The sequence below is a fragment of the Chamaea fasciata genome, unplaced genomic scaffold, assembly GCF_029207755.1.
Source record: "Chamaea fasciata isolate MVZ Bird 193981 ecotype frontalis unplaced genomic scaffold, bChaFas1.0.hap1 SCAF_13, whole genome shotgun sequence".
Classification (NCBI taxonomy): Eukaryota; Metazoa; Chordata; class Aves; order Passeriformes; family Sylviidae; genus Chamaea; species Chamaea fasciata.
The window spans coordinates 10,467,484-10,539,572 of record NW_027094098.1 but is presented as its reverse complement, the minus strand read 5'-3'; the positions used below and the strand labels follow the sequence as shown (position 1 = coordinate 10,539,572).

At 41.3% G+C, this 72,089-nt stretch overlaps 1 protein-coding gene across 1 annotated transcript; it reads right to left on the bottom strand.

Moving 5' to 3' along the window:
- Positions 1-41,237: 41,237 nt before the first annotated feature.
- TXNRD3 (thioredoxin reductase 3) lies at positions 41,238-58,592 on the bottom strand. The gene is made up of 16 exons (XM_066195321.1): positions 58,398-58,592; positions 52,887-52,947; positions 51,214-51,323; positions 50,920-51,033; positions 49,100-49,172; positions 48,120-48,239; positions 47,574-47,716; positions 46,093-46,208; positions 45,765-45,990; positions 45,444-45,536; positions 44,922-44,998; positions 44,222-44,378; positions 43,913-44,020; positions 42,936-43,031; positions 42,589-42,723; positions 41,238-42,456 (listed from the first exon to the last, which is right to left on the bottom strand). Exons 1-16 carry the CDS (start codon positions 58,521-58,523, stop codon positions 42,394-42,396), a joined length of 1,818 nt encoding a protein of 605 aa, XP_066051418.1. The 5' UTR covers positions 58,524-58,592; the 3' UTR covers positions 41,238-42,393.
- Positions 58,593-72,089: the final 13,497 nt, after the last annotated feature.

Sequence of the window (72,089 nt, the reverse complement as noted above, 5' to 3'; positions counted from 1 at the left end):
GTTGAATATGGACACTGTTGACATTAGTTCATAGTTGGGAAAAGCTTTAAGCTGCATGTGAAGGCCTGTGAATATCTGCCAGACTCATCTGTCCAGGTGAGTTTCTCCATGGCAGGATCATGTCCTGTCCCAGAGAGCGCAGGCAGAGCAAAAGAGAATAGCATCAGGCTCTGCTCTGCAGTAGCATTTTAAAGCTGTAGGCAACCAGCACAATCATCCAGCTTTGTTCTTTCAGAGGTAGGAAATTGCTCTTTTCAGATTCTGAGTTTGTTCTGCACTGATGGTAAGCTGGGAGTTCTGCCTGTTTTTAAAGTTTTGTCATCTGAGGAAATCTATATCTAGGGGAAAATAGCAAATTCATATCACAAGGTGAGTGCAAACGTAAACAGATATCTAAGCAAGCTCTGTCTTAATGCACAATTTGATTATTTCCTTTTCTTCCATCTCCATCTGCTGTCTGCATATAGCCACTCTGGCATTTCCCTTGTCCCCGATTAACACCTTCTGCTGGAGTAAAGCCATCTGTCTTATCACCATGTTGTCCCCATCATCTGAGCTGCAGAGCAAGGGTGGCATCCCAGTAGTGCAGGCAGATAATCACTGACTCTTTCATTGGAGCTCCCTGAAACTGCAGGTTTAATTTGATCTGTGATGTTTCGATATTCAGGTGGAGAATTGCACGTGTGGATCTGGAGTCTTTTGGAACAACACTTCTGTAATAAAAATGAGACTGGTGGTGGCAGTTTTCATTATGGTAAAGCAGATGAGTTCTTACAAATTCTTTTGTCAAAATTAAACTCTTCCCCTTGGCCCAAAAAATACCATTTCTCTGTTTGAAGTGTACATCTGATAATTTGCTTTTTGATTAAATATCTCTGCCTTCTTAGAGAGACTGCTGTTGTTACTCAATTTCATAAATGTGGCACACTGAGGTAGGGAGGGACTTGTTCACTGCTCTTTTCCCTGAGGCTCTATTTAGGACCTGCAAAAATTAACCTATAAATGAGTCTTATAGTGCAGTTGCTTTCTATGTGCTGTGCCACCTCCTCTGTAAATAAATCTTTTTCATTAAAAGAAGTCTATTAATGTCCATCAGTTCAGTCATTTCCATGGCCTTGGCAAGTCAATGTCCTCTTTGATAACAATTTTCCTGTTTGTTTTCAGCAGCCTTCTCACACGCCCGCCGAAGTGACCCCAAACAATATAACATGGGAACACATATGATCATCACTCAAAAAAGTACACGAAATTTCATTTTAGGTAAAAAAAGCCTGAATAGCATCCTTTCTAAAAGAAACCTTACCTTGGTGGATGGGTAGGACACACTGTACTTGCACCATAAGTGTCTTTCTGATTCACTTCTTTCACCACCCACTCCAGGGCACATTTCCCTGGGGAGATTCCCCGCAGCCAGGAGGTGATTCCATATGCAGCTGCCCACATAGCACCATCTGACCTTACCCTGCACAATATTCAAGCGGTGTTGAGCAACCAACTGTGTCAGGGATGCCAAAGTTGGGAGCTGTGCAGAGTTACAGGGGAGACATCTCAAACTGGAGATACAGCAGGGATGAGGGATTAGTTACAAAATTAAGATGGAAAGGAGTGATTTGGAAACTTTACCCCTTCCCATAAGTACTGATTCAGTGAAGCGTTTTTTATTCTGCACTGCAGTCATAGCCAGCAGCATATACAGAATAAGGATTGAAATATTTTGAAGTGCTGTCACAGTGTGAATGATTTTCTTTAGAGCATAAAATCAGACTGCAAAGTTATTTTCTCTCTGCAGCGACACAAGAAGAATATGAATGTCATCATCCCTGGCCCTGGGCATACAGGAATGCAGAACTGGCCTTAAACAGATTCTCTTTTTCATTCTGAGTCCTTCTAAGAAATGTATAATCCAAAACAAATTCTGAATCTGGCTAGAAGTCTCATAAGAGGAACAGGATTTCTGCATAGCTGAAACAGCATGACTTTGATTATTTGAAAACGCATGATTTAATCATTTCATTATGCATACCTTTTCTCAGCAGGCACCACAGCCTAAAACAGACAGGGACAAGCATTAGATAAAACAACATGCTTTGTAACTGAAGAGAGTGGAATCAAAGAGCTTAATCTTGCGACGCACTGGTATCCTCAATGCCTTTGGACTTGGCTGCAGACAGCAGGAGTGCTCCACACAGCTGAACTGAGCCCTGGCAGAGTCCCCTGCTCAGAAGAAACAGCCTGCAGGATGACTTTGATGTCTCCTTTCCCCAGTGCACTTCTGCCCATGTCCCACACTCCTCCCCCTCACCTGCTCACCAGTGGAGTGAGGAAGTGCTGTCAGCATCCCGACACCCTCCACCAGTTCAGGCTGCTCTGACCCCCCACCTCACTGCCATGCATCCATCCAGCATCTGTCCTGGCTGGGAAATCATCAGGGAGGAGACCTGGATCCCAGATCTGGCTATGAAGGACCCTTTCTACACCATATAGTCAACAGATACCCTCAGCACAGTGTCCTTATCACAAGAGAGCTGCTCACTCAGAGTGCACACACCATACTCCAGGTAGCTGATAAGTCCATCATGTGGGGGTATAGTGCAGACACCCTATTTTTCCCACTCAGAACACCTGGTGTGTGTCCCTCTCTACAGTGCCAGATCCTTTTTCTCTTGGAAAGAGTGGAAACAACAGGGCAAATGCTCTGTCTGATCCCAGGTGTAAGGCATTCCCACTGTCCTTCCCTGCCTCCCCAAACACCAAGAGGAAAGAAATGGATTGCACAAAATAAAGTTTCTGCACAAAAGCATGTTTTAACTCTTTAGAGCATCTCAGAGAGGGAGGCACGACTGCTGGCGCAGCCAAGCACAAGTCCCTGGGACCCCCTAAATGGCATGGGATGGGCCCAGAGGCCATGCCCCACAACTGGGGCCAGCTGAGGGTCCCTGAGGGGCAGAAAAAGTTGATTGTGACTGGGGAAACAGCGACACATCCATTACCATTGTCACCACATCACTGTCTGGGTCAGTGGAGGCTGCTGGCTTCAGCTGGGTCTGTGGGGCTGGGCCAAGGGGATATGGTGAGCAGAGGGGGCAGTGCTGGCCTCCCCGAGGCCCATGCCAGGGTCCTGGGGCTCTGATGACTGGGTTTGGTGGTCCCCATCAGGGGATGGGACCATGCATGAGCAAGGTGGGCCCGAGCAGAGTGAGCAGCAGGAGCCATCACCATGTGCTGCTTCCCTGCCACAGACTCATCGTTTGACCTTGGCCCTGCTGCATCTGTCCCTCGTAAGCTTCTCTCTGCTCCCCAGGGAATGGGGTTTGGATGGGTTTGGCACAAGCCTTGTAAGCTCGGGAAGGCCAGCCAAACCTGCCTGAAATCTCTGCAGAGGACACCAGGAGTATACCCACCCACCAGTCCATGCGGATGTGTTTCAGCCAAACTGCAGAAACCCCACAAGGGAGAGCAGGGACTGCAGACTCGGCAGGTGAGAGAACCAGAGCACACGGCCTGCTCTCCACTAGAAAGGAGGCTGAGAACACCGACCAGTTTCCTGCAGACCTAAACTGGATTCATCCAGTGACCCAAGGAGGCAAAGCTCAGTCCCAGGTCCTAAAATGTGGTCTCATGGCCAATTAAATGCTGTTCAAAGGGCAGCAGAGCATCAGGGAGTGCTTTGATCTCAGAGATGCCAGCCAGATGTGTAATATCTGCTCAGGTGTTTGCCAGGTATCAGTTTACAGTCCATGCACATCAGACAGACAGGTTTCTTCCTGGGTTTGCTAAGAGAAGCAGCAGTTCTCAGAAATCACAGAGAACAGAAATAATCCCTACCTTTTTAAACATCAAAAACTGTAAAGCTTCACAGCTTCACAGTTCTGAAATTGAATTGAATGACTTGACTTGCCAAAACCAGAGATCAGAGTTCTAGGTCTTTCATGCCCCAGCTGAAAGCATCAATAGCACTCAAAGGAGGGCACAGAGCTGCCTTTCAAATACCGATTGTGACTTTAGAAGTGTTATTTGGTCTCACCCTTCAAACACGGTAACCTCAGTTCAAAATGGATGTGGGAATAAAAATACTGATTTTCAACATGACCATTTTGTTATTTGAAGAACTGGTTTCCTTTTTTTCTGTAGTTGTATCTAAAATTAGCCAAGGAATCTAAATTTTGAATAGGTTTTGAATTTAAAGTAAAAACATTTGAATTCATCTTTAAGTAGGAGGGCAGCAACATGTTTTCTTTGCAAGCAGTGCGACGATTCAAAAGCAATACTGCTGCAAGCCGACTTGATCCCACAGGGATCCAGAGAAAAAGACTTTTGGGATGAAGAATCCAATTCCCAGAAATTACTTTTCCCACTGATCCATAAGAATTCTAGGTCTGTTGACTTCTCCTCATGCTATAGGACCTCAATGCTCAATCTGAATATCTTTCTGCTTAGCTATAAATCCCTTGTCTTCATATGTTGTCCCAGCACCTGAAATACCTGAACAGCTCAATGTAAATCATGTATTTATCCTCCTAATGCCCCTTTGAGTTCTGGCACTGCTGCTACCTACCTTTTACAGCAGGGAAAACCAAGGCAGAACAAATCTAAATACCTGGCCAACAGCAGTGGTTTTTCACTCATTGGTCACTGCATTATTCACTCAGGTTGTTACAGACAAACAAAATGTTAACAACTGGACAACTGATTCCAGCACTAAAACCAGAACGATTTCCCTTGCAAATACACAGAAGGGGATCAGCCAATGTTTTACTCACCACAGTATCTCTTTTGATACTCTAGGGGAGGCGTGAGAAGAAAACACCATCATCATCATCTGGGGAGAACACCTGTGGGGACTCTGACAGCAAACACTAGATTCATATGTATACATATGTGCATATATATAAATATAAACCATACCTGTATTTTTATAGTTTTATATTTACAAACCTTCTCTGCATATATAAACATATATTTAGGTATGTATTTGGCAGAAAGATGTAAAACTGTAACATCCATAACTGCTGTAAAATTAACTATCTACAAAGCAAAACATCCCAAAACCCCTGAAAACCTATTCTCTCTGACAAATGCTTTCTCTTTTTTTTCCCTGTTTAGCACATCCCTGAGCTGCAAAACCCAGAACCACTTTGTGCCATGGCAGAGAAAAGAAAATAAGTCAGTAAAAGATTTAAAGTCAAAGTCAATGAGAAGTTTTAAAGCTACCTTTGCTAATGATACCAGCACTTTCTTGGTGAACACTGGTGTGTGTATTCCACCTAAAGCTCACCTAAAAAGCAGTGCTGATGATGCAAAACTCAGTGCCTGCTTAAAATGCTGAGTGGGGCATCTACAGAAGGGCATGAGCTGGTTATGCTGACACTGAACAAGAAACATCCCAAACCCCTGAGCTATGAGCTTCTTGAACCAAAGCCTTGTATCAATTTTGCTGATGCCTGTTCCTTGTGTTCATAATGCTCCAGGTGTGAAGCTGCATCCGAGCTTCCCTGCACCTTTGCAGTGTTTGAAGAGCATGATCCAGATTTTGCATCTTGGGACCCCATAGAGAGTGAATGGTTTAAAAATAAATAAAAAGAAACTCCCTAAACCTACTGCATTTTTTACATTCTCAAGCTTCTTTGAATCCATAAAAAAGTTAGGAACCTGTCAGACAACAGATGCACCAGGAAATTAGCTCATCTCTTTCAAGAACACACATTAAAATGAAGAAAGAGATTAAGATCAGGGGACCTGATGCCCTTCAGGAGCTACTGCTGGAAGCTTTGCCTCTAGGTGATAAAGGGGCAGATGGTTAATCCAAGGCAGACCAAGGAAGATAACATTTCTGTACTTGTACAATTCTGTACAACATTAGTCCAGACAGGAGTCTATTAACGGTGTCTGATGGAAGCAATTGTATTATTTATTAAACTGACAAGATCAATTGGCTGCTTTGTACCCATATAAAGAGAACTATTGTACTTTCATGTCCTTTTAAACACTGAGAATAAAGCACTCCCCAGGGTGCTTTCATGGGCTGCCTTCGATTAAGAGTTCTGAGAACATCTGATATTGTCAGAGATGGCTCTCCAGATACCCAACTGGATTTGCAGTCCTCACAAAGAAGGAAGATGGTAGCAATTATAATTATCAGTGCACTGAGAAGGAAGGACCTTACCTGACCTAGAGGAGTGCTTTTACTCAGTCTTCCCAAAGATTAGGCTCTCGAAATTCAGGGAGACTGACCTGCTTTGATAGCACCAGCTGCAGTGTCAGGACTAGTGTCATGGCACAGGTGACTGCACATGGGATGTTCATTCTCTTCTTCACCAGAAAAATGGGAGGAGCGAAGGAAGATGACAGCTTCTAGTTATGTGAGTAATTTTTAATAGGACCTAATTATGGCGAGCAAAAGTGTTGTGTAAATTATCAGCAGGTTATGAGTTGTGCAATGTATTTATATATTAACCCCATGCAGCACTACAGGCTTGGGAAAGAGCAGCTGGAAAGCTGCCTGGTGGCAAAGGACCTGGGGGTGCTGGTTGACAGCGGCTGAACATGAGCCCAGGTGTGCCCGGGTGGCCAAGAAGGCCAGTGGCATGCTGGCTGTGTCAGCAATAGTGTGGCCAGCAGGACCAGGGCAAGGATTGTCCCCCTGTACTGGGCACTGTTGAGGCCGCAGCTCAAATCCTGGGTTCAGTGTTGGGCCCCTCACTACACAAAAGACATTGAGGTGCTGGAGTGTGTCCAGAGAAGGGCAACGGAGCTGGGGAAGGGACTGGAGCACGAGTCTCCTTGGGAGTAGCTGGGGGTGTTTAGCCTGGAGAAAAGGAGGTTCAAGGGGGATGTTATGGCTCCTAGAACCCCCTGAGAGAAAGTTGTAGCCAGGTGGGGGTCAAGTTCTTCCTCTGGGGAAGAGTCCAAGCCCATTGTTATTTAGAACATGATACTAACAACGTGTGTTAACACACGCCTTTACCTGCAGAGTATTTTGAGGAGTACATCCAGAGGATGCAACTCTATAAACTACAAAGTAAGCACTTTCAGTCTATTCGGAGTGGATAAATATGCTTCATAAATTAATAGTAATACTGTCTCAGAGCAGCTGTGTCTGGGCATTTATGTAATTTTCCAAACACCTGAGTGTACCTCTTACTATGTGCTCCTAAACAGGGGTGTGCGCTGACTGCACCAAAGTTGGAACCAGCTTAGGGGAGGAAAAAAACTCTTTGTGGGTATCAATGCAGTGTTGTCCTGAGTTTAATTGAATCACAATTATGTGCTTATCAACCTAGAACTAAAGGCTCTTGCAAGCTGCCAAGTACTGCTGCGACTCCTGTATGTGATGAAGCTCAGGCTGAGTTTCTCACAGCTTGTCCAGAGACTGGAGATGTCTCTGCTCACTATTACAGCAGAATAAACTCTTGACACCTCTGCTAGAGGACTTCTGCGGGTTTGATCTAAATTTACCTCAATTTCAATGAACAAGTTGTGCCTTATACTCAAACCCAGCTTTTATATTAGATTTTGCCTGGTCCTTGCTGTGAACTTAGAAAATGCATCTATTTTAAGCTGAAATCTGTACAGTCAGTGTTCTCAGTTAATTACTGCCCCAAACAGTTTCAGAAACAGTGGCAAATAGAGCTACATGATATTTCCCTTAGTTCAATTCCCTACTCTTCCATTTTTCCCGGTTCCCTACCTCTGCCACCTGGATTTGCCAACCTTATCAGCAGTGCCAAGAGACCTCATGGCCAACCAGCTTCAGTTTTGAGAGTGGTATTAAAAATTCTCACTTTCTACTATTTCACGTATGCAATTTTAATCAGCAATCTGTTGCTACTTTATCTCTTCTGAACCTTACAAACCTTCAGATTGGTGTTCAGCCTGGGTCCTGTCACTCACCAGCAGGAGCCAGCAAAGCCCGTGCCCCACCTCCCGGCTGCTGGACAGCACTGCGGGGATCCAGCTGCCAGAGCCCCTGGAAAAATCGGGACCTCAGCTACAGAGTCTCAGCTCCTATGACTTCACAAAGTGCTGACCTTTCAAAAGGTAAAAAGTGGCTAAAGAGAATATATAGTTATGCATATAAATAAAAAACACATAATATATTTATTTATATAAATTTTAACATAAAACTACAAATTAATATGTATTTAATACATATAAAATATATTAAGTATATATATACATACACAGATAAATATACACACACAGAGCAGCATCCTCTGCAAACATCAGTATTGCAGGAAATTGTTGTTCCAAAATTTAACACATCTGCAGTGCTATTTACTTCATTTTATGTATAAGCTGGGTTTCAAGGTGTCTCAGTGTGATGCTGTCATCAGAAAATGTCACAGGTGAAGGGGAAGCTCAAATTCTCCTGAGGTGGGGTAACTGATTCTCTCAGCATGAGGTGGCATTGGGAGAGAGTTCTGTAGAGAAACTGACAGACAGTGGAAGGAGGTGGTGAGGAATTACCCACAGAAATGAAAGGAAGGAAGAGTAAGGTAAATATTCGGGGCAGGGAAAGAGGACAAGGAACACAAGTGATGTAATACACAAGCAAATATTCCGATTTGCCCATCACACAACACCAGCCAGTTCCCATTTTCCCAGGTTTACAACTTTCCCAGATTTTAGGGCCGTCAGTGTAGACAGGCTACATGGTGAGTTACTTACAGAAGTTTTCTTGTTCACATTTAAAACACCTACCAAGAGACGAGTCATTAATTTTCTCACAAATTGCAATGAGAAAATGAATCCTTAACTCTCTTAATTTGTGTGTAAATTTGACAAAGGCAGCTGACCTTGCCTGCAGGAATAGCTAAATCAAGGCAGCCTTGATGCCTTCAGCCATCCTGAGATCCCAGCCGGCGCTCACAGAAAAATACACATATTTCAAGGAAACAATTGTGTGAGCACACAGCATTATTTATCCTGCTATGGGTCATTAGAGTCCCAGCACAGTGACTAATGTGTCATTCCTTGTAAGTTGTACTGAGTAAGTAACAATTGTGGAAAGTACCTACTCTAGGATAGAATAGTCCATCTGGATCACAGGAACCTTCTTCTTATCGCAAACATTTCTCAAGAGTTTCCCATTTTCTGTAATCTCTCAGTGGGAACAATTTCAGGAAATCTGTAGGACTAGCTTTTAACACTAAAAAACCCAAACCCACAACACACAACCCCCCCCCCCCCCCCCAAACATACACAAACACTATTTTTTTCAAGAGCTATAAAATCAAATCTTTCAAACTCCTTTCCAGGTGACTTCATTCCCAGAGGCAGATCCTAGGAAAGGAGCAGTTTAAGGTGAGTTTCTCTGTTTCATCACCATTCAGGAGTGTTCTTCAGCAATAACATTCTTTCATTGTCCAGCTGCAGTCTGAGGGCATTCGGGGCTTTTTCGCATCCTACACAAGAGCAAACAGAGACCATTGCAGAGAAAAACACCTACACTTACAGCAGTGAGTGTCTGGTGTCTGCCTCACCAGGAAAACTCTTACTTGTTTTGGCATTTGTGTCTTTCTGGGACCTGGTTTAGTAAACTTCCCTGAAATAGTCTTCTAAGCCATAATTAAAAGACAGGTTTAAGCATTTATTGTACAATGAAGTGACACTGTGAGCACAGCAACATCTGGCTTAACAGCCAGGAATATAGCTCTAGAATGCACATTTATAGAATCAGATCTAAGTTACTCACTGTTATAAAAAAGACCAAGCAGAATCCAAGGGGTCTTTACATCCCGTGGGTTCTCAAAAATCCTATCTGTGCTGATTTTTATGTCTGCTCATTGCAAAGTCTTCAATCAAGTACTTTGTTGTCAGCAGAAAAATGCATTCCCTTCCTGAAGGATCTCAAAAACACTGAATGAGCCATACAGTACCTTGAGGAAGTTTACATGGGAAAGATGAGAAATGGACAAGCAGAGCACTTAACCCTGGTAAAGCCAAATCAGTTGCAGGAAAGTGAAGAGAATCAACCCCCAAAGCTAAACCATTGCAGGTACAGTGCATTTTGCTTCTGAATTCATAGACCAAAGTAAACATATTTACACTAATAATGTGGACAGGGATAGCATATTTAAATCACAATTTCTATTTTTTAATGAACCCTTTGTCTTTTCCAAATAAAATTTTCTGTCTGCCAAAGGGGCTTTTAAAAAAAAAATCTGTTTTGGCTGTTTCTTCACTTCTAACTTCTTGTTCTTTGCTTGATGTGTGCTGAAGGTGTCTCTAACAGGGGATTAATTTTCAGTGTCAGTAACGTAAAAAAAAGCATATAAGACAAGCCACTAGCAGAAAGAAAACCTGCTTTACACTTGTTTCTGAAACCAACAGCCTGTGACATGCCAGGGCCAGAAAGCATTGATTATAAACAAAAAGGTGCCGTCTCAGATTCCCATAGAGAACCTGGCTTTCAGTATCCTCTGACAGGGTGACACTTCCTACCAACAGCTCCTTTGTGCAGGGAGAGCAGAACAAGCAAACTTAACAAAACCACAGAAAAGCCTTGCAGGCAGCGACAGCATAATCCCACTTATTCATAGCTCAGCTGAAGTGCTGCCTGTAAAACCCTCTGCAGTGATTTATTTTGCTCTCATTTCAGTATTGCCAAGAACCCTGCCTTCCTGCCACAAATCTGCCTCCCTTTGCCCACAGAACAACCCAAACAAACAGAGAAACGTTTACGCTAATAAATTCTGCGTTGGATTTAGGTGCATGTATTAAACTTCATGTATATTTTCAAGCTCCCTCCTGCGAACACAGAGATCGTTCCACCGGTAGATGTCACCCGGAGCAGGGAAATGTCTGACGGAGCCCTGGAGAATCCCAGTTATTCCCACCGGTGTGCCAAAAGGCGCCCAGCTCCCACCACAGGTCTGGAAAGGAACCCGAGGAGGAGGTTGCCAAAGCACACATGATTCATTCTGCCTTCTGCCCTAGCGGGCGCGGGGCTGGGGGACACAGGGTGACGCAGGGTGACACAGGGTGACACACGGTGCCCTCTGTACAGCCATCACAATGGTTTCGTGCAAACCTGTTCCTCAGGCTGCGGCTCCAAACAGACCTTGACGAAGGGAGAACGCAGGGAGATTCCAAACGTAGGAGTTTCCAGATCCCTGTCACCTGCAAACCTTGGCCCCGGTGCTTATTCAAATTGTCTGTCACAATCATTTCTTCTGATAAGGCAGAGGTAATCCCCGAGTTGATGTCACGCTTTGCTGTTGTGAGCAGGATCACGGTGGGGACGGTTTCTGACAAAGCGCTGCTCAGGCTGTGCAGTGGCAATATGGAATTTCAGGATGAATAATTATCAACATTCTCACAAGAATGGTGGTTGTAAAACAACTCTAAATATCCTTGAAACCCATCCCCACCTGTGCCCAGAAACATGAGAATTCAGCCCACACACCTTTGCCTCTATGGTGCACGTACCAAAAAACAGTTTATGGCAGCATAAATCTCACTGGAAAAAATATTTTCTCCAGCAGTGAGTAAAATTCAAGTAAGAATTTTAGATGAGACAAATGCTACACAAGAAAGACCATCAGCTGTACCAAACAGTCTAATGAATATGTTGTGTTATGCCTCTTTACATCCGAACAGGAAAAAAAGAAATCAGACAAAAAATGCAAAGGTAAATCTCCAGGCTTTCAAGCTCCCTACCTAGAAGGAGAGATTCATATTTCATCTTAAATACTGCTTTCACCCACAGCATCCTTCTGAAAAAGTACTCTGAATCTTTTATTCTGCTAGATCTTGCTTATTTGTATCTGGTACCTATGTAAGGTTTTCTTCCTGTAATTCTTGGGGAAAAAAAAAAAAAAAAAAAAAAAAAAAAAAAAAAAACCAAAACAAAACAAAAAAAAAAAAACAAAAAAAACAAACAAAAAAAAAAAAACACCAGAGGCTGTGACTTGTAAGTGAAACCTCAAAGATATAATTCATCAAAAGCTATTTGCTTCCACAAATATGTCTCTTTAATACTTTCATCAAAATTTAAGCTGCAATGAACACCTTCAAATATGGTTTCTTTTTCAAAACTGGAAGACCCACAACAAATACAGAAACAAGCAGAGAACTTTCACAGAAAACCCCACAAATTTAGTTTTGTGTGTTTAGTGAGTAGAATGTAGAAGGAGCAGAGTGCCAGGGTAATAGCTGGAAGGAGAATGGGGGAGAAATAAGTAAGTGCTCCTGTGTCTAGTCTTTGTAACAAAATTCTTTCCAGGAACCCAACCTGCATCACATAAAGAAACACCCTATTCAAAAGCCAGTTTGTTTGCACAGTCTAATTTGATAGAAGCATTTTGTGTGCATTTTTATTATGAAAGGTTTACTTTTTTCAATGGGCAGCAATCTGCTTTGGAAGCAACTCTTGACTAAAGCAGGATGGGAAATCTTCCAGGTTTTGGCCAGAATAATAGCAGTTCTTGCAGGACTTGTGCCCTGGCTCTGGATTTCACAAAAGGTTCCTTTCTTCCTTGCTTTCACTCCCAACAATGCACCTCCAGAGATCTGCCACAAAGGATTGTTCTGAAGTATATTTAGCACATGGTGGCAGGCTTAGCTGCTGGGATCAGTTCTTCTTCACTCTGAACTGATTCTTACATTTCTGAATGCAGCAGCTCATTCAGAATTCAATTCCTGGTTTTTCACAGCAGTGCAAGTTCAACTAAATTTTTTACAGGTTCAGAAATCAATCAGGCAAACCCAAGACAGAAAAATCCATGAGATGTCCCAGTTAAAGCTCAAGTAACAGCAATACTACAGTGCACTGGATGCTGTGAAGATGTACTGGAAGGCTGTCATGGGACGTTTTCCTGTCCTTTTAATTTCCTTTACACTGGACTCTGCAGATCTCTGGTCTGGCTCGTTATGGCTGCTCATATGTTACATTCTCATCAAGAAACCTTCCAGGTGGGAATCGATGACAGTGACCCCAGGAACAACAGCTTTTTCTCCCTTTTGGTGTTTAAAGATGGATTTTCAAAGATGGATGAATGTGGTAAGGATATAAAAAGAGTAATATTTTATGAATATAATAAAACTGGACATCATTAAATTTAAAACCTCATTTATCTACATATGAATATGCTTGCAGAGTTCCAAATCAAGGTTCCCCACTGGGAACCCTGCCCCATTCCGGCTTTATTTTTCCTCCAAATGATGCTGCTATTTTCTTTTTTCAGCAGCTCATTCAATGCAGAAGTCAAAGGAGTGTGATTTATTCTGGCTTCTCCACACTAAATAGCCCAGTGCTATTGTGCATGGACAGCAAGCACTTCAGAGAAGTAAAAACAATTTTTTTTTCTAAATAGAAGTAATCCAATAAAACATTTAAATATATATAAGAATTAGAAGGATTTTTTTTTTCCCAGCATAGGTTTGGATCTAAATTATGAGCCCTGCTTTTTTTCCCTTTCACACAGAATTAACCTCACGCTCTTTTTTTTGTTTGTTTTTTGGGTTTTTTTTTTGGGGGGGGGGTTTGTTTGGTTTTTTTGGTTTGGTTTGGTTTGGTTTTTTTTTTTTTCCTTTGGGCACTTATTCCAATTCAAAGGACACTGTGAAACAGCCAGAATTAAGAGATTCAAAAATCCAGGCTTGAATCTTGTTGAAATTCAGGTTATCCGAATTTCCTTCAAGCAATACATTTTGTTCCAGTCCTGCTTTCTGATGGAACAGTGCAGTTTATTTTGCAGGTGAAGGAAACAGACAAAAATTATAGCTGAAGAAAAGGGAAGATCCACGGGGTTAAGCATTTTTTTTACACATTCCCACTTTGTAGCAGTTACCAATATCCAAGAAACATCTGTACATACCAGTGAGAAACTTAGAGCATTAACTGCACAGCAAGATATAAAGATCATTTTTAAAAGCTTCTAAGATATCTTCAAAAGCAGTGAGGAAACAACACTGGAGTGTTATCAAGAAGGCTCTCAGACAGCAAATTCTGCTAAATATCCTAGAGCTTTATTGAACAGCTTGCACTGGAAGATAAAGGAATCAAGACCATCTATGAAACAATCTTAAAGCTGATTTAGTAATTGCCTGTGAATACAACTCAGCCCAGGCTGGATGAGGCTCAGGAGACCTGAGACCCATCAGCTCCCCAAAATAGGTCATGAACGGGGCTTTAAGTGATGCAGACTCTGCACGTGGATTCCTCTCTGGGGAATCATTTTTTGCCACATTGCCACAGGAAGAATCCATCACCCAGCAATTTTGTTCCATTTGCGAGGCACTGAGCAACTTCAGCAGGCAACAACCAAATTAGACTTAGAAAAGCAAAGCCCATGTCAGTTGAGATAAGGCAACATTTTACCATGGGGCCTGAACACATGCACAGCCAGCTGAGCCTACTGACAAACACCAGTGTGGGACATCCTGAGCCAGCACAAGCTTATCTAAAACATCACAAGCTGGGCTCTGACTCTCTGGAAATGCTAAACTTGAGCTGATCTCTTACCACTTGCAGCAGGAGGTGTGGATATTTTAATACTTAAAGTCCTGTGTATCAACACCTCCCAGGCTGCTGCATCCTGGTCCAAAGCCAGAAGTACTCAAATGGACTTTTTACCTCCTTACTCAGTGGCCTTGTCCCAGAAATGCTCCAGTCTCCCCATTTGCTACTGCGGATATTTCTGAGCTCTGCTGTTTCTTTTGATCTGCTCCTCTCTGGGTTTCTATTGCCAAGTATTTTCTCTTCATCTCTGTGTTCAAAGCACAGAGCTGAAAATGCAGAAATTAATCACTTTGAGGCTTCTCTGTGTGGATGAGCACAGTCTGTGAGGACCAGCAGTCTGTGGTTCATTTCAGCACCATGGGCAGACTAATCTGCTGAGCTGTGACCAGAGAAACTGGGAGGCTGCCCTCCACAAAGTGCCTGGAGCACCTGCCAGAGGCACAAATTGTTCCCTGGTGCCAGTGGTGCATCTCCAGCTGCAGCACAATCTCAAACATGTGACCAAGGGGCAGGAAGAAAGAATGCACTCTGCATAAATTTAGCCAGCATGTTCTCAGATCTCACTGCTTTGACTGCCTAGCAAAGCTGACAGAATCTAACTGATGTGGAGCCTTACTCCCAGCCTCCTGACAGACATTTTTAGAACTGTGCTTGCTGACTAGGGACAAAAAAATGTCATGAGTCCAAAATCGGCTTCCATTTGCATGGACTGAACACCTTCTGGTGACGTCATGAAGCAAGAGGCTTGAAGATCAGAGGACAAACTGACATCTACACAGCACATAACACAGTACCCCAAAGTACTAAATCTGAAGCAATGGAAAGCAGAAAACAAAACTTTTCTCAATTCTGTGAATGCCTTCTTATGCATTTTTATCATTTTTCTTAAAGTAGATTTTAACACCCTAGAAGTCAAGATCCACACTTTCTTATCCACCCAGCTGCACTGCTGTGAATCTGCCAACACAGCCAGGCCAGGGAGGCAAGGGACACACATCATCCATACACAACAGGCAGGACCTTGTTTTGGAGGTATTCTCTAATTCCCCCAAGTCTGTGATGTAGCATTACTTCCCTAAAAACCTGCAATATACTTGAGATTGGATCAAGATTGAATAAACCAACATGTTAGAACATATTTTGGAGGTAGGAGAGGAAGGGAAATGAGCATTGTTTAAGGGGTTGCCTTCCATCCCCTTTCCAGATAAAGCTGGAATGCTGACTGGCCCAGCCCATGTAATTGTGTCTAAACCATGACATGCACATTCCCTTCACACATTTCTCAGGAAAACAGAAAACAAACAGAAACCTCAACCTTCCAAAACAGGAAAGGAAGCTCAGGGTTTTACCAAATAGTAAGCACCAAATCATTACTATGATTTCAACTGAATTATTCATGAGAATATTCGTTCACTTTTCAATGCAAGAGAACCAACCAAGACCTCAGCAAAGGTCAAATATTTGCTGATACACCTTGTACGTAACACAGCTCTGACCATGGAAAATTGGATCTAATCAGTCATATTGGTTGGACTACATGTGGGTGGAATTTAGGTGGGATGTAAGCAACTACCGTGCAGAAATCAGATTAAGCCTGGGAGAAACTGAGGTGTGTGATTATCATGTAACAATTACTCAACGTTTTGACAGAGCTCAAGACTGGGCTCAGCCCAGCCCTTGACAATGAGAAGGCAACATAAATATCAGGGTATGAAACTCCATCACATTAACGTGCCAGCATTTCCGCTGCGGGAAGTCCATGAGCTTCTGATGAAAGCCCAGGGCTGCAAATTCAAGAGAATCCCTTGATTTCAGAGAAAAGGTCCAGACCCCTGGAGAAGACAACACCGAGTCAGCTGCAGTACAAATCTGTGTGGATAACCTTTTGGAATTGGGTCACCACCAACTGTCCATGTATGTGGAGTTCTTAGAGAAACCCATCTGGTCCTGGCATCCATCTGATCTGCTCTTCATGCTGTTACCACAGCAACTGACACTTAAATGAAAAATCTTCGAGCAAGCTGGATCTATAGACAGCCCTACCTAATCACAAGGCAGCAAAAGAGGATGCTTGAGGCGGGTCTGGGAGGCATTTAGCTGTGTATTTACCAAAAGGGATTTCAGCCTTGTTTTCTGTTTGTGCTTTATCATTTGACAGAATAAGCATCAGAACACCAAATTTTCTTTATCAACAAGTCCTCTGTAGGTCAGTCACAGCAATGATATCTTTCCATTTGGCCTGCTTTTCAGTCTAAATAGATCTTAAATATTTTGATTTCTTCATTGTTTCCATATCACACACAAATTGAACATTTTCTTGCTGTAAACACAACTGCTGAGATATGTAATAGCAGCCATGTGCTCTTTCAGAACCAAAAGATGCTTTACCAAAGTATAAAATCTAACTAGATCTTCCCAATGGCATTTAGATTTTTCATGTTGGATTTGACCCAAATTTCTTTAATACTTTAGGGATACAGGCCTAACATTCAAGTTCTTTGCAGGATATTTTAATGTTTGGCAATACAGATGTTAAGACCCATTTTATTTTGAGGGAGAGAAAGTCTGTGTTTGTAGTAGAGGATATTACATGGGTTGAATGAACCAATCTTAATATTCTCCCAGCTAACTCTGAAATATGCTTTATTTCTGTTTCTGGCATAACAGAAATACGAGAACTAAGCTTAAGCTCTCAGCCTTCATGGCAGGACAAACGAGGAAGCCTTTTGCCCCAGTCCATGAGCCAGATTTAGGCTCCAAAAGCAACGCCCACACAGGTGAGATATGACACAGAACATGAAGGGAAGTGGGAGCTGGTGACTGAGGACAGGGGAGGTGACACTGAGGCTGGCACTGGCTTACACAACTCACACCTTGAGCCTTTCAAATCAATGCTGAACATTGCCTGTGGAAGATGAACAGAGGAAAGTAACACAATTCAAGTTCTTTTTCTCATTCCTTGAATACATCTTTGAAATTTCTTTTCTTATTACTCAAAGTCTACAAGTGAGTGGGACTATTTTACATGTAAAACATTCTGGCTTAGAGGTGTTATGTCTTTCAGAGACCAAGAGGGAAGAGAGGAAGAGGCAACAAAAAAACCTGAAGGACACCTTTGAGAGAAGTGAGAAGTATCTAAGATCCCTGAGCCTGAAATGGAGAAGCACATTTCCACGAAGCTTCACAATTACACATCTTGCTCCCTATTTTTTTTCAATTAAAAGAACTGAAAAAAAACTTCCTTGCACAAAACCCCTCCTAAATAATGTTCTGCCACTGCAATGATTTTCTAAAAAAATCCCAAATTACTTGCATACTAATAACTCATGAGTCAAATTTCTTTCAACTGGCTATTTAAAATTGTCAACAAAACTCATGTTACATAGAGTTCTGGTTGGGGAAGAGTCAGAGGGGCTTTTTTCTTAAAGTTTCCAGCTGTGGATGTTGGACTGACAACCTTTCTCTCACCCAGCCCTTTCCTGCTATCACTGGTTACCAAATTTGAAAAGAGGAAGAAAGTTAGAGCAGCCACCATGATTTACTCAATCAGGAGCAGAACAGCGACCCATAAAAATTTCTGGCACAAACCTTCCTGTGAACACATTTGCATGTTTATTAGTTAAACTTTGCCGTCTGTGAGCACTCTTGTGAAAAACAACAAACCATTAGTACAAGAAATGGTAGAAAACACATTTTTAAAGGCCAAAAAAATCAAAAGCAAACTGAAAATCTTTATTGCTGGAAATGTTTGAGAATTAGCCTGCCCTTCAGAAAGTCCAAAGAGTCCCAAGGTACAAACTCTGTCAAAAGACAAGTCTGAGCCTTGTCTTCTGAATTTGGACAAAATTTAGAAAATCCCAATTTGTAAATACAGTATACTCTGTCAAATGGAAATTCCAAGTAGGAGAAACAACTCAGCAGGAAGATATGATGTACAGACTATTGAAATAAGCCCAAATTCTTAGATAAAGTTGAGACATTTCATGATTTTGGATGAAACAACCCTACAAATTACAACCAAACTTTTTACTGTCCTAAGTAAGGTAAAAGCTATTGACATAAATAGGAAGGAAACTAGTAAGGAAGAAAGTAATTAAGGAAGAAAATTCCAAACCTTAATTTGACCCTTTACTTTCAGTGATTAATTTAATAATACTTATACAATAATATTGAAAATCTGATTTGGAAAAGCAATATTCCGTGTCATGCCATGACTCCTCTCTTCTTCAGCAGTAAATCACTACCCACCATTTTCAGTTTGTGAGGGCAGAGGACAATTATTCATATTCAATACCCTGTTAACAAGTGTTTGTTCTCGTCCTTCTCCAGTGACTTCACGGAGCTTTAATTGACAGCACAGATGTCACAGCTCCTGTCTCCAGCCCAAGCAATTGTTTGAAAAGCCTCTGAGTTATTTAGCTGCTGGTGTTGACAGGAAGCTGGACATTTCTGCTCTGAGGAGGGCTTTGTTTTAAGGTCTCTCAGTCCATCTTACCTTCTGTCTCTTCCTATCTTACATGCCTAAAAATACTGCTAATGACTGTGCACAAAAGGCTTCCCATATCAACATCACATTTGCATTTTGCAGGAATACTCTCAGGAATTTTCGAGATTGTCCCAGATTAGAGAGAGACCAAATTCATCACATGACAATCAATTTTAATAGAGGCAAGATCACAGTCTCAACTTCTCCCTGTGTGTTCCCACTAAGATTATAGTGCCTTCTGTTCTCTCAAAGTCAGCTATTAATATAAATTATATTCAGAAAAAAAAAGGATCCCACCAGCAATGTGCAGGACATTTGTATTCTTGACAAGATCCTGTTAAAGATCCTGTTAACAAACTGGTGGATGCCTGTCTTACTTCACATATTGATCTGGTGGAGCAAGTACAAGGCACGTAGACTTCTGGTCCGTATTAATTTGTACTATAACTCTTGGCACAGGATCAGCTGGCCATGGTCTCCCTCATGTTTTAAATCAATTACCTGAAGTATTAATTGTTTGTTATCAGTAAGGGGGATTTAATGAACAAATATACTTGATAAATCAATGTGCAGACAAATCCAGACATCCACATATAATTTAGTTTACTTTAACTTACTAAAATGTGGCTGCTGGAATGATAATGTTTCAATACACCAAAATAACATTACCAGTTTGTATAAGTTGTCATGTTAAATTCATCTCTGTCCATTCTTTGACCTTTAAAGCTTTGCTTCTAGTGACACTGTTCAGGATCCTAAGGAGGGGCTAGGCTGGAAAACCCAGATTATTGTCTTTTTTTTTTTTTTTTTTTTTTTTTTTTTTTTTTTTTTTTGGTACTGTTTTGTTAGAATCAGCAAAATAAAATGATGAATTATATTGTTATGTCAAGTGAACAGCTTATATAATGTACCTCTGTTCCCACAAAATTGAAATGTAGTGTTTTAACAATGGACTTTACTCCTGCACTCACCTGTAAATGAGCACTACTGGAGCAGCACTGAGCCCAGTTCTGCCCTTTTCACCAGCCAAATCTGTTCCCTTTTCTGTGAAATCACTGCTGCTTTACATCATTATGAATTAGGTCAGAAACAAACCCAGTGACTGCTCATTCCAGCTAGTGAAACATATGAAGAGTGGCTGCAATGACAGATCTGTAATAATGCTTCTCATCTGCAGTCAATTAAATTTAAACCACGCAGAACTATAAGAAGTACACAGTGGAAAATTTTGGCAGGGTGACTGGCAAGCTGTAGCACATCTAAAAAACCTGAAGACTTTTAAATTCATCTTCTCTCTGAACTTTAATCAAAGGCTATAAAAAAAGAAATCCAGCTGAATACAATAAAAATTTAAACAGCGAAGATCATTAAAGCAGACACTTCTCGTTACCTCACGGTGACTTGCAGAAAAACCTTGTCAACGTCAGATGCTCATCCCCAGTGTTATAATCATAATTCACCTTGCTGGAACAAACAGCACGGGAATGTCTGCGTCTGCTAAGCTCATGTACCAAAGGCAGATATGAGAGGAGGCCAAACATGTTTTTATAAGTTACAAAAGAGAGCAATTACTTCTACTGAAGGGGTAAGAGCTTTCGGAATGTGCTTTTGGACATAGGAGTGTCGTTTGAGAACTACTGAATATATCTTCAAATGAAAACTATAAATTAAGTGTAATTATTTCTGACAGCTTGCATGAGAAAAATAAAGCATTTATCCTGTCATTGAGGTTCCCTGTCTCTGTGCACTCTCAGGACTTTGGAATCATCCTTGTGGCATATCCACGCTTCCCTTATCTTGGATTTCCTTTGGTTTTTTTCTCCACCACAATTGTGGGGTTTTAGGTTTTTTTAGGTACATGATCTTCCTTCAAAAATTTGTGGCTAAAATATTTGTCTGTCCTTTGGCTGTTTTGATTTTTGACAACTTCTCCAGCAAACCTTATCTCACAGCTGCAATTTTCCCCCTCAGTCTGTATCCAGTAGCAATCACACCCACAACATTGTCCCCTTCTCACAAACCCCAGCCTTTATGCCTCTGCCCTCCCTGTGTCAGTGTATGTTTTGTTTCATTTATCCTCAGGCTTTGCCCCAGAATTTTTCAGAATTCATCTGCTCCCATCTTTGCACTTGCCAGTCCAACCTTAGTTCTGATTTTGCCCTCATTTAGTGCATCCCCCATCCCCTTGCCTTTTATTTATTCAGCCCTACAAGACAGATCCTTTCTGTAAAGGCCACAAATGATTGCTCTGTAAGATCTGCCTCACTAATTATATACTTAACATACATTTATCTGTTCCTACAGCAGGTTCCAGAGAGCAGGGGCTTTTCTTCTGTGCCTTGTCATTTAGAACACTGCCACTATCAGTCACTTCTCAATGACACCGGCAGCACCACTTTGCTGTAATTAGGGGGGAAACTTGCCAGCAGAGGATGGGATTTAAACTCTTGTTGATAAGAAAACAACATTGAAACGATTATCTGACTCCCTGTTTACAGAACCCTAAGGAGTATCTGGGAACCCCAGGTCAAATGTGGATTGTCTGTAGACATGGAATGGATGGTTTAGTTTGGCAAACAACCAGTGACAAGGAAATGTGCTCGTGTAGGCTGCAAAATGTGCTCCATGTGAAATAAAATGCACAGCTTGAATTTAGAGGCAGGTTGTTCTTAGAGACATGCCGCTTCTTTTTTTTTAAAATTTTCTTGAAAATGCTCTTAAATATCACATTTGAAGCATAGTGACATATATCACCCTATTTTGCTCCAAAAATAAATAAAAAATCCTAAGGATGATATTAAAAGCTGACAACACAAAATCTTTATTAACCCACATTCCTGAAGTGTTGCCATGAGATCAGTCTGTCAGATTGCACAAAATCTAAGGTAATGTGTTTATAATCCAGTAAATACATTTTTCAGGAGCAGGTTTTCCCAAAACAGTCATTCTCCAAGACAGAGTGGACTCACTCTTACCCAGCTGTGGCCATGAACCAGCTCAGCCCAGCAGGAAAGAACCGAGGAGGAGAGAGTTATTCAAGGAGTTGTTGAAGTTGTTCAATATGAAGGAATTTCTGCGATGTCCCTGGTCAGTGGAATAACTCCGAAAGAAATAGAAAGTAGAGCCCAAAACCTGAGTCTAGAGGAGGCCAGAAACACTTTTTTTCCAGTGCAATATTTCTGTCTTGGTAGGGAGATTTGCTACCCTGCAGACCAAAACAAGGTAAGAATATTCTGATTAAAGAAAGCCAGATACATTTGAGATTTGTAGAATGGACTTGTAAGGTGACAGAAACAGCAAAAAATTTATGCTGATATAATTTATGCTGATATTTTCCATTGTTTCTGACAGAATTTCAAAGGTTTTGATCAGCATTTGCCCCTCAGGGTTTCTACAAACAGGTTCCATCCAGTATTTCTGGTGGAGTAGGATGCACAAGGGGCTCTGGAAATTTTCAGCAGGCATCAGCAAATGCATCTTAAGTTTGCATTTGAGAAACTAAATACAAAAATCCTGTTTTTCAGATCACCAGCAGATTTGGTTGATAAAAAGATAATTTACTCTGTGCGTGGCTTTAGATTTAGAAAATTCAATATAGCCCATTATGGAACTCTGGTTACCGTCTCTCCTTTGTGTAAGCCTCTTTACATTCATTGCACTGAGTTTCCGAGTATTTCCTGTGAGGAGGAGAAGAGGTGGATAAGAGACTCCAGTGGGGCTAATGACACAGAATAAAACTCAATACTATTATCTGAGCACTTTGTCAATGTTTTGAGAGGAGATAGGTTATTGAGATATCAAAACCTACATCTCTAGGATGGGATAATCTGACCTGAATAAAGACAGCCAAATTCAAACTTCTTAATCAAGAAGTTTTCCTGTATTAAATTTCAGAGTGGGTTCTGCATAGGGCTTGTATAAGTTTTTCTCCAGCAGAAAAGCTGATGAAATAGTTTATGCAATGCATGGAAATGAGAACTGTAATTGTTTCAGGAAAGTATCAAATCAATCAATTTTCATACAAGTATATTTCAGAGGAACAAACTTAGAATGTATTCTGTTTCACTTACCTTCAGGAACACCATTTGCAGAAGTCAACTTTCACCTGATGTGTTAATTACTTCCTCAGGACAAGCTGAAGCTATCTTGCTTTACAGAAATTGGTTATGTGCTTAATTAAAACAAAACAAAACCCTCTAATCTTTTAAAGTGTCATTGTGGTGTTTTAAAGAAAGTTTTACCATCTCATTGATCGCTTTCAGAGCAAGCACAGCTGCCATTATCTCCACATGGATTGAAACTCATCAACACCGCAGAACATTTTGTAAAATAAGTATCAGTGATAATACTGGGGATTGAAATCATAAATTGTCCAGCATTGGACCTAATTCAGCACAAAAGATGAAATACTTGAACAACCCTTAAAGCTGGAAGCCATGCTCCAAGGAGACCTTGGCAGTTTATTTCACATAAGTTGTATCTAGCTGGATGGAAAAGATGCATTAGTGTACAAGGAATTACCACTGCCAGTATTGGTGAGGAAATAATGAAAATGTGATTGGCATGAATCATTCAGAAATCTTATTACACAATCCTGATCCATATATTAGATTGCCTGGCATTCCAGAGCTCAGAATTACTAAGGTCAGACTTACTCTGGAGTACTGTATTTCTTTGCACATTTTATTGTAAATAGAAAGTGGAATTCTGATCCCATGGGAAATTCCAACATTTTGACATTTATTTTCGGTGCAAATAACAAACATACAGGGTTTGAATCACTGAAACTCTTATATGCAATAGTATAGGAATATCAAAATAATGTAAATATCACAGAAGTTGAAATTAAATGAATAAAATGCCAATATAAAACATTTCAACATTGCCAAAAAGAAATAAGGTAAAATTATTCATTTTGATATTTTCCCATCAAATTTAATCTAAATCAATGTATTCACTTAAGATGATTCATTTCTGATGAAATTGCATTGTCTGAGTAGAAAATTGTTATTTTTTTCAGCTCAGTCTCATTATTAAAGATTGATCTGATTGTAAAAGTGTTGGGAAAAAAACCATTAGGAATTCAGCTTTTGCAAACTCATTATACTGAGGTAATTTTGATTAAAATTTCACAATCCCCAAGAAGGAAAAGCAAATAGCCACCGTAATTGTCAATCATATTCAAAGGACTTACAGGCAGCTCTGAAGTGACTTCATAAGAGATAAGTAATTTAATTGCTAACATGAATATGACCATTTGAACACAAGTTCTGTCTTTTCCTATGCAGGTCTTGTGGTCTTCCACCCTCAACAGCAGCCCCTGCTTTGGTCCCTTCTCTACTATAATCCTGCCTGTGAGAATGTGGAGCTGCTCTGTTATACCAACATGGCAGTGTCCAATTTACTGTCCCGGCAAGGAGATAAACTTTTGTGTCTGGCTTCCTTTCTACCAGTTCAGATTTAACTCCTGCACCTTGTTTCTGTGGCTTCATGTATCACCCTGCTCCTCCTACTCTTCTAATTGTGATTCCTTCATTCACACCTCTCTTTAATCATCCCTCAGCTCCTACTTTAGCTTTTTCTGCTTTCTTACAAAATACTCTACAGAATTTGTGTTGTCACAGCCTAAAACGCTCTTCCCTCTCCCCAGGAATAGTCTCCTAACTCATTGACCTGTCTCTCATCCCACATTAAGCTTAAACACTTCAAGACTCTTTGGGGAAAGAAACTCCACATTTATATAAATGGTAAGATTTCAGCAGTATTCTGAAAACAAAGAATAAATGAGCAGAAACTTTCATTCTGCAGGGAAGGCAGTTTAACTCTATGCCAAGCTAATTAAGGGAACTCATGAAGATAAGGGATGCCTTCTGTTCAGATGTTGCTGTATTTTATCTACAGCCTGTGCAGTTTCTGTACAGACACGGTACATTCACTCCCCAGGTGCAAATGGAGATCAGAACTCAAGTGTTTCAGTGTCCTTAGCTGATTGTTACAGTGATTCTTTCACTAATCCTGCAAAATGAGAGTAAAATTAGTCTGAAACAACAGATTATCCTGGAATTGCTAATAAAACAATAAAGAGGACAAATAAAAGAACTTAATGTAACATTCTGGCTGTTGCCCAACTTTTGGTGCTGTTGCGCATGGAAAAGATCTGGCTCGGAAGCACGGTTGGACCTTTTCATACATATTGAACCTTTCCTCATCTCATGCACCACTAAACTTCTTGCAGATGCTTAAGTGACTTAAGCAAAGTACTGCAGAGAGCTAAAACATCAGTGAGAAGTGGCTTTTGTTTCCAGTCAGAAGCAGCACATTTGGCCCTCAGATGCAGGGGCTCTGTGAATGATCCAGCACACTCTCCAAGCTGGAATTGGTTAAGTTTACCCTCCTGCATACCTAAATGAAAGCATTTCTTACTATATAGTCAGCATTTCTCTCGACAACTGTGTCTGTTTCAAAACTTCTCTCTCAAGGAAGTTTCTCCTCTCCTTGAGTCCGTGTAATTAGTCCAGGGTGGCCCTGCCTTGTTCCACCCTAAATTCCTGATGGTATTTCTATACCATAATTGTGCACATTTATCACCAGCTGTTCTCTAGGCAGTCTTGTGACTTGGACAGCAGAATGTAACTGGTGTTTAGCATTTGCTTTGTATACTTCCCAAGTGCTAAACAACCTTTCATTACCTGCACTTGGCAGCTGCCCAGGAAACTTGAGCTTTTCAAGCCCACGTGAGTACAGGAACTAAAATAGTCTTCTCAGATTCCTGGATTTTCATTTACTTCTGCTGCAGCAAAAGTATTTCTTTACTTTTTCTGACAGCTAAAACCCCAGAAAGCTGGTGGCACAATTTCTCCCCCTTTTTTACGTGGGTGCTGATCATCTGGTGAGCTGGACATGCAGCAAAACCTTCCAGAGAGTCCTTTAGGTCAGTTCTAGAGGATGAGGTTGCCTAACAACTTCAAGCCTTCCGTTTTGCATGTCATCTAAGTGTAATTTTTGGGGTTGTTTTTGAATGAAATAGCTGGATGTCATCTCAGGAAAAGATATTCTCATGCTTTACTCATTAGGGAAGGCCACAGTCTGTACATTTCCAGAGATACAAGGTAAGTCACAAATGGAGGGATTCAGTGATCTATCATTATGTTAGGTATTTTTCCCAACATAAATCACCACCCAGTCTATTGGGTGCTGTATCAGGAGTGGGCTCAGCAGACAAACTGCAAGCCCTGGCAGAACCAAAGCCAAAACACAACAGCACACAGGAATACACAGAACAATAACAAAGGGCTGGGGAAATACCTGAAGCACTTATTGGCTTGATGTGTTTTTCTGGTTTCACACTGCTGTTTTCTCATGCCATGCGTGCTGTGTTGTTATATATTATTGCCATTAATAGCAATATATAACAGCAATGCCAGGATCACCACAACAGAGAGAGGAAAGAAAACCTAAGACAATTATCTCACAAAAAGGAGCAAGTCTAATAGATTGGTCATGACTTATTTATCCTTAATTACAGATGTCTTTTAACCTTCAAAACATAAGTATTTTTCTCCTAGTAAAAGCAGCACACATAATTCAACTCATCCATTTATGTACTTATAGGATTTAAAATTTTAAAGTAGGGATTTTCACACTTTTAAACTCTAATGACTCCAATGATACTTCCACATCCCTTTAATAAGGAATGCTGATGAAGCCAGTACCTGGAAGCAGTGAAAGGACAAAATTCCAAGCTGTTTGGGATGAGAGAAACACGGGTTCAAGCACCCAGACTGAATGTGAAAAAGCAAAAATGTGAACTTGCACTCTACAGCTCCTAGATTAAATCTTGGCTACTGGAACAGTTTCTTGCTCAGGACAAAATAATAATAAAAAAATCGTCCTAGTCTTTAAGATCTTTTCTAACACTAATTTCAACATAGCTGGTGTGCTTCTAGGAAACACTGAAGTTTTGACAAGTCCACATCTTTTACTGCTAACTAGACTGCTAACCTAGTGCAAAATGTTCACCTTGCTCTAGTGAAAGCCTCCTTAGTTCTACCTCAGTGTTTTAATATTTTGCTCTGCCACCACTGTACCTTTGGGGCAGTCACTTCATATCTTGCATACACATGATGTTGCATGATGCTGTGATTTTCCCTCTCCATAAACTTTTCCAGGAAATGGAGTTCTGTAACTGTGACTGTACCTCCTATCTTCATCTTCACATCTCTGATTGGAACTGCAATAAAGCTGAGGACAAGAAAACTGCCTGGAGAGATCAGCTCTCTTCACTCTGTGTTCTTGGACTGAGTACTGTAAAAAGCTTTTCCATATGCAATGATCCAACAGGTTGCACAACATAACGTGACTCCCAGTCCCTTTAACATCCCAATAGGGACACACCCGTTCATCAAGAGCCACGGATAAGTCAGCAGAATAATAACCTTCCCCACATTCAGCTCGTCATGAAGATGTAGTAAACTTCTGTGAACTTCAGCAGTGCACATACCCAGGCCTGTGAGAGCAGTGTGAGAGTCTGATCACCCCTGAATCTTAAACCGCTGCCTTTCAGTAGCTACACTGTGCTGCAAAATTGCTGCATTATTCATTCAAAGCCATAGTGCAACTTCCTTTTATTGATTGGGGATTTAAAGCCGGCTCCAGCAAAGGGAAGGGTCAGAAAACAATTACTTAGGGCTCCACGGAGCCCCCACAGAGCTGTGTTAGATAACACAAGGAGTCATTCCCTGTACTTGCCCCTTAATCTCTGCCTGGGGCCACCACTACTCTCCCACCAGCTCTGGCAGCTAAATAGGGATTATTGCACCTCTGGCTGTGTGAGTGTTGTGTGAGTGTGTATAAGAAGGAAGGAGGATTGTTTTTTTCCTTATTGCTACACAGGTAGATCTCTCACCATTTTCTGGGAGAAAATATTTAAATCAGTGGTGTGTCTGAAGATTAAATCCACAGGCAGAGGCTTGTGCAGTGCATTTTGAAATTAACCACTGCTTAAAAGCAATGACAAGCAATCATATAGATCTGCACTTGCAATCCACTTCTATATGCTCACTTTAGTGAAAACAGATAATTTAATAACAGCATTCTCTTATAAACAGCATTGCAGCTCCTAGAGAATCCAGTTGGTGTTTTGAAATTTCTCACATCCCGTCAATACAATCCTTAAGCAGCTTTCAGATGCAGAGCTGATCTCCACTGCTCTCTGATACATCTGCACACACCCTCTGAGCCATCAGGTGTTGTCAAATTCTTACTGAGGGCAGAGTACAAATTGCAGTGAGAACTGCCCTGGAATCTGTCTGGCCAGATTTTCCCTTAGCGCTCAATGCACTCCAAGCTGTCCTGGTCAGATTTAATAAGCTCTAACTGTGTGGATGACTTTTAATTAATAAATCTAGCAGGTATAGAAGTTACTGAGAGGTAAACACACATCTCACTAATGGCACATCATAACAGAGCCACATGCTAACAACACTTCTTTAATTTACCAAAGTTTGAAAAATGAAACAACCTCTAAAAAGCTATTCAAAACCAGATTTCACTTACTGTATTCCCAAGGCAAAGCTATCAGTTTTCACCTTGGATTTATTTTATTTTATTTGAGAATCTGCATTATTTTTTCCTTCCTTAACTTTCCCTAGAGTCACATTAGATTTTAATATCTTAACCACAAAAAAAATAGTAGTTTACTAATATTCGGGAAGGACACACAGGCCACAGAACTCCATGTGGCTCACCCTCTCCTGCCTATATTTCACTGAAATCACCATAGAATCACGGAGTGGTGTTGGTTAGAAGGGAATTAAAGACCCTTTAGTTTCAGTGCATGGGCAGAGACATCTTCCACTAAACCAGGTTGCCCAGAGCCTTGTCCAGCATGGCCTTGAACACTTCCAGGGAAGGGACATCCACAGCTTCTCCGAGAAATCTGTTCCAGAGCCTCATGACCCTCACAAGGAATAATTTCTTTCTAACATCTAACTTAACCCTGCTCTCTTTTAGTTTAAATCCTTTGTGTCCTTTAGTCGCAGACCCCATGTGCAGCAAGGATTTGGGATAGCCACCTAAACAGGCTTCAATATGATATTTGCCCTGAGACAGCACACTTGCATTTTCTTAGGGGTTTTTTTTCAGAATTATTTTTAAATACAAGTGGAAAGACTAATATTATAAATCTAGCCAAGAATGGAGTCAGGCTTCCAGCTTCCTGATGTCCATCTTAAAAGTCATTTCATTAATTTTGGTATGATAGCTATGTGAGTATTCTGCAATAAAATAGAAAATGGAAGACACAGAAAAGTAGAAAAGAGAGATAATTCTACCTAGAGACAGAGAAATCCATGCCCCACATTACTGTGAAATGCAGTGATGAAGGTTTCCTTCTGCAGGTTCCTGGTTCCAATCTCTGCTTTGAATCAATGGAGAAGGGGTTTGACTCCGATTCCACCACCCACAGATCTGTACCAGAACCACGAGAACAGAACTATCAGAACCAGAGGGAGAAGATCATCCAGCCCTGGTTTGATTTGACAGCTTAGCTCCTGGGGAGAAGGTGGAGTTTTCTTTACCTCCGATGGTTAATTAAAAGAAGTTTCTGTACTTGTGAAATGACTTTTGTTCCTTGGGAATGAAAGATGCAGCTGAAGGTATCAGATAATCCATAACGTATTAACTTCTTTTCCACCCGCTCCACAACACTCCTGAATAAACCTCACCAAAGGACCAGAATAACAACAGCTCAGTGAAATAAAAATTGCTCTGTGAAAGACAGCCTCATTCTCAGTGCCCCAGATCTTGATCTGTAAGTCTGATACTGTTAAAAAGGGGGAGATCCCGCACATGGGTGCAGGGACAAGCACCAGAGCAGGTCACTTCCCCATCCCCAGCATTCCTGGCTGCTTAAACTGTTTGCACCCGGCTGTCCAGGGCACCCTCAGCAGAGAGAAAATCACTGGAGGACTAATCCAAGCTAATCCTGGGCATTATGGATGAATGGCACCTATGAACTGCTGTGCTGATCCTTTAACTGAAATTTTACAACTCACTGAGCAGCAGCAGTTCTCTCCTGGCCTGAAGGAGAGCAGGAATGCAGCAGCGTTGCTGTTGGAAAGGGACATGAGAATGTATTTTGCGACAGAAAGAGACAGCAGAAACAGTGGCCCATATTGAGAGTTTTGTAACAATTTGATCTATAGTCTGTATCTCAAGCGTGTTCCTTTTTGTATTTTCCCTGTTTGAGATACACAGGAGGTCATAGAATTTTTGCTCTGGGTCACTTGGTGATTTCCTAGAAACACATTAGAACAGCCTTTGGTAATCAACTCCACTGCAAAGCCAATGAGAGTGCCCAAGAGTCACTATTATATTACACAGGAAACAATTCAGCAAGATTGGAATTATTTCATTAGACATTAAAACAGAGTCTATTTGGAGGTGCCACCTATTTTAAAATTCAGTAATTATCTGAATTAGTATTTTTTTGTTATTTAGGACAGACAATATTTGAATGGGGGTTGAAGAGAAACAAGTATTACTTTTTCTTTTTTTCTGGTATTTTTAAAATTTTTTTTTAGCAAAAACTCAAGCTCTCTCTTTTTCTTTCTTATGACTTCATTGTGGGAGAAATTATAAATATATGGCCTGGAGATAAAAAGGAAATAAAACTAATAAGTTTGCTTGATAATTTGCAGCAGATAAGACCACTGGATGGCTGTGACTACAGCTCATGTAAATTCAGCTCCCTGATCAGCAGCACCCTCACAGGCTCTTTTAGTTTTGTTAATCTAATGTGCCTTCACATAACCCTAAACAAACTGTCTACAATACAAATGGACTCTGAACATAGTGTGATGCTTCTAAATCCCACAGACACCTATGTAAATAAACAATTGCACACTCAATCTTCTCTGCATGCACCACACAGGGTGCTTCAGGAGACAACACACGTATTCCTTCACTGAAAACTCAACCCATTTGTTATAGGAGCTTTATAAGTGCTGGATTTAAACTTGAAGCATATTCACAACCCAACTAAAAGCCCATTAAAATGGAAGTGAATTTTCTGACTCTTATTCTTCTATCAAAATTTTTTTTCTCAGTTCCTCTCATCTTCAATGAGGTTACAATTCAGCATTTGTAGCTTCCTATTCAGTCTAGGAGAATAAGCAGTATTAGCAAGGTGAAAGCTTAAATAAAGGCATAAAACCTGGGTATTTTTAATTGTATTAGGAAGGGAAACATCAGGTTACATCACCAAAGCTTTCTTTTTAATCATGTCACAGCTTTTGCAGAATAACAATTTCTGTAGTGTGAAGCTCATAAAAGAGGGATGTGAAAGCATTTGGTTAATTTGAGACTCTCAATACAACATTTGCCATACACAGGTTCAGGTAACCAGGGCTTACAGAAACAGCAAACAGCAGCAGAGAACCAACAACTCTTACCTGTTTAAGCCCCCATTCACCCTCTTTACCTTTATACTCCCCAGGTATAGGCCCAGGTAAGATGAAGTGGTTGTTGTGCGTCTAATGCAGGTTTTGCAGGCTACCATCAAATAGCAAGGGCAGTGCAACCCTGTCTCCATGCTGCTTGAACGGCTTCAAACTTCCCACTCGCTTCTCCTTAGCAGTGTTTTCTACCCACTTTCCCACAATATATGTGTAAACACAAACAACAACAGAAGCAGGGGCATTTCAAGGCTTACCACAGCTCAAGCAAGATCATTTTCAGGAGACTTGTGTCTACTTTAACTGAAGCAAATGCATTGAATGAACTTCAGAGTCTCTTTCTGTTTTGTTTTCTGTGGCTTCTCTAATGTTTATTTCTGTAGAAGGAAGACAGCCAATATTGACATTGCAACCAGAAGCCACTGAAATATGTAAGGCACCAATATAGACGTATCTTGTTTTCTATATTCATATATACACACCCCCTCACCATCATCTCATCTGATTTCAGCTAGAAAACTCTATTTGTAATATTTCCTCTGCCAAGAAAGTAAGAGAGATGGGACAGGACTCCTCAGCACCAAGGGCAGAAATTGGGACAAGCAGCATTTCAAGCAAGGGAAAGGGCAAAGGTAGAGCCAGGACCTTGCTGTGCAGGGTCTGATGTCCCCCAGAGGTGAATTGTTCCACTGAGGTATTTGGACAGCAGGTGCACGGCTGGCTGGAACAAGGGCACACGCAAAGCTATCCCATCTTGTCTGGGTACAGAGGGAGCACTTTAATCTTAGCCAAGGAAAAGAAAAAAAAATGACGAGGGAAAATTATAAATTAAAGCTAAATTTTCATTAAAGGAAAAGGATTGCCTAACTCAATGCTCAAGAGCTTCCATTCAACTAGTCCTCTGCTGAGGAACAGGCCTTGCTGTTTCCAAGAATGCTCCCACAGTTTCACTTTATGCTAAAATTTGTCCCCAACCGATACAATGAAATGGGTGGCAGCAGCATATACTTCGTATATTTTTAAACACTAGGAAGTACAGGAAACTTTCAAATTTTGTTAGAAGCACTGCAGATGATGAAAGACCAAGTCTAGTTGGAGATGTCCAGCTCCAACCTTGATGGAAGATGTACTTCCACTTGCAAGCGCTAAAAGGTTACTTTGTTGGTTGGGACCTTTCCCGCATATTTCAATTCTTCGACAAATGTGTTACTCTTCCAACACTTCAGAGCTTCACCCAGCTGCTCCTGTGTTTGGGTCCTTTCTGGAATACAATATTTCAGTGTTTTGCCATTCCCACTGTATCCACAAGCCTGCTGTCAGCCGCCAGCACTACTGCTCTGCTGGATTTCTCACTGCATTTTGTGGGCTGGATTCCTTACAAACTCAGAAATGGATAAAACCATTCAAATGCTTCGAGGCTGCAAGGGGAACAGCACAGCAGCTTCTCGTTTGTCAGGCATCAGCTTCCTTTCAGCATGCAGGGCCAGAGCACAGGCACAGAGGAGAAAATCATGAAATAACTGTCAAAGGCAGCCAACATCAATTACAATACACTGCAGGTTAAATTGCACATGACACTCTCAAAGCAAATCACCTTCCTCCATAAAGAGGTTTTATGTCATTTTTAAATTCTAATGATTTGCTGAGAACTCAATATCAAGAGAAAAAAGAAAAAAATCAATTATTTTCCACAGATGGCCACTGGACTCAGATGCAGCTGTGGCACGGATGGGGCAATCACAATGACATGGCTTTTTCCCTCCTGATAGTAGAGTTTATGCTGCATTAGATGCCATTGAGAGGGTGGAGTAATCTGGAATGCTTCTAAGACAGTGATGTATTGTAAGGCTGGATGAGCTAATTTTAGACCATTTAAACGCAGGTATTGGCAGCAGTGTTTCTGAGAGCTCAGTTAAGGCTAATTTACCACAAATCATCCACTGAACTCATCCTGCAGATCACAAAAATGTAAAACTATCATGCACTTAGAGGATAAAGAAAATACTGTGCTGGTTCCTGCAGGTTACATAAAAATGCTTTTAGAAGCAGTAATGCCAAGAGGACATGACTTGCATTTTTATACTTATGAATGCTCTTCCACAGTAATTAAAAATGACATACCCCATTAAATCACTTAGTACATACCTTAAAGCATATGATGCAGAGGTTTCTTGAAAAAGCCAATTACACAGTGTAGCTCTGTACAAGGCCAATGCTTCCAAGCAATTTTCAGATTTTATGAGTTGCATATGCTTCAGAAAGGGAGGTTTTTTTTTTTTTTTTTTTTTTTTTTTTTTTTTTTTTTTTTTTACTGGCAGGAAGATACACAGCAAATAAGATAGAAACCCCTGCTTCATTTTTTCTTTGCTGCTCTGAATTAAAAGTCCATTGCATATCTGAGCTTCAGCACAAACAGTGCTAAACATCACTGGAGAGGTCTTTTAATGGGAGAGGATCCTTTTCATGTTGAACCTTCATGTAAATTAAGCAGTAGTAATGATTAAATGATGGAGAAGAGTTTTGGCATTGTTTCCTACTCCCACCAAAGAACATTTCTGCCAGAATCCACTGGTGGGAGAAGCCTTGAGTCTTTGCCATGTAGCAGGATACTGTATTAATCTTGCAAGACTGCAGAGTCTAACTGTGCGTGTCATAGGAAACATTTGGATTTCTTTCCTCAATCTCTGTTTACCCAACACTGTTTGGCTCTGATGACACTTCAAGAAAAAGAGCTCTATTTGTCTACATAAATATATTTCCTTACCCAGAATTGAAAGAGGAGCAGTTTTACTGAAAACTTCAGTTTTATATGGTCAAAGTAGGATTCTTTCCTTCTGTTTCAGAAAAGAGAGAGATTCCCAGACCAGAGCACACTGACAGCAAAAGCCCCAAAATTTCAAAAGCACAACAGCTGGGAGAAAGGCTCAAGTTCAGTAAAATCCTTCATGAAGGGCAGCAGACCCTGCTGGCAGCACAACACCCAGCACTGATTATTATCAGAGTCTAATAAAAACCCACCTGAAAATTAAAAGCAGAAGAAATGTCTGGATGATGTTTATCTTGTGAGCTGAGGATGCAGCAGAGGCTGTCCCAAGCCTGACTGTAGGAGTTGAACAGGGGATCTCACGTTGGCATTTTTAACCTGTTGTGAGCAGGGAGTACATGGCACCTCAAAAATCTGCCTTTAATGCTGAAATTCACAAGTTTTTATGTAAATATTCTTCCTTCATGGATGACCTCCTGTCACTTGAAATTCAACCAAATGTCTCATCACTCACCAATACTTGCAAAACCTCTGCTTTTTTTTTTCTCCTTTGTGTCACTGATATAATCTTATAGCTTCATCCAAAAATTCAAAGATTTAAAAAAATGAAACATTTGAGTGGACAAGGAGATTTGCGACAGCCTAGGTATGTCTGTGACGTAAGCAAACAGCCCTTTTTACTCCAGCATTCTGCTGTTTTAATAAAAACTATCAGATCACACCAGATTAATTTCCAGGAAGATAAAAAAATCATTTCATCCAACTGTTTTCCTGAGAATACTACTGGAAAACAGGATAAAGGAAAAAATATGTTTTGTAACGACCAAAAAAAAAAGAAAAAGAAAAAAAAAAAAGTTGAGGTTGGCTTTTAGCCAGAGGGCTTTTTAAACCTCCAAAGAAGCTTTAAAAATGCCCAAGACCCTTTTTCCTGATAAACTTCACCACAAAATTATATAGACTTGACATTTTCCTGGTGTTTAGCATTAGCTTTGACAGCAGCAACCAGATGTTCCTGCTTATTAGCAAATGCAAAGTCAGGGCCAGCCTAAGAACAAGTTTATCATGAGCACTTCCCTCTCAAGTTTAAGGACACAAGTTTAAGGGAGAGGTTCTTGGGGGATGACAGGCAATTAAAAACACTGACACCTCTTTTACAAGCAGTTGAGAAGATAATTGAAAAATTCAAACATATCTGAGTTAGAGTTCAGTTTGGTGAGCAGGCACTGCCTGAGCTTTGTGACCTGCTGCTGTCCCAGAAAATGAATCCTGGATGTTCTTTGGAAACAGCAATTTTGCAAGCTGCCTACTTGAGCTCACCTAAGAAAACCACCACATAAGCAGCAAAGCAGCAACTGAGGCTGAAAAAGCAGCCATACAGTATTGCATCCTTGCTCCAGCTACTGGCATACCGATTTTAATGTAACAGAAATCAATGATAAAGACTATTAGACTACCACTTAGTATTCTTCACAGTAGGTAAGTACTCCTCAAACTAAAGGCGAAAACCTTTCACATTGTAATAATTAATAAATACATTTAAAGTACCATCATTCTAGTAAAGGACGACTTAGGAAACCACAAACTAAAAATTTAGTGTAAGAATTACCCTGAAAGTTTTATATTTCACTTTTTAAATCAATAATTTTTTAAAATGCATACTACTATTTTTAAGACTAGCTGGAAAAAATATTTTGATCTTCCAGGTATTAACCACCTGCTTACAGCACAGAGGCAATGAAAAAGCAGCAAGGTGAGCTCTTCACAGTGTAGCCCACCAGGTCACCTCTGCCAGAAGAAGCAGTGATGTCTCCTGTAAGACATGGAAAAAGGCCACAGTCTCAGCCAAAGTCACAGATGAACATATCCCATCTCTACTGCAAACTGTCTTCACCCTTCCTGACACAAATCAAAAGATTTTGGGGGACAGCTACGTTTAGAAACATCCTTATGACTTCCCTTCCTTGTTTCCGTTTCCTTAAGCTATTAAATCTAAAAAAACCAGTACAACCTTAAAAACAAACACATCCCCTGAGTCCCCAAGTGAAAAAGTGTAACAGATATTTATAAAGGGATCCAAAATTGTAAATAGCCAATCTCATTTATGTTAGATTTAGAGAGGATAAAATGTTTATCATGTATTATACATAAAAAGCACTAAAAATTAAAATAATAGTAATGACATGTGCTGAAACCAATCTTTTTTTCCTTTAGAACGGAAGAAAATAACCATGTAAGGAAAGTGTGCCCAAACGCTACTCAGGAACTCATCTTCAGAACTTTCTGAATTTTGAGATGTATTACTTTTTCAATGTCTGACAAATACATCTGTCTTTCCTACCATGCTGGAAGAAAGTAACTCAAGGCCCAAAAATCTTCTGCCAGATTTAGGAGCAATCTATGTTGCTATCATATGCCACTAGGATGGATTGCAAAGATAGTTTAATCCTTGATTACAAGTACAGACTCTTGGAATACTGAAGCAATGCACAAATGGCGTGATACTAAACACAACAGCTCTGCCCTATTCATAGTATTTTGTGAACAGCAGAAGGATCACAGGAGAAGTGCCAAGCCATAAATTCCCGTCCCAAAAACATTAACGACTTATTTGTGCTTGATATTATAAAAGGGATTGAAGGCAGTAATGTAAACCTGCGTCTGTGGGAAAGACACAGGGGGAAGTTTGTGGACTGTTCTCCCCAGGAATGACCCCACACTGGAGCAGGGGCAGGGTGTGGGGAAGGAGCAGTGGAGAGCAAGTGCTGTTGCTACCTGACCATATCCCGCCATCCCCCATCTCCCCACGCTCCTGGGGAGGAAATGGAAGAGTTGGGAGTGAAGCTGAGCCAGGCAAGAAGGTTGGTTTGATTTTTATTTCTCACGGTCTTACTCCAGTATTGATTTGCAGTAAGTTAAATCATTTTTAAAGTTGAGTCTGTTTTTCCCAGGACAGTAACTGGTGAGTGATTTCTGTCCTCATCTCCACCCAAAAGCTTTCTCTGTGTTTTCTTTCCCTGCCCAGAGAAGGCAGAATGAGAGAGCAGCTTGGTGGGCACCTGATGCCATCCAAGGTTAACCACCTCACCTTGCTTAAAGAATTTGCATAGGGAAGTCCATGAATTCAGCTTCTCAGAGCCCCCAACAAGACCTGACACAACTGCAGGGCCTCAGCCAGAAACAGTTCCGTGTCAAATAGATCCTGTTGGTGACATTGCCCTTAACACATCTCACTTCAGAACTCTAAAGCGCTGTGCAAACACCAACTAATCCTCACTCATGCAATATAAGCTTATTCTCATTAAGTAACCAACCCAGTCACACCACAGATGCAAGACAAAGCAAAGCTTTAACCTCTGCTGTCACAGCCCACATTAGCAAACCTGAGTGCAAGGCACAAACACATTTAAAAAGTCTGCATTTCCTGCTGATTGAGGTCACGATCAGCGAGATGAACTTCAGCCCCTGTAGAGTGCAAGATAAATTAAATGTGAACATCTCAACAGCAGAATCTTAGACTTCTTAATTTAGAAACTCAGCTCCTTTAATAAGAGGGAGAGACAAACTGGAGCCTGAAGGGAAGGGGCTGTTTAATGATGCTTCATCCAACGTGGGAAGCAGCTGGCCTGGTTCCCAAGGTTTTTTTCCTCCACCTCCCTGGCCCAGCAGAGACCTTGAATGTTTTGGAGATGCCAATCCGGCAATCAAGGAGCACTTTTCATCACCTTCGAGAGGAATAATCCTTTTTAAGCTTGTCCCTTAGCTGGGAGGGCAGGGATTGGCAAAGGTCAATAAAATTAACATTCAAGAGCAATAGAAATGTAATTGGACTGTAATTGAAAGCCTGGAAAGTGACAGAGGAAGGGGAAGAGAATTAAAGCAGGGGGTGTTTGCTCCAGGGAAAGTGTGGGGCCTCTTTTTTTGGGGAAAGAGAGTAGGAAGATCTCATATCCCACAGGGGAGGCAATAATCTTGTCATGGGGGATAGATGAGTAGAGGAACAGAATTAATCAAGCTAAGGGAAGTTCTTCCTGAAAAGGAATGGAACTTTGCTTAGTAAAGTCTGTTTCCCAGTCTGCTCACTGGACTCTACCTACACCCAGAAAAGATAGAACACACAGACACATCACCAGGCAACAAACCTGGCTGATTACAGTCCCAGCAAAGCATTTTTACCACAGGCTGGTATGGGCTCTAGAATGAGTTTTCATCCTGACTGAGGCGAGGGAGGAAAAGGTGAGGTAAAAATCCCAGATGAAACCAATCCTTCCCCTTCCAATTTTTTCTTCTCCTGTCCAATTTGTGCCAGAGTGGGCCTCCTGCCCTCCCAATTCCAGCCCCATGACTTCCACTCCATCACAGCTGCCATAGCCCAGACCCCATCCCTGCTCCAAACTGCCCTCGCCCACACACCATGCAAGCCCCAAGTCAGAGCACGTCCAAGGGAAGGTTACATAAGGCAGTCAGTGCCAGGCTGCCAAGAGTCACATTTTTACAAGACAAAGTGGTGGTGAACCCCGCCGGCATCTACCCACAGCCATCAGCCTCTGTGAAAAGCAAACAGCAGTGCAAGTACTGCTTAAAGGGAGTTTCTTGTACAGGCTCTTGGGTTCACTGCATCCTCAGCCCACTCAGTTACAGCTTAGGGGCACCTGCATGGCAGACAAGGAGCAGCAGCACAAACAGGGCAAATCCATCCCAGCAGGGTGTAGTGAGAAAGGGAGACAAATTCCTTACACGCCATGGTACACACAGAACCCCCCCAACTCCTGTATTTCAGAAAAGAGTGCAGTAGTAATTTTTAACCGAGTTAACTAAAGTAACACTTCTGTCCTCTCAGTGGTCAAAACCACCAAGCTGCTTAATGGCTGCAAACCCTACAAAAAAATCTTCCAAAAAGTCTTCTTTTTTGAAGACTTTTTTTTCTATGTGGAAGCTAGAAGTCTTTAGATTTTCACCACTACAACTTCTGAACTGTACAAGTTGTAAGAATGCCAAATTATTTCAAGAAAAGCTTGTAAAAAAAACCTACAGGTCAAAAAACCTCCAAACTAGGCTATCTTACTTGAACCTCTAGATAAGAGTCACTTTTTTTTCTTTTCTATTCATATCCATCTGCTGCAGACAATTTTACAGCTGATTTTGGTAATTTGAATATTTCTCCCCTTGCAGAGCAAAACCACAAAGCGCATGACATTCAATAGATCCACTACTATTTTTAGTTAAAATGCTTGATCCTTCCTTCCTCTGTTGTTCCCATCTCTTCTAAGGCACATCCAGGAATTTTTCCCTTGCCAATATTCAGGAAAGGCTTGACAAGCACAGGATTTAAACATGTACTTTTAACTTCAGTTTAGAGCTAAGGAAAAAAACCAACCCTATTTTTCAATTTTCTGCCAGTATGAGATGCACTGAAACAGGGAAAACACTTCAAGTTTTTGTCAAAAGCAGCTCCAGGGGGAATTGTGAGAATCAGAAGCTTTAAACAGTTCAGTTACCCAGGAAAAGTCTTCTGTGTCTAATTTTGGCATTTCATGGCTTATTACAGAATATTCAGCTCCCCCTTTTGTCTCTTACTTGCCCCCATAGTTCTTGCACAGGTCAACTTTAGCTGCTTGTGTTACTCAAGACAAATTACAGTGCTCAAGATTTAATTAGAACTTACGCTATGTGGAAAGCCATCTACTAATTTGATGATTGTCTTCCATGTTTACAATAACTATAATCATAACTACGTCTGGACCCGAAATGGATAAATTTCACCAGTAAGTTAAAAAAAAACCCACACAGCTTTGCTGTGTTCATCCACTGTTTCAAAAGCTCCAGTTGAGATACAGAGTGCCATAATTATCAGAGAATCTAGACAAGCAGCTAAGCACAGATTCAGTCACAACCAAGCATTTTCAACTACAGCTTATAAAAGGTTCCTGGTATTAAAGCATTAATAAATATCAGAGTGTTTTAAGAACATAGATCTTCAGAACTTATTGAACAATATTTATGACAATAGAAATCTAAACACCAATTTGCTTTTAATGCCACTGCTGGAGTGTCCTTACTACCCAAATTCAGGGTATCTATTTTGTTGCTACAGGTTCCACTTCTCAGACCTTACCTTCTTCTCTAACACCTACTGTCCAGCTTAAAATTTTGGCTTTGATCTATGTCTTGTGGTCACAGCACATTTTATTTTACATGTGAGCCTACTGAAACACAAGTGACATGTTCACTTCCACTAGTTATAAGCTACTTACTGTGTATTTTAACTGGGGAGTTGAAAGCTTAAAGAGTAACTGTAAAAGTTCTCAGTGCCACCAGCTCTATGTGGCATAGACAGGCAGGGAGAGCCAGGGCAAGTGTGACATAAGGAACACCTGCAAATTAGGACACTGTTGCAAGTGGCAATTATTGATCAATTAATATGAATTTGCAAATCAAATCTCAATTTGAAAAAAAACCTCAATTAGTGCTTACTAATAGAGAATTCAGCAATTTGCACACATTGACTTGGCTTCCTCCTTCACTTCCTCTCCAACAGGGCTACACCAGGTAAAAACTTTGCTATTCCCAGTCAATTTGTCATCATTTCTATGGGACCAGAAAAAACTCCCCACAGCTCTGCAGCAAAGCAGCAACTGCAGTTCAGCAAGCACCTTGAAGGTATTTTGCAGTGCTACTGAGTAAAACCCCAAAGTCACCAAGAGTTACTAAGCTTGAACACCAGCAAGATTTGCTGCTAACACCCTAACCAGATTCTACCGAGCATCTTTGAGCTGTGTTGCAGTTAAACAATACCACCTTAAGGTATTCAGAATCTTCTGGAACATATCAAACTAGTATAAAACTTTTCTTTCAAGTTTGAACTCACCTAAATTCAATTCTGTATACCTGAAAAGAAGCACATTTCATATCTTGAGCAAACCCCCAGGGGAGACAAGACAATTTGCTTCTCCATTTGAAAGACTACAATATGCACAAGTTCATAGAGGTTTTAGTACTGTATGGGATACACAACATAACTGAAGCCAAATAAAATCTCCGCCAACATAAACCACGAGGCCAGACACCATAGAGTGTTGTATGCATTGTTTATTGAACTTCAAATTCCACAGTAGGTCACAGATTAAATAGTTAAAAACTGGTTACTATCATACAACGTTCAGAGCAGTCTTTCAAAACAGCTCTTTGGACAAAACTAAGAGCCAGTTTCAAGCACAATTCCCCCAGGACAGAATGCTAGGGGTGGAAGAGAGCTTCAAACTACTGACAGTACACAACACAACACAAAGCACAGCAGGTCATTGCTCTGGGATGCCACATGATTGAGCAACACCTTCTGCCTCCATGGGCAGGTACCTACTGTGTTAGTGGGACAGAGTCTGCTCCTCCGGGGCTTCAGCATTCCTCATAACAGCACAGGCATAATTCTGGGTTCTGTGAGGTTTTAAATTACAGAGCTGAAACCAGATTTAAGCAAACTGACATGGTCTTGTGCTTACGCTCTTTAGCCTTGACACACAAGATGCCTACAACTCAAATTTTTATTTTAAAGACATGATGTCACCTGAGGTCAGAAAACTGTGAATGTGAACAACAGTGGTGTCTTAGGTTGCTTACTCTGAAGTTCTAGACTGGTTGGGATGGGAGACTAGTGCTTGAACTGCACTGCTCAACACTGCATCCTATTTATGCCATCTTGCCTCAACTGAACATACAATTAGGTATAACAAAACACATCAAAAAGATGAATCAGTCAACTGTAAACTGTTGGCAAGAAATCACTCAATTATGTATTTGTCTTCTATTTCAAGCATTTGTACAAGACACTGGAACTAGAAGCATTAGCTTTAATTTGTGCAATTTGAGAATTTCCTTCAGGAGGACTTCAGTCATCCGACTAGACAAGACCCTCCCAGCCTTGCCTGGCAGCCATCGGTCGTTGCTCACCTCGCAAGAAGGTTCCGAGCTACAACGTCAAAAACGCACCTCAGTGCCAATTCCAGGCAAAGTCAGGATTTACAGTCTGAGATTTCCCTGCTGTTTTACTGTTCCCATGTGCAACACAACTCACACTGAGGAAGCCTCTCCAAGGCACCACTCCCAGCTGCAGCACATACAGTGGTACTGATGCAAACGTTTACTTTGTTGCAAAGCAGTTGGATGTATTAGAGCTTCCACAGGACCAAGAGTGCACAACATGGAAACACATAAAACAGCAGGTTTAACCTCAGCAGCCCTTCTGAGTGATGTCCTGTCCAGAAGATTTGGTAATATCCATTGTAGTGAACACCTGTAAGAGACCAAAAGAAGAGTTTATTTACTGCTGCCTGCATCATCATCCACATGGCTACTGATCTCCTTCTGGGTAAAACTGCCTTCAAGAGCAGGTTTTAAATCAGGCAGTGCCTTCCCCCTTTCTTACCTCTGCACAAGTAGGATGAATACCAATCGTTTCATCAAGTAATTCTTTGGTGAGACCACATTTGATTGCAGCAGCAAAACCTTGGGTAACTTCACCAGCATTGGGTCCAAGAACATGCAGTCCTATCACACGATTCTTCAAAACAGGTAAGAGGAAAGCACGAGTTGGTACCAGACAAATTTTGACAAAAGCTCTAGTATGTAACTCCCACCACACTTAAAATATCATGCAAGCAGGTCAATAGCAGAGTCTTTGAGAAAAAAATTAACTACTTCAAATAAGGTAGCTCTGCAGTTCTTTCCATTTCAAGAACACCCTCAGCATATCCATTCCACCTTGCAACTTACATTGTCCTGTTTATTGCAGATAATCTTTGCATAACAGGTATTGTTATCTCTGCCTGGCACTGTCCACTCAAGTGGCCAGAACAAAGTGTGATAAACCTGGTAGGAAAACAAGAAAAAAAGCATTAGAATTTCATGGATTCAGTCAGGCACAATTCTACTTTTTAATATCTTTATAAATAGTTTGACATTTAATGCACTGTATTCTTGTCCACAACAAACTAGACGAGTAATATTTTTCCACTCAGCCCACAGAGCCCATCTTCCAAAACTCAGCAGAGGAAGACTTGGCTCAAACCACATAGCTCTGATTTAAACACTTGATAAAAACAGCAACAGCTACCATATACAGTAGTTGCAAATCAAACTTTCAGAAAGAGAAGTGCAAAATTAATATCCAGTTACTATAAGTTTAAACCTATTATGCAAAACAGGCAACAGCAGAAGCTCAATAATGCCAAATGATTTTGAAAGATGTAAGGAATTAAAGACAAGGCATGCAAGCAGCTTCAAAATAACTCCCCAGAGATTTGCAGAAGCCAGAAATTACCATAAAATGGGGAAGTTATCCCCAATACTCCTACAGACATATGTTAAGGTCAGCAAAAAATAAATTCACAATTCAAGTACAGTGAACCAACAGAATAGTTCATCCCAGGAGTTTGGTACACTTCAGCAACAAAAGCCTTTAACTCACGACAACAAAAAATACTCCTACAGCTCTGCAACCCATGTCTGGCCTCCTGAAGTCAAATGCTACTCAGCCACTTACAAATAATTATGCACAATTCTAATGGCATTAAGTCCAGTCCTGGGTTTCTGTGAGTCCCCTATCTTGCTGGCCAGATGAAATCACAGCCACAACAGTTCCACCCATCTAAACTTCTCATCTTGTTAACACTATACCTTGAGAATAAAGCAGCACGGCCCAAGAAAAACACCCTCAAGCTACAAGTTAATGGACTCTTCGGTGTTCTTACCTCCAAGTTTTGCTTTCCAAATTCTTCTATGGCTCTTTCTTCAGGATACCCACAGCTGCCATACTCTAAAGGGGTAAATACTGTTGTTGGTACATTGATATAGTCACACTAAAAATAAAAATGAAAAATTGTATTTAGACTATGCAAGCTCTATACAGTACACAACAGAAAAAGTTATATAAGAACTTTTCTTCTTTTTTACAAAACACCTGCAGAGCCCACAGACAAGTGGATAAATTAACTCAAGTTACTGCAGTTTTGAGGCAAAAAGCATAGAAGTAAGTTGAAGCTGTATGCTTATAGCTTTACCTTTCTGGAACTACCCCCATACAGCCTTTGGGCCAGCAGTCTCCCTGCCTGAATGGCAACTGGAGTAAGTTCAAGCTTTCCATCCAAGATATCCCCAATTGCATAAACATAAGGCACATTGGTTTGCTCTTCATCATTTACAGGGATTTTCCCATTCCTTTAAAACAAACAGAAGACCACAGAATTCAGCATCACAACTTTCCTCAGATCCTGCAAAAAACAGGGGAGAAACTCTATTCTAAGTACTAGGCTTATTTCATTAAATATACTTATGCCTTTCTTACTTCAACTGCAAACTCTTCAGAGCATCAATCACCTCCAACTCTGACACACAGCTGAAGCCTGTATTCAGTGGGCTAGTTCTGACATGAACAGTGCCTGGCTGATGACAGTCAAGCTGCTCAAACATCTTTGGACTCACAATCTTTTACCTGATTATTATAAAAGCTCTGTGCTTTCAGCAAAATGACCAACTAGTATGTATTTACTCAGAATAGTTGTTTTACAAAGTACATACTAAAGAAATTAATTTAATGGACAACTGTACTCAAATCCAGGAAAAAAAAGGTCTCAAAGGTTCACGTAATTGACATATATAAGAGTGGGAATTACAAAATATCAGTATCATGAGGTATTTTTACAAAGGTAAAAAAAAAAAATCCTTGCATTCAGTGGTTTTAGGGTGTTCAGCAATACTCACTTCTCATTGATTTTGACACCGATTGTCTGTAAACCAATATTCCTGGTACATGCATCACGACCAATGGCTATCAAAACCTAAAAAAACCCCAAAATTAAATGCAATAACTTTATGCAAGAGAAGTATAACAAAGATTTCCCTTGGTCTTTTAGTGAAAAAAACAGAAGCATATTAATAAAATTACTTCCAAATTGGTTTTTCCAGAATTTAAAAGAGCCACCAACAACTCTCTTCCATGTACAACTTGTTTTAGAGATGCAACAAACAGAAAAGCCAGAACAAAAACAGAAGCAACAACGCTGCTGAAGCAACTAAATTCCAGGCACATAAAATTCCACCCATTTTGCTGACAGGGTTCAATTAAAAGACAAATACTGAATTTTCACTTTTTTTTTTCTGCCAGTAATTTACATGAACAACTTTTTAAGGAGCAGTTCCCTTCAAGTTGTTCAAGAAAAAGTATTATTTCAATACTTTTCACGTGCATCTATAGCCATTTATTTTAAATCCAGAAATGCTTACAGTGTTATATTCTTCTTCAAGGATTTCTGGTCCCTCAGTAGACTTTGCTGTCACTTTCAGTCTTCCTGGCATTCCTTGCTCCAGCTGCTCAACCTGTGCAAAGTTTTGTAAGCTTAGAATGACCCGAAGCAGCACAGCTCACTTCCACTGTCATGCAAGCCTTGACCTACTAATCTATCATTCAGCAGCGAAAAAAAGCTCAGTCTCATAAAACATTTAAGTGTGCACGGAGCCAAGGCCGTCCCAGACAACACCTGCATTTTACATGTGCTCTTTAAAGCAATGATGTGTTAAGAGAAGACAGCTGAAGGAAGCACTTGCCTGAACAGGTACAAACTTCCTGATGAACTTCACGCCGTGCGTTTCCATGTAGGCGCCGACTCTTTCTGCCATTTCCTGGTCAAAGCCGCGCAGAAGAATGGAACGCACCATCACCGTGACATCCAGACCCAGGCCAGCCATGAACCCTGCACACTCCAGAGCCACATAGGAAGCACCCACCACCAGAGTCTTGCCAGGGCAGTAAGGCAGGGAGAAGAGGTCATCACTGAAAAGAGAAGAAGTCTAAGTTACAAGGTTCTCCCAACACGAGCTTGTTTGTCTTGGCAAATGCTAGAGCTGACAAGTCTTTTGTGCCCTTTCATCTCACCTTGTAATGCAGAATTCTTTATCTCCAGGGATACCCAAGTATCTTGGCCTTTCTCCTGTTGCCAGGACAAAGGTCTCTGCTGTGTGATAGGTTACTTGTCCTTTTCTGTTAGTTGCCTGTTGATGAAGACACAGTTAAGACAGACATTTTCACATGTTTTAAGATAAAAATTATGTAATCCTTTCCTTAATTATTGTAGATAGACTTAAAAATCAATAAGCAGTCTGAAACAAGAACTAATGCATTTAGCATTGCCATACAGGTCACTGAAGACTATAAGGCCTCACAACAGACTATAAGGCTTTTCCTCCATTAGAGCACTTAAAATCACTTACTCTTTGAATCCTGTCCATTTTAACTACTAATTTAGATCAGATTATTCATAACAACTTGACTAATAATAAGCTGAGTTATAAAAAGCCACAACAAATGAAGACAACCACCTTATTCCCCCAATAAAAGGACAACACAATGCAAGGGACAGCATAACATGGAAAAAAAAAGGTAACTAGTTACATGATTTCAGTTCAGAGGGCCCAAGAACCAATCTTGTGTGAATTATAACTAATATGACCTCTAGAAAGCCTTGGTCTTTGGAAATTTCATCTTGCCAATGCATCTCTCCTAAAATCTGACCTTCATTCTTGCTCTTTGTTAGATTTCCATCAGAGATGAAGGGAAACTTCCTCCCCATGGAGTCAACATGTAATTCAGGTTGGAAGGGATCTCAGGAGGTCATCTAGTCCAGCCTCCTGCAGGGCAGTCTTTCTATTTTACTTCATTTACTGATTAGGGACACTTATGTGGCCTGGACACTTGAACAGGTGGTACATGAAGTAAATTGAATTTACTGTTATCTTTCAGTGCAGGGCTCTTGGTTTAAAACATAAGTAGTTCAGCCTTGATATTGGAAACAGCCAATTATATCCACTGAGTGCAACAGTTGCCTTCAATATGCACTTCTAGGTTAACCTTGCTTCAGTATGATCACTTACAGCAAGATTGCCAGAACAAGCTTTGTCTTGCAAAACTGACACTTTAATTTGCATGCTGATACAGCACAAGGTTCTAGCAGAGCTCTTATGCAAGCGCTAAATCTAAATTTAATTTCAATAGTTTTTATGCTTTAATATGAGGATTTTCCAAGTTGCAAAATCATACAGATAGAGTTTCTTTTCTTCCCCCCACGACTCAGGCTGCTGAAATCAGTCATGAAGGTAGAAACTGAGACCACCCTCCTCTATTCTTATAAGACACAGGTTTACATGTATCCACATCATTCTTACATAACTAGGATTGCAAACACTGTGGCAGGTACTAAAGTACAATAACTGCTTTAATCAGTAACTTCACAAATGAGTTATTAACTTCAGTTGACCTGACATGGCAATGTTAAGAAGTGTTTTGGTGTCGAATTTTATAAGACAGTTCTAGAACATGAGTTTTCCCTCCCAGCCAAGTATTTTAAATGCAGAGTATACCTTAATTTTGTGTGGTTCCACAAATTCTCCGTAAGAATTGAGGTATGTCACAGACTTCTCTCTCAAGGACACTCGATAGCCCCAGTTTAAAGAACCAATGTAGTTCTGAATTGCTTCTACCATGACCTCCCAGTTGTGTTTAACTGAAAAAAGACACTAATTTCATATTTAAGGAAATAAAAGTGCAATGCCCCTTAAGAAAAACTTAACTTATTCATTGTACATCATGCTAAAAAACCATCATTACCAGTAATGAGGATACATATTGAGCTCTTGTTCTTCTATGTCAATATTTATGTGACTTGTTACTATCTGAACTAAGCCCATTCTACAAGCTGTCATTTATTTCAGTTAAAACAGGAAACAAAACACAATTAGTTTTCAACCCCAAAGGTTTCTATGACTCAAGAAGAAGGACACCTTCTGATTCACCTAAGGAAAGTACCGAACTGTCCCTCTAATTTATTAAGTCCAAAGTACAAGAACAGTCTTGAGCTCAGCATCTCATCTGTACAGTCTTGGTCTGCCCTCTCTGTTCTTACCAACCTTGTTCGTCATACTGCCATCCATACTTTCTTGAATCTTGGAGTGCCTGACCCAGAAGTGCTGCTTGATGCATCAACTTCTTAGGAATGCAACCTACATTTACACACGTGCCACCAAGTCCTAAGATGGAAAGAACCACGTTATTGCTTCCATGAACAGGATTTATGCTTTCCCCATCATGTACTTGGTATAATCACTCATATCACTCAGGGAGGTTTGCTATAATCACACCAGTAACATGAAATTTCTGTTACAAGGGACATTTTAAAATACAATGAACACATAAGCTTGTATTTGGTTTTAGACTCACTGACCCAAGACAGGTACAGCATGTCAAACAGACTTCAGTTACCTACTCAACAAGGCTTCAGATTTTAGTCAGTAAGGTAAAGGCTGTCAAGTAAGCAAAGCAAAAAGGCCAGAGTTCCTACAATTTAGTTTCCTCTATTACGTGGAATTTGAAATATGCCTGTGTTTGAAATAATATCTACAAGAGCACATTCATTCCTTGATTCAATTGACATTTCATTGAAGTTCTTTACTCATTCTCAGCTGCCAGCATCACTAACGAGGCCAGCCAGCAGCTGTCCTTAATTAGGGAAAGGTGAGACATAGCCATGGAGTCACTGTTCTAAAGGAAGCCTATCAGTTGTCTACAGACTAGAACTGGATGAATTAAAAGGCAAACTATCCCCACAAACAGTAGAATGTGAACATGCTTACACATACACTACCCAGATATGGTTTGAAAGTGATCAAAGCTAGAAAAACTTTTGACAAACAGAGTTAGTAATGCCCAAAACAGAAATAACCACCCAGAAAAGCAGCAGGCATGCCAGGAAAATAACTCTTGTTATCTGTGTACCAGAACTACAGGACTTCAGCCTCAATTCCTAAGAACACAAATCCATAATATGTAACATGTCAGTATGTATCACTGGTAGTCAAATATCATCAAATGCAAGGTAAAAAAACCTTACCCCATGAGGTTCCAAGAGGTGTTGGAACAACATAATCTAGTACCATTACTTTCTTTCCCAAGGCAGCAGCTTCCTATAAAAGATGGAGAAGACCAGTCAGCATTACTGAACCAAACAAGCCTGTTCACTCATTTATGGTCATGATACACTTAGCATTACTAGGCAGCTTCTTTACTACCTTCACTAGTTAGTCATTATCATACATGGCTCTTGTATCTCCTTTCCTAAACAAAAACTAAAATCCCTCAAGAACTGACTTTTTCCAAACTCTGAATGGCTCCTTGCATGTTCAATGCTGCATCCAGATCACCTTTTGCTGTCAAAAGCCATGATCTGAAAAAGGTATGAGATGGGGTCAGCAGCCTGTGATTCTCTTCTACCTCACCTAAAGAAATATTTATGCTGTTAGCTCTCCTTTCTTTCAGAAGGACAGAACTTACTTGGCATGTTCATGGATAGAAAAGAAGGTGACAAACTGGAGACATTTCAATTGAGCACCACCACATGTTGAGAGGGCTGGAGCACACCCTCTGTGAGAAGGCCAAGGGAATTTGACACATTCAACCTAGAGAAAAACTGAATTTGGAGGGGATCCAAGAGCAACCTTCCAGTACCTATGAGCAGTACACTAGGATGACTGTGCCAGGCTCTTCACAGTGGCCAAGTAGCAAAGGTTTCTTTTCCAGAATGGCTGTGGCATCCTGGCTTATTTCAAGAGCCAAATGAATGAGTTCCTGTAAAATCCTGTGTGACCTCACTGTTGATCTTGCTTGGAGCAAGGAGCTTGCATCAGATATTCTTCTAATGTCCACTCCAACCTGAATAAGCCTATTCTTCTATCCAAGGAATTACCAGGTACATATTTTTTGATTTTTCAAGCACTTTGATCAAATCTTTAGATGCCTCAAATCTGTTTAAGAATCCCTGAACATCAACTGCAATCCTGGCTCAAACAAGGTTTAGCTGGCTGTCTTGTATTTTGTGAATATCACTTTGAACAATTTGGCAATTAGCACCAAGTTTACAACTGATGTCCTAGAAGGTACTGTGAGGTAAGATCTGAACATTCTGAAAATACGCAATTGGTCAACTGAAGAATTCCACTGTCAGCTTCTCCTGCCTGCTTTGTATTTTCTAATGAAGGTTGCATGCTTGTCTGTATTGTTCAACAATTGTTAAGGCTGTCAAGAACAGCCTCACCCTGCCCAAAACATAAACTGACAGTTTAGGATACCTGGCTGAGAGATGGGAGTGTGTGTCCAAATCCACTGGGTAGCACGGAAAACTGAATCCAGACCTTAGGTCCTGAGGCACTCTGAGCACCAGCTAATTGTGTAAGGGTTTGACAATATCAGTGTGAAAGCAGCTAAAAAAGGAGCTAAAGAGTGAAGCAGCTCTTTGAAGGGAATTGCTGGAAGCACTTAATTTTAGATAACTGGTGATACAGAATCCTAAACTGTCAAAAGGCTTCAAGAGCAGCCCTTAAGTTTTCAAGATCACCATTTGGAAGTGCCTGTTTATTACATATGCAGAAGAGATAGCTAAAAAACATTTGGTTCCACCCTCAGGCAGAAAACTAAAACCTCTTATTATGATCAAGAGCTGAATAGACATTGGCTTAGAAACTGGCCCCTTAAACCATTATCCCCTGAGTGAGCACATCACTAGACCAAATAGATACTACTGGTTCATTAATTAAGAAGTTGAATAGTAATATTCATCAAAATATAGACTGTTTTAGATCAACATAATTAATAGAGAGTAACTTTTGAAGAAGTTTTACAAACCACCTGTTCTTTAATGCCACTTTCACATCATACCTTAGAACATGCAAGTCCACCTGAGCCACCACCAATAATAATGAGATCATATTCATAGGGTTCTGTAATTTGGTTGTCCCCAAGGAGTTTCTGTAGTGATCCATCCTGATAAGCCTGGGAGAGAAAAAGAAAAAAATAATCAAATTAGCACATGTTTCTGAGCAAACAACTGATAACATTGCCTCCTCTGACCTACATCACCCAGTCTACTGTGCCACACAAAATTTAACTACAATCAAACAGCAAATTCACTCAGTCTTGTCCACTTCCAGCTGATTTTTAAAGCCAAGTTACCTGATACGTTGCATCACAGCCACCAACGTGAGTTCCATTCACAAATACATTAGGCACTGTCCTCTGGTTGGTCAGCTCTACCAATACTTGTTGAATACTGGCTCCATCATCTAAGAATAAAAGAAATGTGTACATTACAAACAGATTTCAGGAAGAGAGCTTTTAGAACAACCTGAAGTATTAGAGGTTTGGACTGTGATACATTGTAAGCCTGCCAAGATGACAATTTTATTATAAACATTTCATTTGCATGTTTTCTGGACGTAATCAAGTCTTCAGAAACTACTTCTCAAAGGAGCAGGCTTGAATACAGAAATTAAATTGATATTTCAAGCCACAATTCTACAGAATGGAGTAATACTGAAGCAGTAAGAGTTGAGCTCCCGTATTTCAAGGATTTTCATCTGTCTCTGACAGTATCACATTCGATACTACACAATAACTCTTTTCCAGCTATCACAGAAGATCACACAGGCACCTTTTCTTTCATGAGAATGGTCTTATTTTGGAGTATGCTCTGTGCACAGGCACAAAATTTTGCCCAGCAGCTTTGCATTACGAGATGATGGGTAAGGAAAGTATGAACATGCTTTTCTACTTACCCTAAAGCTACCTTCCTACTTTTTCTACCCACCACACTGTCAGAAACTTTCTAGTTTTAAAATTATCATTGCTTGACCTGACCTGTCATCTGAATCATCAGCACCTACACACAGGCTCAATTTGGATCTCTCAGCAGTAAATGTGGGAATGGGAATTTGCAGTAATCACTTTGACTAAAATCTTTTTATTCCAAGATTGTATCTATTTAGCATCAGTAATCGGAGCAACTGCAAGGGAAATATATTATTAATTAGAAGTAATTTCAGGGAAAAAAAGGCTGTGCATTGTGCCTTACATATCTTGGGCTATAATTAATTCATAGTATGACAACTTGAATAAGAAGTAAAAGTAACTAAGAAGAGATGAATAAATAGCTACATTTCTCCCAAACACTGCTTAGGGAAAAAGAAAAAAAATCAAAAAGGTATCAGAACTTAAAAAAAAAGCAGAAGTTTTGTGCAGAAAAAAGTTAATAACAGACAACTGAACAGCTTACCAAAAGTGCATTTAAAAGCTTAGTAAAAGCCATATAAGAAACTATTTGTTCTTGAAACTACATTAAAAGCTACATGCATAAGGCACTGCACATGTCCTAAAACTAAAGCAGCTTGGACTTCGAGGAAAAAAAAACAACTTGAAACTAGCAGCAGCCAACTTCCTGGAAATTACCCTTTCTTCCAGTGACTCAGCACCTTTTCCAAAGAAGGTCACCCATACACCAAGTCAAACATTAACAATTCATCTGAAGCCACAAGAGAACCAGGAGTAGGAAAAAATCACAGGCTTTTTCCCCAGAAGTCATAGCTCCTTGGAGAGAAATCAGACCTCACATTCTCTATCACCTGATGATTTTTACAGAGTCAAAGCCTTCATTTATATTAAAAACACATCCTGTATAAAACCCACATTGAAGGCTAATTGCCTTTATCTCTGCATATAGTAAAATGTATTTTACTTGTTTCACATATCCCCCAGTTAGTTCAAGACAGCTTAAAGAATCATGCAGAGTCACTCATTTTTTAGTTACATTAAGCAGCAGCATGTGATACATTTTTTTTTCTCCTACTCACCAGTTACATCCAGTTCCAGTGCATAGTACTCCACGTGCATGGAGTTGAAGAGTTCCTTCACCTGCAACAGGAACAGACACCATGGCAGTGCAAAGGTTTCTCAGCTCAGGGTAAAACTTCACTGCTGGACACACACAGGTGACTTCTACAGCTCAGTTACTGTGCTCTGAGGCACAGGCTCCACACAGCTTTGGCAGTTTGGCACTTCTGTGTTTTGCGTGTTCCTCACTTAAAGCCAGAGCATTTAACCTTCCAACACAAGTCCCACTGGCTTAAGAAAGAGCTTCTAGATACAGTTTGCTTAGCTGCTGACCTCTCCACCTGTGACACTCCAAAAGCCATGGAAATGACAGCCATATAAAACACAAAGAAGAGAGAAAAAGCAGCAGCAAGATTCCTTGGTAATACAAAGAAAAAAAAAAAAAAAGAAAAGAAAAAAAGGGAGTAGAGGATAACATGCAAAACAAAACACTGACAAGGAAATAATAATAAAAAAGGACATTATAAAAAGCTGCAGAAGGAAGTAACAATTTCCAAATGTACTCAGCACTCAGCTGGGTGTTTTTTTAACCTCAGTTCTGGATGGACAAAGTGTACCATTACCTGATTCAAACCAGGCAGCCTTTTACAAACAAGATTTCTACAGTAACAGTTTTTGCTAAACTAGCATGTGAAAACAGCGCTAGCAAGAATCACTGAATGCCTAAGGGATGGACCCACCTGCCAGCATGGAGTCTGAACAGTTTTCAGACAGCTCTCTGAGGAACCTCAAATTTATTGACAGAGCTTCACTAAGAGTATGTTGAATCACACATCTAGTAAGTTTAAAGATATCTAACACATGAGGAATAAAATGTTTTTAGTATTGCTGTGATTCACTCTGTTACCGTGCTGAATACTGAGTGTTTTCTGATAAAGTTTCAGGAAAACAAGAAGATTTTGTATTCTGTACCAACTACAAATTAAGTTTCTTACCACATCACATATCAGCCATAATATTAAAAAAAAGAGCTTTGCCTCTGTAATTGATTATATTGGTTCTACAGTTTTAGGATAGTGGAAGTTCTAAGGGACATTTTCAGGCCATCTGCATGAACTCCCTGCTCAAGGCAGAGCCAAATGTGAAGGCTGATGACATTGCTCAAGCACTGCCCTCTCACCTGAAACATCCACAAGGACAGAGACACGAGAACTTCCCTGGGCTGGCTCAATGTCTGACCATCTGCACAGCAAAGAACTTACATTTTATCCCACTGGAGTGTCTGCTATTGCAACTTACGTTTGTTGGTTCTCCTCCTTTCACTCTGCAACTCAAATAACAGTCTGGTTGTCTTCCCACTTGTCAGCTGAAGGCAGCAACTAAAACCCCTGGTCAGCCTTATCAAGGTTCAACAAACTGAGCTCCTCCTTCACACATTCAGTGTATGTGATACTCCAGTCCTCTAAGCATTGAGATGAACCTTGACATTTTTTGTCCTAAGCTCACCATTACCTTCAGGCTTGCTTCCTGGAATGATTCTGCCTGAATTTCAGGCAGAATGAAAGGTAAACAGCAGTGGAACCACTCCAGACCTCCTGCTCTGCATCTGCTAAGTGCCATGCAAGATCTAAAAAGCAAAGCTTAAAGTGATTGCTACTAGGAAGTGTTAAGAATGCAGAGGCAAATCAGAAAATGAGCTGCTTGGCTGCTGGTTTAGAGCAGCCTGTTACTGGCAACAGGCAAATGTTCCTTAGTTTTTGTTTTCTTTTTTATAAAACTCTGCCAAAACATTGCAACAGCAGCTGGCAGGAGGGAAGACAGGACAGAACATCACTAAACCAAGAAAGATTACACTCAAGAAAGGACATATTTAAGGCATTCAGACCACCTTTATTCTCCACTGAAGATACTCAGAGAGAACAAAAATCAGACAAATGTCATCATCCTAATTAGAAGTAACTATTGCACTTTACAGTTATGAACAACTCATACTTGTGTTGTGGTAATGAAAATGAAAGAAGGATCACAGCAAGCACATGAGCAGTTACAAAATGTTCAGTGCAGGCAAGAGATAATAGATTACTTCGGTTTGGAGAAGGAAATGATTAGGAGGAATAGAAAGATAACACACTAATCATGAGTAACATCTAGATAAGGTGAACAGGAAATGATTTCTCAGAAATACTCACTGGAGCACTCAGCAATAACTGCATTTACCAGAAAACAATTTTGAAATGAAAAGGAAGTAAATCTCCCTAGGGAACACAACCAGAAAGCTTACTGCTATCTGGCATTGTAAAAGCCAAAATTAAAATGATACCAAAGGAGTTACTAGACCAACTAATGAAAAAGAAGATCCACTGAAAACTTTGAACTCAATAAAACTAATACAGATAATAAATTTAACAGGCAATAAAATAATAATACAGATAATAAAATAATGCAGACTCAGGTCAAGAAATTCCTGTGTCACACAGACACCACTGGAAACTTCAGTGGTGCACTGGGAGATTTTCTTCCTTATAGCCCAAAGCCAAAACTATAATTTCTCCAAATGTCTGGGATGGGATACAAGGCTACAGGGTCACTGATACAACCATTTACTTCCCTTCTCTCCAATGCAATGTCCTCAGTTACCTACTAAACTCTTTCACTTTTCACAAAAAAGTGATGGACTAGAAACACTTCCATATATTATTAAACAATAGAGAATTCGTCTGAAACCAAGAAATTGGTCTAACTTTAGGAAATTCTTCCCAGAGACGCTTTCTGTCACTAGGGTAGCTAAGCAGGTTTGAAATAAGCTTCATAACATAAAAGAAATAGTGGTATGTCATAGGTCTGCTTTTTCAAGTATCAGCTAACACTCCATAATAGCTACAGCTGAATGGGCCAGAACCCCTTGAGGATAGAGAATGTAACCTGTAATAGTATAAAATATAACTAAAATAACCAGAAACTTCTATGTAATCACAGCTGTTGCTCTTAAAATTTCAACATATCATAGTGTTCAGCCTTGCCATTTTTTCATGCTAAAAAAACTACACTTTCTTTACGCATTTCTATCTTACTTATTGTCTTTTCTGGATGCCAAGAGACTGAAGAAATGGTTAAGTTATGACAAGGACATAATTCTACCACCACCCCCTCCCTGTTAAAGCAGTCAAACAACAAATTACATTTGCAGAATAACAACAGCACAACTGCCAAGTCATGCTATTAGCTAACCTGAATACAATCACCTACTTAATTCACTTAAGGAAGTTATTTGCAGTTCTGTTTCTGAAGAAAAGTGCAATTTCAATTTTCTTCTAGCATGGATACCTCCACTTGAAATAGAGAATCCTTTCTACCCCCAAATCAGGTCCTTTCACGGCATGAGCACTAAACAGCTTTAGTGTTTTAATTATTGCTACCATAAGCACATTGCTAACAACCATCCACAGTAAAAGACAATACAACCACACTATTCATACCTGTCTAAGAACTCAGATTACAGTCTAAGTACTCAAGCTGTAACTACACTTTCAAATGATATCCACTTCATTAATTCTATAGACTTGATCAGCTAACAAGAATCCTGCATTACACATTGTTTTCCCATTCCTTTTAATAATTTCGAAGTCTTTGGCAGGAGGGATTGTTAATACCCTTAGTGTTACAGATACTCCTCATTTTATCACTTGATGTCTCACATGAGGCTTCCTTCCTCCACAAACTTTTTTCCTCTCTCTGTCTGCAATCTAGACCCCTTCTCTCCATTTTCTTTGTTATATTACCTTTCTGTTCCAAACAGGAAAATAAGCCAAGGAAATCTCCCTACCAGGGCAGTCAGCTCTTCTTTCTCCAGCCCTATTTATGACCTGTTTCTTCACAAAAAATTCATGCAGCGTTTTTCAACTCCCTGTCCCAGAAAGGGCCACAACAGAGGGCCCTCCTATTCCCTGTATTCATTCTTCCCTTTGCAAGACAGTAAGGATAATAATCCTCATATCTCATTGCTTCCCTGAAGCAAGCAGGCTGCCTCATGGAGAAGCTATGAACAAATGCAGGAAAAAAAATCTGGAATTTAATTACTGGACTAAAATCAAGTCTTTTTTTCCCCTTCTTGTCTTAGTCTAGAGCCTCTGCAATATCACAAACAGATGAAGGAAAAAGGAACAAGGTTAAAAAGTTACCATGCCATCATGTGATCGCAAACCCACTGAACTGAGTGCCATGAGCACCAGCATTTACAATCACAAGCACTAAAAGCACACAGGGCAATGCTGACAGGCACGACTAAGTATTTCTCAGTGGGCAACTCTGAAGTCCTCAAGAAACTATTTCTCCTCAGCAGAAGACAGCACTTTTGTTAACTGACTGTTTTGTTAGACTGGACCAAGACTCCAACTCTTCATTTACTGAAACTTCGAGTAAGTTGTTAAGAAGGATTTGAGCTAGGTACTGTTCTCTACTATCCGCCAAAAGCTCCTTAGACAGAAGACATTGGTTTGCTTGATCCTCCCAAACACCGAAGTTTCCTTTCTCAAAACCGCAATGAAGTTGCAAGTGAGATAGGATATATTCAGTTAAGTTTTCTGCAAGGTGGTCATAATATCTCTTCCCTCCCCAGAGTTCCCAGAACTAAAGCTAACCTAGACGTGGGAGTGAGGCTTCTGAGTATCCTCCTGGTTATTAGTTCTACTGACGAAGACCAGACCTTGATCCAACAGTTACAATTACTTTCTTCCACCACGGCCATATCAAATACGGGAGTGTGAAGTTTAAATAAAATTTCATAACATACTTTTTGTAAAGGAAAACCCATCCAGGAAACCCAAGGCCTACAAACCCTCAGACCCTGTGTGGACTTTGACCAGTGTGTAGGTATCATAAAATTCTAATGAAGGCCTTGAGTTTTCTACGAGTCTAGCTTACTAGTTATAGCCAGCCTGTGACACTGATACACAGCAGGGCTAAAAAGATATTCTTCTCTAAACATCACAATTAACCAAGAGTGCTTTTCTCTTCTTTTAACACACGCTACGACCAGGATTTAGAACACACGCACTTGCTATAGAGTCGACCTTCCTCAAATTTAGAAAGGGCAGAAAACTGAACTCATCCCTCCCGCGGGGAGCAGCTCTGCCCAAGCTGAACACCAACGTGGTACCAAACTTCCAGCGGGAAAGGAACACAGCCAGCACCCCGAGCTCCGAGCAGTTGTAGGGGTAAGGAACAAGCACACTGCGCAGAACTCGCCACAAATCTCCCAAGCGTGGCAAAGGGAAAGAACCACCACGAACGCCAGGGATCTGCGCCTGGTTTCAAGCCTGCTAAGTGGTTTTCCAGGGCTGGCACGTGGTGCTGGAGCGGGATGGATACAGCGTCACTTCGGCACGCTCCGAAGCCCGGCAGCGGCCGCCGCATCCCCGCCCGGCCCTCCCTCCGCGCCGCTTCCCCGCGGCCCGCAGGTCGGCCCCCATATGCCTCGAGGCGAGGGCCCGCGGGGGACGGCGCCCAGCGGGCTCACACCGCCGCCGCCTCACCTTGTTGCAGTAGGGGCAGTAGCTCTTGCTGAAGATCATGACGCGGTGGGAGGCGATGAGGGTCCGCACGCGGAGCTTCAGTCCGTCCCAGTCCGGGAGCCGGGTCTGTCCCGGCGGCGGCGCCATGGCGAGAGCGGCGCCTTACCCGCGGCGGCCGCGCTGACCCCCGGCCGCGCCCGCCCCTTCCGCAGCGGCCGGCGTGACGAGCCGGGCCGACCTATTCGGAGGGAGAGGGGGGGACAACTTGCCAAAGCAGGGCTCTTCGCCCTGCATTTCAGCCACGAGCACTATGAATCATTGTAAAATAATAAAAAATCTTTTATGCCACAGGAGAAAGTGTCACTATTTGCCTAAAGGCTAAGAAGAGAAGGACAAACTTACGCTGTTTAAGCCTCTCTCCCCTCTGCGAGGGGGCGTGAAGTGAGCCAACTGGAGGCCGGCGAGAGCGCGCATGAGCGGCGGGAGGGCGGTGCCGGGCGGTGCCGGGCGGGGCGCGGGCGGTGCCGCCTCAGCGCCCGCCCGGCCGGGGCTGGCAGGGCGGATAGTGCTGGGCAGGGCAGCCGGGGTGGGGGTAATTCTCTGGCCCGGCACGGAGTGCCCGGCCCCGAGCCGGCGGCGGTTTTGCCGGCCTGGAGCGATCGGCCGGGTTTGACACGCCTCGGTGCCCTCTAAGTTAGGGCGAAGTATGGGGGAAAGGCTGTTTACCCCGTCCGCCTTCACCTGCCCCTTGGGTTTTCTGCCCAGGGAGGAGAATGGGTACAAGTGGAGCGTCTCCTATAATAAAACGGATTATTTGCCAAGAGAGCAGAAAAACTTTCATTTTCTTTCACATTCCGGGGTTAAAGGAAGGGCTGGTACTGCTTATTACATCTCTGATGAGATGGACTACTCTGTTCCCACGAACGGTGGTAACTGCCCGGGCTGAAGGCTGGAAGGGGCCGTTGTCCTGGGCAGAGGCACGGGGAGAGCCCGTGTGAGGGCAGCGAGCCCAGGCAGCCCTGCCTGGTTCCTGCCCCGCGTCCCAGCGCTCGGGCTGGGCAGCGGAGGTGGCGAGCCAAGGCCTCGAGGGCTCGGTCACGTCCCCGCAGAGCGACCCGGCGTGCGCCAATTGCAGCCACAGCCTTCTGCGAGCAATCGCAAGGGGTTCTCCTGCTTTAACGTCTGAGAACTTCGCTAAATCAAATCCTGCGAGCTTCTGAGTGACAGGAGTTATTTTCTGTAGGTGAGGAAAGCATGGAGTGATTTCGTAAGATTCAATAAGGAGTTTTTAACAACGCAGGTAATGAAGTCTATTGCTCCCTCCCACACCTGCTACAGACCTGTCCTACTGCTATTTACTAATGCTAAAAATAACCACATATAATAGCTGTCATGCCACCAGTGATGAAAATGGGGCTGGTGGGAGACAACTAAATTAACTTGCTTAATTCCTTTTTGGATCACGTGTACCTATGATGTTCACTGCCCAGTGAGCTTGAAAAAATGTATATTGCATTTATTGGAATGTTGGCAGTGAAGGAGTTCTAGACTAACACTTTTTACACTCCGCAAAGAAAAAAAAAAATCTAAGTTTTGCAGCCTTTAATTTCAGTATCAGCATGTAAGAAAGTGGATACAGTACCTGGAGCTGCTGAGGTTTGACATAACATGCACGCGCCAGAATTACACACTGTATTTTGTTCATAGTTCAAACAAAACTGCATATTTGGTTCCTAGCTTTGGCTAATTTTTCTCTCTCCTTCTCGAACTCCTTTTACCTTGTGAGAAACAATGATGCCTTTACTATTGTTACAGAATTAATATCCCAAACTCAAAGGTTTCTGCCACTGTCTGAAGGTTGGTAGGCTTTCATATTAAACTTGGTCTGTTTTCTTCAATATAAACATCCATCAGCTCCAGAAAGGTCTAAGGAAGGAATAAATATTCAAAAGATCTTTTTCTGTTGGCATGCTCAACACTATGACTATGTGCTAAGTCCCATGAGGAATAAATGTCCAAGGCAAATTAAATCACTTGAGGGTTTATTTTCTGCTCTGCACCCTCTGCTGTTGGTTGTTATTACCACTATTGCCTTAGAGCAAGAATGGGGTAATGGTTTTAAACTAAAAGACGGTAGATTCAGATTAGATAAAAGGAAGAATTTTTTTACAATGAGAGTGGTGAAGCATTAGACCAGGTTTCCCAGAGAAGTGATAGATGCCCCATCCCTGAAAACATTCCAGTCCAGGTTGGACGGATCTCTGATCAACGTGACCTAGTTAAAGATGTCCCTGCTCATTACAGGGGATTGGAGTAGATGATCTTTAAAGGTCCCTTCCAGCCTAAACCATTCTGTGACTATATGATTCTATGGAGAATGGATGAGGGGGACAATGTCGACTTGCAGCACAAAGGGGTAGTCTGGAAGCACTATGATGGCAGTTTCTTGCTGAGCTTTGCTTTCAGTCACTGTAGGTGGTTGACAGGAAAGGAAAGGATTGAACTCTGGAGAAAAAGAAAGAAATCATTGCTTAGTTCTAGAGATGAATGGACTGCCACATTAGTGTCCTCTCTCTGTACCCCAATAATGGCTCTGATTATTGTTAACAGATGATGCCCTGAATCTGTCTTCTGTTCTGAGAGTTTTTTTCTCCCACAGAATACCGGATCATATTCAGCTCTCAGGATCTTACTCTTCGGTTGTGCTGGGGAGAGATATAAGAGATTCTACACCTTTTTGTGCAACCGTTCCACTCACTAAGAGATTTTGTCAAATTATTTGAAACAGCAGAAGTGTAACATTTATAAATGAAGTGGTTTGCACGAAGAGATTTTGAAGAAGGGGCAAGTGACTTGTAGAAAGGATCAGGAAATTGTTTTAAGGCTAGAAGTGTGAGGGACTTGTTTAATAAAGGTTTAAACATGCTTGCTTGAACTGTGGCTCCCTGCAGTCCAGTCAGCAGCTGTACAAAGTGCTTACAGTATGATGATAAGCTTCCTCACCTTCCACATGAAAGGCCTTGGTCTGCTTTCTGTAATATAAACTGTCTCATTATGACAATTCTCTCCTAGGCATTACTCAGCTTAGTCTGAGAATTAGTAATAAACCAACCACAAAAAAAAAATCATAATAATGTAGCATTGTGTGCTATGGCAAGGCATTGAGGTAGAAACTGGTAGGGGAGATTTATGAAAAGAATAGAATAGAATATATAGAATATGCATAATTTGCTCAGCTCTTGCACAGGACTAGAGGGCTCTTGGCATTATAAAGGTCTGATCTCATATTTGAAAGAATAAAGCTACACACCATTCTGAAAAACATGGAGTAATACAATCTCTGCCATTAAGGAAATGCTCCAAAAGACAAGTCCACACAGACAGCAGATGCTGGAAGCATTTTTAAATGAAGTTGTTTGCAAGAAGTATTTGGAGGAAAGAGCAAATGGCTCATAGAAAAGAACCAGGGAAGTGTGTTAAACATAACTGTGAAAATCTTTAGCCATTCTTTTGTCTAAAACCAAGTTAATTTGTCACCTGGGCTTGCTCTCATTCCTCATGTGCAGTCGAATAGCCATGAGCCTTGATGCTCCTGAAGGCAGTCAATTTAACAGTGAAGAATAATCAGGGAGCTCCCTCCAGCCATATCTCTTTGTACCCTGACACAGCCTCATGCCACAGGCCAGGAAAAGAGAGAGAGTGACCTATCTCCATCTTTATATTCCATTGAGGATCTGTCTATGAAGTGGTATCTTCTAAGGTTGCTCCTGCCCTTATTTATATATCCAGAATGCATAACGCAGATAAGAAAGTGTAGAGAATGTACCTTAAAGACCAAGAGGGTGACCAAAGGCCTAAACTGTGGCCTCAGTCTTTCTCACATTATTCAGTGCCTTCACTGGTCTTCTGGGAACTTCAGCTATCTGCATCAGGAGACAAATAAGGGTGTTGCATTTTAGAACTGCATTTCCTGTTTTGGAGAAGGAGCTCTAGATCTCCCCAAAACCGTAAGTATTTCATTGGTAGAAGGAAGAAAAGAGATGCTTGTTATTTATTCAGAAAAAAATAACAAGTGTCTGTCATTGGATTACTATAGAAATTGGTCATAAGCCAGGAGACAGCCAAAGTCCTTAGCCATGAGCATGGCTACGCCCTTTGTCAACACCAACAATGCAGAGTCAGTGGAGCCTGAGCCTTGCTGGAGGCTGTTGACAACCTGATTTGTTTGCCAGCCTTTTGGGTGACATGTAGATGGCCTGAAGCTCAGACTTTATGGATTAGTGTTCATGGCAAATGATATCAGAAGTCTTCTGGCACCGTCAGAAATTCTGGCACCGTTAAGTACGTTAAGTCCGCTCGTTGGAGTGCTGATGGTGAACATAATCCAGAGTGTGTAATAACCCTGGGCTCCAGCCTGAGATAAGGAAAGTGTCTCAGATCACACAAGAATTTGGCCAGGGAGAAAGGGGGAAGATCTTAGGAAAAAATTGAAAGAAAGAGGATAATAATCTCTTCAGCTGAGTAGCAGGACGCTCCAGGAAGGGCCAGGCAGAGCAATAACTTCTGTTAGCAGTGGTACAACTAAAATACAGTGAGCAAACACACATCAGAGGGCAGTCACATCTTCATTGTTGTAAAAATTCGATGTCCCACCCAGAAAAGCTTGTCTGGACAATGGCCAAGTGTTGGAATGAGGCCTAGATATTAGCAGCTAGTGAGAAGTCAATGGGGGGAGCTCAAGACCCACTAGGAACAATTTTTCTTCAAGATCTTGAATAAACAGTGAGAAGCTGTTGTGCTCCTTTTTAAAAGGTATCAGAAACAAGGCAGTTAAAAGGAAATAATCAAAGTGGTAGAGTTAGGACCTGCATCTGCTAAAGATGTACACATGTAGTTTTTCCATGCAAAATTCATGCTTGTGAAGTTGTCAAAGACAGAGGGGTGCTTCAAGTTCACTTTCCTGGTTTTGCAAACCATCTGCTAGTTTGTGCCTGCAAGTGAGATATGACTGTGTATCTGCTTTTCTGCAAATGTGATGTTGGTAGTCCCCTGTTTCAAAATTTGGCTCTGGTGGTCTGCTGAGTATGTCTCATCTAATCTAACCTGTCATACTTTCAGTCTAAAATTTATGGTTAATGTCCCTTGAACAGTATTTTAGTTTTTATGTTGTATCATTATGATGAAGTTTCGAGGTGAGCATGAGTTTTTCTGAACGTGCCTTAATTATATTTCCAACACTTAGGCTCAAAAAATGTGTCCTCCTATAGGCATAGGGCACAGAGTTTGTTGATGATGTTCCATCATCAACAAGATGTTATTTTACAATAAATAGTACTTTAGAGAGTGCCAGGCCTTCTTTCTCAGGTGGCTGCAGTGAGAGGTAAAGCAATGAGGAGGCTCCAAGGATTTATGTAGGCCAGGGTCTCCCTTTGCCCCATTGAAGCGTTAATGAAGTGAGAGAGACTCAGGCTGGATGTAAACCTGTGGAATAATGGCCTCCACAATTCAGCTGTGTTAAGTGCTGCAAGCCAGAAGCTTTTATACAGCTGATAGAAAAAGTTTTGGTACTCAGCTGCTTTACAGGATAAACCCTTTATTTATCTGCTTTAATGAACAGCATGGTGTCCATCTGCTGTGCTCTAAAGTCACCTTTCCTTTCTGATATTCTTATGAAGGCTTTTTAAAGGAGAAAGGAAAAGAAAAGAAATACAGACATAAAGGATAAAAAACATCCTTAATCTTTCAGAAATATGGAAACTTGGCTGTATTTCTAAGCAAAACCAGTTCCTTTAAGTAAGTCATATGCTGCTCATTTCCCAGAAGAGTATTTTAATGAAGGTTGTTTTGTGGTTTGGGTTTTTTAGTTCTAATCAGTTTTAGCAAGACGACTCTTGCACTTCCAATGCAGGGGGCTCAGCTGGAGTTTACTCCCAGTTGCAATCCTGTCTTCCAGTGAAATTCCTAGTGTCTTCACCTGTCCACTGTGCCATTCTCCACTTGAGAGATGGTCAGAACTACCACAGGTTAATATTTCAGAACAAGGAAGCTCCAAATGTTTTCTACAGTTTCTTTAGCTGGTGCAATTTATTTTATCCTGCAGCTGCATGGGAATGTTCAGCAGGAAGGTTAGATAATAAATCCAAAAGCACAGATTTCTACATTGCCTTTTGTCATAGATTTATTATCAAGTGTGTCTCTTAAAGTCTATTTACATGCTTTTTCCTTTAGGTGTTTAAATACTGTGCTGAACAGAGATTCTCCCAGCTTTTCACCTTTGGGGTAGCTATGTCAGGGAGATCTTTCTCTTTATGTAGATTCCCACACAGTTTGTAGTCTCCCACTCAGTTTTGTCTTCCGTTCTGTGTACAAGCAGGCTGGATATCTTTGAGTCTTTGGAGTTAAGAACTCTGCCCTTTGTGCATTTTGGTTCACACATGTTCTGCTCCCTGCTGATCAGAATAATGTTGCTGATTCCACGTGTCAAAAGAAGTCCTTTTAGGATTTTTCAGCTTCAGTGGAATTAGTTGATTTTCATAGTAACTGGTACTGATAAGCTGTTGGCTGAATTTTTGGCTCCATTCAGGGTTTCACATCTGCTCAGTAAGGTGGTTCCTTCAGTTAAAACAGGCCTGCCCAAGCAGCTCACAATATTTTGCTGCTCCTGGGTGGTGATCTCCAGGAATAATCTTCCTTGTGGTTATTTGGTGCTTCCAGGCCTGGCTGGTACCCAGGAAGATGCAGGAAGCACAGGAGAAAGTATTGTGGAAAGGAGACGTAACAGACTGGTGTTTTCTAAAGGTTTAGAGATGGATGAAGCTCAGATTTCAGAGAAGGTTCAAATAAACATTTATTTGTTCTCAAATAAATTTCTTGGCCTTGCTGAAGAACAGCACATCTCAGGCACAAACCTAGACTGCTGTCAAATCTCATGATTTTAAAAGTCTCAATTTTTGTATTTTGCCAAAGAGAGTGATAGGGAGAGAAACTTTATCATCTTTTTAAGCTCCTTGTGCAAACAATAGTTTGAAAACATGGGTCTGAAAATCTTGAGTATCAGGCCAACTGTGCTACAAACTCAACATTTCTTAATAGTACTCTCATTTTAGTTGAGTTTTCTAGGCTTTGGTGGCAAGACTCAACCCTCGGGTCTTTAGAGTTTGTCATCTCATTGAATCTTGATACAGTTTACAGGTGGACCCTATTCTTCTACTAGGTTAACCCAGAAATCAGAATGAAATGTTCCCAAACACTGTTGTTTGGGTCTGGGACAGGGTCTGAACATAGTCTTAGGGAGTTTCTGAAGTGTTTTTGTTCATCCACAGCACTAGCAGGGTGCTGCTTTAAAATCCTAATGCCTGTGCATTCCCTGAATCCCTGTGTTCAGAGGTGCCTTACATTGCCAAGACAATATTCAGAGTATGTGTAGCTAATTTAAAATTATTGACTTTATAATTGGTGAATCTGTGAACAAAAGCCTTAGTACTGTTCAGTGAAGGCCTAAACTCCAAACCAAAAAAATGCAGTTATTGATTTTAATTAAGTGAGCCCAAAGTGATAGTAGCTCAAAGTAAGAATTGCTGAAGTGCCTTGTCGGCCTTGAGTCTCCCAAGGCTGTTCTGTGTTTGTCTTTCTTTTCTGTGGTATTCCACAAAGATCCCTGTCCCCTGGAATGTTGACTGCTAGCACTGCTCTCAAAATCAAGAGTAAGATGACAGAAATTACTTATTCCCAGCCCATCCTTCTCTCCTGAGAAGGTGCTCAGCAGGAGCTGAGCCAGCTCCATGTGGTGCAGGTTACCCAGCGTCAGGACTGTGAAGGCAGTGTGGGCTTTGCTCTTGCATCTCCCATGTCCTTGGCTTGTTCACACAGCTCTTGTGAATGTTTGGAGGATGTGGTCAATGGGGTTGAGGGTGGTGGGAAGAACAAAGCAATGAGAGTACAGAAGCTAGTTATTCAGCCTGAATCATTGGGTTTGGAGTTCTGCTTGGAGAGTAGGGCCAGCCAGGCTAAGGCAGGGAGCTGCTAGCACTGCTGCATTCCCTGCCTGATTTTTCAATTCCTTTCACTGTCCCTTGTATGGAATTCATTTTGTTATTTTGACTTTTCTCTGGCTAAAGTGTTTCATGTAGTACTTTGGATGTTACTGAGTCATTGATAAGTGCAAACAAACCATCTGTTTATCTCAATTTGAGCCAGAGGATAGACTGCAAAGCATGGCTGGGGTTTTGTTGTTTTTGTGTGGTTGTTTTGTTGTTGTTATTGTTGTTTTTTGTTTTGGTTTTTTGTTTTGTTTTGTTTTTTCCTTTTAATATGTCAGAGAAAACTGCAGCAGAGGGCACTGTGTGGTTAGGTTTCAGGGGAACACTTACTGAATTGCACTGGGTGGCTGGGAGCAACCTCCTCCTGAATTCCTGTACAACTGAATAACAGAATATTAAAAGCAATTCCTCTGAACATGAGGGTTTTAGGGTTTAGAAAGCAGGCTTTTTTTAATATTGAAAAGGACTTGGCTGTTTTAATTTTTAGAGTACCTGGGAAGTGCTGGCATCAGGATCTTTTTCTATTCTGTTCAGGATTTGAAAGACAGTCTCATTAAAGGAGCAGCATAGAACACAGATGACATCGAGTAGGCAGGCTACCTATAATAATGTCATGTTTTGTCATTTATAATAGATAGTTCTTCCAAACCTTTGGGATTCCCACAGCACTTGGCAAATTAAATATTTGAACGTTGTTAAAGGGAAGCCTGTTCAAAGAGACCAGGCAGCTGTGAAGTGGGACACCAATGCCACTGCAGGAAGAGGTGGAGTGCTGAAATTCCATTTAAGGGAAGTCCCCATTCACACAGAGCATGCCATGGGACATTTTCAAGTGTCTCTTCAATAAATATGGCCTCGTTTGAGTCATGATTGGAGAGAACTGGGTACAGTAAATAACATGCAGTGTTTTCAGAGGACTGCTGCAGGGCTCATCACACAGCAAGCTGTGTGCAACCCCCCCTCGCCTTCAGCTGACAGTAGGGATGTGGATCTAACACGTCTGGAAATGAAATCCGTGCTTTAAAGAGTCTGTGTTTGTTCAGACTGGAGCCTGGCAGTGCAAAGCCATCTCCCCATGTCAGCCTTTGCTGGCAAGATAATGTTGAAGATAATGTGAAGTTAATTATTTCTGGATCCTTAGGTCAGTAGTGAAGGTTTCTCTGGCAGATAGGGACACTGCTGGGATAAACACTGTACATCCCTGAGCTCCCTCTGGAACAGGGCTTTGGTGCCACAGACTGTACCAATTCACAGTGAGGCATAAACTCACAGAAGAAGCTCATGATTGTTCTGGTGCTTGAAGTTAAGCACGTGCTTAGAAACATAGTAATGAGTTATATTTATTTAATTTGTAAAGCGGGATTTCTGGAAGAGGGAAAGATATCAAGGAGAAGGATGGACTACTCTGACACCATCCAGTGTGGCAGGACACCCTGCTAAGAGTGAGGAGCAGATGGAGCCGTAGAGAATGCAGCTTGATACCATGAGAACAGGAAGTGCAGTCTGTCTTGCTTTGGGTCAAAAATCAGGATGTCTTACTTCAGCGTAAATTTATGACTTTCCTATGGGTTATTAAAGAAAGTGGAAAGTGAAGAAGCAGCTGTAAAAATGAACAGCATTAAAATCTCCAGAAATTAGGAGAGGAATAAAAGGAATGAGCAGAAAGCCTTCCACTCTCTCCATCACATAAATGATATTCTTATTCTAGTAATGGTGACAGGAGGTGGTCAGGTGGCATTATTTAGCTGAATGGCCTGCGTCTCCATGTGTGCTCAGATAAAGTTCAAAATGACCTTTAAAAAAATCCATTTTTAAAGATTCTTTTTATTTCAGAAAGGTCCAACTTTAGTAGCTCAAATTTAATTCTGTTCTTGAGGGAATCAGCTGTGGTGAGGGAAGGCAGCACCAGAGGTACTTACAGTAAACTAATAGCAGGTAAAATGTCATTTTAAAAGAGTGAGTGGAAAGCATTTGCCATTGCAAAGAGGTAATTAGTGATTTTTTCCCCCCAATTCCTCAGGTTTGGTTTCTGATGTCTTTTCTGACTGCCAGTGCCTCTGTTTATGTTAATACAAACTGATTAGCTGGCTAATTGGTTAGACTGAACCCAAGGTCACAGCACAGGGACTCTGTAGTGGCCAGCTGCACACACAGGCATGGGGACACAAGTGCCTACAGCTCTAGGAACACACAGCTCACAGGACAACCCCCACTGCTCCTTGGTAAGCACAGACTGTGCTTTTTTTTTCCCCTGTAAATCTGCAGCAGCAGAAGGATAAATTGAGTGCAAGCACTTTCACAGCTGTACCCTGTAAGGAACAGCAGTGACATGTTGTACATGGCCAGGGACTTCATCACTTCTTAAGAAGCAGTTGCACTCCTTATTTCCTACACTACAGAAATCTGTCTTCAGGTTAGTAGTGATGCCAGGCCAAGGAGAGATTGCTGGGAAACTCCTGTCGGGACTGTCTGGATGAGGCATTCTGGCACTGGCCTGTTACACAGGAGTGGAGCCACCTGTCTGATCCTGAGGTGGCCTTTGCTTTAATGGAAATTTGATTTTGACCTTCTTTTAGTGTTTACTGTTCTTTTGTAGAAAATAAAAGTTATGCCAGTTTTCCTCATTAAGAATTTCAAAATGCACCATTGCAGCAGCTGGTAAGCAAGGAAAGGAGTGGCCAAATGTGCTTTACAATCAGCAGGAAAAAAAAGTGCCATCTCAGTCATTGGAGTGAACAGTAAAATCCTCTACACTTCTCATTGTTTTCCACAGAAAAACACCCTTTCCTCATCTCACACTTTCTCTTGCTGCCTGGAAGATCCTGTCTGGATGCTAGGGACAGCTCAACACCTTCATCCTGTGAGTTTGAGGTCCACAACACATGAACTTCCTGTCTGAGAATTCCTAGTGTCAGGCAAAGAAGTGTTGCAGAGCTGCCCAGGACATTTACCTTCTTGCAATTAAAGTGTCCAGCTGCCTCTTGTAGTGAAGCTGGATTTAGCTGTGCTGATAGCATTGGTTTGTCTTGTCCTTTGGTTAAGCCTCTGACAAGCTAATTCGCACCACTTCATCTTCCCTGCAGATCCCAGCTCTCTCCTGGGCTTGTTTAGAAGCACAAAAGAGGTTGGGCTGAGGATAGACAGTCCAGAGTGCCCATGTGTAAAACCAGGATGGACTGGCCAATATGGGAGGGTCATGCAAGGCTGGCTGGGTGTGTTGCTGCCGTAGGATGGAGGGATAAGCAGCTCCTTGTGGACTGGGGACTCTGTGGTGCATTGGGTGAATTTTTGCATGTAGTCCCTGTGTGCCTGGATCTCACTGCAGGGCACTGCCAGGGCTCGGCTGTGTTGGCAAGGCAGCAGCCTGGCCCCCTGCTCCCACCCTGGTGTGTCCCACAGATAATGTCCAACAGGAGATCCAATTAGAAGCTTGACTGGCTAACCAGAAACAGCAGCTGGAAGCTGAAGTTGGTGTGCCTGCTGTGGATAAAATAGAAAACTCTTCCTGCAAATCCATCTATTGGAAATTACTGTGTCTCAGTTCTTTATTGCTAAGGAATAGCCTATCTGCTTCCAGGCCTCTGATGCAATGACTCATTCACAGGAGTCCAGTAACTCTTTGTTTTTTCTCTTCCTGCCACTAAAAACAGTAGATCTCCCTCCAACAGCAGGTTGTGTTGGAGCTAATTCTCTGCTGAGCCATTATTATAGAAAACAAAAAATTCAAATATAATCGCATTGGTCTCTCCCTGCAGGAAGAGCTTGGACCTTGACGTACTGCCTTCCTGGGAACATCTGCAAGCTCAACTGCTTTTTGGTATTAGGTAGCTGAGAGTCTGGGCTGTCTGGATGACCCCAGGCAGATAGTCAAAGATGACTTTAAAGGCTGGATAATGTATTTCACAACAGTGTAATCCTGCAGTAGCCTGAGGGTTTAGAGTTGTTTTGTACTGTTTTTGATGTAGGGCTTATTTTAAGTTTTATGAAGAGATGTTGCTTTCTTAACTAACACTGCAGTAGCTTAGGAGCTGTCCTGCTTAGGACCCACTTGCTTTAGGCTCTCTGCATAAAACCCAGTACTTCTGGGGAGGCTGTGTTCAGACATGTGCATGACATGCACTGCCACTGCCACATGGAAAAAGATCTTTATCTCCCAATGTCAGATTTATGTATATGTGCAAACACATGCTCGTACATGCAGAGAGGGAACTGTAGGTCCTCACAGGCATGTGTCTCTACAGAGATGTGCAGAAACAACTAATACATGCAGTTCAGTTGAGGCCTCTTTATAATATTTTTTCATGTAGTAGTTTTGCATGTATTACTGTCTGCATCCTGACTCGCCTCAGATCCCTCACAAGTGTTTGGTTTCACCTTTGCCCCAGAATACATGAACTAGTGATGAAATCTAGAGAAAAAATATGGGGTCATAATGTAATAGAACATTGTAGGAGTCCATTTTGTGCTATTTTCTTCACCCTTTCCCCCATCCCCTTCTAAGACTAGTCATAAAAGGTGCTCCTGCTGTTTTTTTTTCTCCAACATCTTTCCTTACAAACTTTAATAAGTAATCAGGTGTGATCAATTCCAACTACTACTCTCCTGCTCCTCCACTTGCTCTTCTAGTACAAAGCGATTGTGTAAAAAAGACCTCCTGGGGATCCTGCATTGATTTATTCTCTGCTGATCTGAAACTTCAGCCATTTTCCTTCCAACACTGTCCGTGGCAGAGCCTGTTCTGGGAAAAGAAGGATGCTATGATTGCAACCTCTGGTGTGGTGTGTGATCTGGATCTGAAGCCTCAGACAGTCTCTCTGGTGCCAAGAGTGCAGCAGGGCAGACATGGCTCAGCTTCAGGCAGGGCAATGAGAGGGAGGCTCAAAGGGGGCATTTAAACGTTCTCTTTTTTTGCATCTATTTGGAAACCACTAATAAAAAGGAACCATATGTTCTCCTGACATGAGGGCTCACAAGGGAAATAGTGTGAAATAAGGAGGGGGTTAGGAAAGTGAAGCTCTTTCCACTCATCTTCAGTACTGGAGTTCCACCAGTGCAATATGAGAGCCAGAGCACAAGAGGTATCAAATAATCATCTAACTCATATCCCTGGAGTAATGGAGGATGACCAGTAGTGGAGGATGGTGGTGGAGTCTGGAAAAAGAAAATAAGAAAGAGGCCAAATGGATAGAGTGGTCTCTTCTGCAGTTTCTCCCCAGCAGCTGGCATGCTGCAGTTCAAGGGACAGTCTTGGAACCCAGCATATGTTATACTGCAGGAATTTTGCAAACAAGCTGGGTTTGCTGCCCCAGGGTGAAGATGGAACTCCACAAAGAGGTCTCACGGCAAAAGAACACACAGCCCTAGAGAGACCAGGCAGCAGTTCAGACTTTGGTCCTCCTGGAGCTGCAAGCACAGATGCAAATAATCTGCAGTTAAGTCTGCCCATCACTCAGACAGAATTAGCCCAGCTGTACCATCCTTGCTCTTTCTGCACTTAGAGAAATGAAATTTGGGGGCTGTACATCTATGCTCATGGTGCCTGTGTTGACCTTCTCTTCTAGCTGAGAAGGATGAAAAAAGGGTGGGTTTGGATGCAATCAAAAGCACCAGAACTCTGGCAACTGTGACAGCAGTGACAGTGCTCCCCCTGCCAAATCAAAGGGGTTTGGGTTAA

Bases quoted from the DNA above. Each gene is read 5' to 3' on its own strand.
- TXNRD3 (XM_066195321.1), bottom strand. From the start codon at position 58,523: ATGGCGCCGCCGCCGGGACAGACCCGGCTCCCGGACTGGGACGGACTG. The intron at 49,173-50,919 runs GTATGATGTGAA...CATCTTTTATAG, and splicing joins GTGGACTTGCATGTTCTAAG to GAAGCTGCTGCCTTGGGAAA. The intron at 46,209-47,573 runs GTATACTCTGCA...CTTCATCAACAG, and splicing joins TGGAACCACACAAAATTAAG to GCAACTAACAGAAAAGGACA.